Source organism: Dipodomys merriami, unplaced genomic scaffold (assembly GCF_024711535.1).
Source record: "Dipodomys merriami isolate MVZ:Mamm:240054 unplaced genomic scaffold, mDipMer1.0.p SCAF_76, whole genome shotgun sequence".
Taxonomy (NCBI): domain Eukaryota; kingdom Metazoa; phylum Chordata; class Mammalia; order Rodentia; family Heteromyidae; genus Dipodomys; species Dipodomys merriami.
Window position 1 is genome coordinate 1,547,448 of NW_027206357.1, and position 72,089 is coordinate 1,619,536.

The window sequence follows — 72,089 nt, forward strand, 5'->3', positions numbered from 1 at the left end:
CTTGAAAGACTACTCTAGTCAATTAGAATGCCAGAATCATTTGTGAATTTGTAAATTAAATATTTTATTTGAAAAGAATTTTGCAGTATCCTATAGAATATTAAATTACAAACAAAAATTATCTATTTTAAATCTAATTCTAATTTAGGCAAGTCTACAAAGTCCTATATTAAATGAACTTTCCTATTTCTCCAGGCTTAAACTTTTGTAATTCTTCATCATTTCTTTGGAATCTAACAGAATGATGCTTACTTTTTCAAATTTTTGGTTGGGAATCATGAGCTCTTTTGCATCTAGAAATGTTATGTAATTAAGACAACATTTAAAACACAACTGAGGATTATATATGAGTTGCATTTCTATAGGAAACTTGAATTCTCAAAACATAATGACAAAATTAGCCCAAATTTCCAACTGTGTCTTCCTTTCTTGTTTATTTTTTATTCCTTTCTTGGTTGGTTTTATTGAGGCAAAGTTATATTCTGCTACTTAGCCAAAGTTTCATATCAGCTCAAGTAACTTGGGAGTGGAGTCCATGGAGTCCATTAAATACAAGATAATATCATCTTCATGATTTTTTTTCTTTTTTAAAATTTATTATTTTTTCTTCTGAAAATACTGTACAGAGGGGTTAAAATTACCTGTGCAAGACAATGAGTACATTTCTTGTCAAGCATTGTATCCTCCTACTTTCTTTCTCCTATCCATCCCTTCCTATCCTCCCCCGGCGCCTCCACCCAATCCTCCTCCCCCCACCAAAGTTGCAAAGTTCGATTTCGACATAATGACTTGTACATCTTATTGTTGCAATGAGTCCACCTGTATCCCTATTAAAACGATTTGTTTTTGCCCTTCCCCTCCAGAAATTATACCGATATCAATACAGATAAAGCAGGGGTTATACCATGGGGGAGGGACATACAAAGCAACAAAGAAATAATCTTATAAATGTATTAGAAACAATCGCATGAAAGAAAAAAAAACATTTGAATACATATCTTAGGGTTCATTTCCCTAACATCAACTTATCTGACCTATTCTGCTTAACTCAGACATATTCTAGTTAGTGCAAATAAAGGAGACCATGGGAGCTATGTTTCTTTGAGTCTGGCTTATTTCACTTACTATATTTTTTCCAAGTCTTTCCATTTCCGAACAAATGGGGCAATGTCATTCTTTCTGATGGAGGAATAGAATTCCATTATGTACATATACCACATTTTCTTGATCTATTCATCTACTGAGGGGCATCTGGGTTGGTTCCATATCTTAGCTATGGTAAATAATGATGTAATAAACAAAGGCGTGATGGGAGCTTTAGTGTGGTCTTGTTTGTATTTCTTACAGGGACACAATAATTTCAGGACATTGATTTAATTAATAGTTTATTAAGGATGAAAACAATAATATTAATTATATGGAAGCATAATAAATACCCAAGAATTGTTAGGAATTTAGTCTATATTACTGAATAATGGATAGACATCTCTGGCACACTATAAATATATATTTTTATTAGCATACTACGATGTGCATGCCAATCTGTTCTTATTTTGTCAACATAAGGGGCTCAATCTCAGGTCCTGGTAAATGCCTGTCAGCTCAGTTTGTCCCAGGATGGCATGTTGACACTCAATCATTCATGAATTTGGCCCTGTAGGACATGAGTTCATATGCCTGCACTCCCAAACAATGAATTGTGGAGTAAAAAACAAATGGTGACACATGTTTTCCTTTTCTGTGAACATCCTGCGTGTCAGGTATGAAGTGGAATACATATGCAGACCTATATCCTATGTAATCAATGTAATCAATATTCTATGTGCCATAATAGTCAATAAAATAACTGGTTACTACATGAACAAAAAAAAGGTAAAATGAATAACTACACTGAATGCAATATGGAGTCAATATATGTATGTAAATATAAATCATATATTTAAAATGTACACAAATAGGATGTTTGCTAGTGGTGGGGATCGATTTCAGGCATAAGGAACAGACTTAAATTTCTTGACTTCAAGAAAGCAAGCTTCCCCTTCCTACACAGTGCAACAGAGTTACCCAGACCATGAGTTGCAATCCCAGTCCTGGCAGAAAAACATGGCATCTCTATGCTTTGTGACAAACAATTCTTAGGTATTTCATTATTTCTCCTTTTAATGAATGTAATTTTTTAAACGCTTCATAAAGTATTGATTAATATCAATCAGTATCCTAGAATATAATTGTATATAATTTTATCATAGAATCATTCAAGAATTGCCAATTCAATCATGACATATATCACATTCCATTGGTATTCATATGGATAAAAATGAGTTCCTTGGGACATCTTCATCCTGCAGTTTGCAGACCAGAGACAACCCAGGAACCAAGACTCGGCATAAGTAAAAGCCTGACGTCCTCAATCTTTCACAGGGAGCAGAGGAGGGAAGGCTACCCCTCCCACCCCCCAGTACCGGAGATCTCCATCTTGGATACCGACAAAGCTCGGCGGAGCTGCTAGCTCCAACTCAGGCCTTTGAATAAAACTAGAGTCATTTAGCAGGTCACAAGAACTTAACCTGACCTGCCAGATTCAGCTACACCCAGGGAAAAGTCACCCAGCTCGGGTGCCAGAGCTAGGAGTGGCTTTCTTCACTGGGTTATCAAATCCAGAAGCTGCCCCTCCCTTTAGCAGCCTCGACAATCAATTGAAATTAAGTAAACAGAAACCCTGAGAATGGCTCTATGCTGGGCTCTGTGAGCTTCTCACAAACTACTATCCCCCGGCAAAGCTACTTTTTGTTGAAGTGCCTCAACTCTACTCAGATCCTAGCCTCATCACAGTATCTCCAAACTTGAGGAAAAAGTCATTTCCCTCTTTTGTCATACTCAAAGCAGATCCTACTCCCATTGAACTACCCTGGGAGGACGATCGCAAAACCCTGGTTAAAGCAGAGCATTTTTCTGCCTGTTCGAACAAACTGACTTAAGAAACCAACCAAGCCACAGGACCAATAGCAGACCAGAGACTACAACAAGAGGCTGATTACGGACACAAGGGAGATACAAGATTTTCCCCACCCCTCCCCAAAAAATTAAAGAACTATTTCTTCTTCTTCTTCTTCTTCTTCTTCTTCTTCTTCTTCTTCTTCTTCTTCTTCTTCTTCTTCTTCTTCTTCTTCTTCTTCTTCTTCTTCTTCTTCTTCTTTTGGTAGCTTTTATAAATTTTTTTTCTTTTCTAAAACTTTTTTTAATCTATAATTTTTACATTTTTTGAAAAATATTGTTTTCTAGTAACTTTATTTTCCCCTTATAATTTTTATTTCAGGGATACATATGTGTTTGTGTTTTTCTTTCTTTTTTTTTTAAATTTTCTTTTTGTTTTTTGTTTAGCTCTACTGGACTTCTGTTTTTTTCTTCCTTTCTTATCCTTTTCACCTTTTCTTCTAGTTCATTCTTCTTTATATGACTTAATTGTTGTCCTGAACATGCTCAGATAAACCCGTAGTTGATTATTAGCCACTATCCCCCATTGGGTACACACTTAATACACAAATTTATTACCCAATTCAAAACCTCTGAGACTTAAATTGCTTAATAGCAGTACTAACTTTTTATACCTATATAATATTTTTTTAATTTAATTTAATTTTATTTGAGAACATACTGTACAGAGGGGCTACAATTACATGGGCAGGATAATGCATACATTTCTTACCAAACATTGCAGCCTCCTCCTTTGTTTACCCTTCACCTCCCTTCCCAGCTTCTCCCCTCCCCCCACCCAATTATACCCCCCTCCCCCCCCACACCGACATTGTAAAGTTGGTTTTGACATGACATTTTGTACTTCTCATTGTTGCAACAGGTCCACCTGAATCCTTAAACGACTTGTTTGTCCCCATCTCCTCCACATGATATACTGACATCAAATATAGTAAAAGCGGGGGTTAGACTGTGGGGGAGGGACATACAAAGCAACAAAGAAATAATCTTATAAATGCATTAGAAACACATGCATGAAAGAAACGAAAACATTAAAATACATATTTAAGGGTTCATTTTCCTAACATCACATTATCTGACCTTTTCCGCTTGACCTATATAATATTTTAAGCATTTTTATTTTTAATTTTTTCACATTCTCCTTTATATCCCTTCCCTTCTCCCATTATATTCATGTTCTCTTCTGAATAGTTTGTTTTTGATATACATAATATTATTAATTATTATTTTCCATTTTTCTGGTCTCTTTTCTTTTTCCTTTCTCTTTCTTCTTTTTTCTCTCTCTCTACTTTCATCTTATCCAACCTATTTCCTGCTTTGATATAAGGACTTAGTTAACTCTACCTGTGCCTTCCCACATCACTCTATTCCTATTTTTAACCCACATTTCTCCCTAACCCTAATAATTTCTGGTTTTCCAAATTCATCTTTGTGGTTCATAGCCCATTGATATATAGTTGTTTGATGTTGAATAGATGTATCTGTTGAACTAGATTGTATCTGCAGACTATTAACTGTGCAAATTCAGATTTTGGTTGATGCTTGCCTTAAGTTAGTGTTCTAGCACAAAACTGGTGCTATTTTTATCACAAATGGGCAGAGTAAGCCGGAAAAACAGAAGAAAAATGGCAAGTCCGGGTATCTCAACTCCCACTCATGATAAGCAGGGGACAGAACAGATAATTAATAATCCAGAGGAGAGTTCCCAAATAGCTCTACAAACACTGCTGGCAAGCATGATAAATGAAAAGTTTGAAAACATACAAAGGACCCTGTATGAGCGTGATAGGGAGAGAGAGGGGGCAAACAAAAGGTCAATGCAGGAAAAGGTTGAAAACATACAAAGGACTCTGTAAGAGTGTGATAGGGAGAGAGAGAAGGCAATCCAAAGTTTATACAAGAATATCATGAGTGTGAGGAAGCTACTCAAAAACTGATACAGGATTTGTATGAGCAGCTTGAGAATACTCAAACAGAAAGGCAGGAATGGCGTGAACAGGCTGAGAACACTCAAAGAGAACTACAGGAATGGCATGAATGGGAGTGGGAGGAACCTAAGGAAAGAGTAATACAGGAATTGAGAGTGCAGGATGAGAATACACAAAGATCACTAAAGGCATTCATGGGATCCATTAACAAAGAGTTGAAAGAAGTCAGGGAGACCACAAACGGAATGGAAACCAACAGAAGGAATCGGAGCCCAAGGAAAGCATAGTCCATCAACTAAGTGATTTGAGAATAAACACTGAACACCAAATTAAGGAAGTAAAGAAGTTCATACAAGATCTAAAACAATGCTTCAACAAAGAATTTAAAGCCATCAAAGCTGCCCAATTAGAAGGAAAAAAATAAAAAACAAAGTAGAAAGTTTTGACAGCAGGTTAGACCATGCAGAAGATCGAATCTCAGGGATTGAACACAGCCTAGATATTATAGAGAAAGAACATACAACCATCCAAGACAAGTCCAAGAAATATGATAGATATATCCAAAACTTGGAAGACACCATCCGAAGGCCTAATCTAAGTATAATGGTTGCAGAGGAGAACCTAGAAACAGAAGTGAATGGTCTAGGAAACTTGTTTAACAAGATCCTAGAAGAGAACTTCCCAAACATGCAAAAAGATAGGCCTATTCAGATACAAGAAGCATTTAGAACTTCAAATAGACAAGACTAGAATAGGACATCCTACCATCACATTATAATCCACACAGGATCAATTCAGACCAAGGAAAAGATCATTAAAGCTGTGAAGGAGAAAAGATTAATCACCAATAAAGGGAAACCAATTAGAATCACCTCACATTTCTCAGCAGAGACAAACTAACAAGAGTCTGATATGATGTATGCCATGCCCTAAAATCAAACAGCTATCAAGCAAGAATACTGTACCCAGCTAAACTCTCCTACATAACTGAAGGCCAAATAAAAAACTTCCATAGCAAAGAAACATTGAAACAATACATGTCCGCCAAACCAGCCCTACAAAAGATTCTTAAAGATGTCCTGCATATAGAAAACCAACAAGATCACAATAAAGACCAAGAAACTGCACCCAAACTGAGAATCCAAGAACCATAGGAAGGTCCCAGTTTTCAAAACCCCCAAGAAGGTGGATAACATGGCAGGAACTCCCAAATACCACTCAATCCTATCTATCAACATTAACGGAATTAACTCTCCAATTAAGCCAAATAGACTGTCTAGTGGATTAAAAAACAAGTTCCTTCTATCTGCTGCCTTCAGGAGCATACTAATTAAGGGATCTCTCCTTCAGCAGGATATTAACATTCTAAATATCTATTCCCCAAACAATGGAGCACTCAAATTTATCCAAGAAACACTACTTTCCCTCAAATCCCACATAGATCCAAAGACATTAATTGTTGGGTATTTTAAAACACCACTCTTCCCACTAGAGAGATCAACTCAGCAAAAACTCAACTGAGAAACCTCAGATCTAAAGAACTGCATAGATCAACTAGATTTAACAGACATCTACCGAATATTTTACCCAGCAGCATCAGAATACACGTTTTTCTCAGCAGCACATGGAACGTTTTCTAAAATAGACCACATTTTAGGCCACGAAGCAAACTTGTCTAAATTCAGAAACATTGAAGTTATACCTTGCATTCTCTCGGAACACAAGGGAACAAAATTAGAACTCAACACCAAAAGCCACCAAAAAAGCCCAGTAACACATGGAGGGTGAACAACACACTGCTAAATCACGAGTGGAAGAGATTAGAAAGGAAATTCAAATGTTCATGGTATTCAACAAAAATGAGCACAAAATTATCCAGCTCCTCTGGGACACAGCAAAGGCAGTACTCAGAGCCAAGTTTGTAGCTCTGAGCTCCTACATCAACAAATTGGGGAGATCTGAAACCAACAATTTAATGACACATCTAAACCTCCTTGAAAAAGAGCAGCAAGATAAACTCTAATCCAGTAGATGGAAATTAATTCATTTATTAATTGTGACTTATCAGAATTAAATGAATTAGAATCCAAAAAAACTATAGAAAGAATCAACAAAACAAAGAGTTGTTTCTTCGAAAAAATTAACAAAATTGACAGAACCTTAGCAAATCTTATCAGATAAAGAAGAGAATGCACCCAAATAAATAAACTCAGAGATGAGAATGGAAACATCACCATGGAAACAAACAAGATTCAGAACATTATAAGGGAATACTTCTCAAAACTTTATGCTAATAAGTTTGAGAACTTGACAGAAATGGACATTTTTCTAGCAAATACTGACATGCCAAAACTAAACCAAGATGAGTTAAACCATCTTAACAGGCCCATATCAAGCATTGAAACAGAAACTGCAATAAAAAACCTTCTAGCTAATAAAAGTCCAGGACCAGATGGTTTTACAGAGTCCAAGTACCGGGCTTGAACTCAAGTCTTGGCATCTCTGCCAAAGACGATCCTGGGATCTTAGGTCCTTAGTTCAAATCTCAGGACTGGCAAAAAAAATAAATAAAAAGGAAAAGGATAAAACTGAGAAGTTCAATAAGGTGGTTTTACTTTTTTTCCCCTTTGTATTATACCATCCTGGGGCTAAATAACAATGCCCAGACAATGTACATGACCTTACCTTGCTGATGTTTGGCGGGATATTAGTTAAGCCAAGCCGAAATCAGCAACTTAGGCCTGAAGGTTGAATCCCGGGACTCCCAATAATGAACGGCTGGCGGGAGATTCTAAGAAACGCTTTCCATGGCTGTGAAGGTGGCTCAGTGGTAGAGTGCTTGTGTTGCATGCTAGAGGCCCTGGGTTCGATTACTCAGCACAACATATGCAAAAAGAAAAAAGCCACAAGTGGCGCTGTGGCTCAAGTGGTAGAGCGCTAGCCTTGAGCTGAAGAGCTGAGAGACAGCGACTAGGCTCAGAATTCAGGCCCCACGACCGGACCCACCAAAAAAATTAAAACAAATTAAAATTAAAATTAAAAAAAGAAATGCTTTCCAATAGGCATCTGTACAAATAGAATGTTGTAAAAGTAACAATTACATTAGTAGTGTACGATTATATTATAAAATTATTCACAACAATTATACTACATTGACTAATTTTCAATTAATACTTTATTATGCATTTAATCCTGATACTTTAAAAAGGAAGGAATAATTTAATTGGCAATATTTGTTAAAAATATCAAATATGCAATTTCATAATTTACAGACATCTCTCGTTAAATATATCTACATCTATGTATGTATGTATGTATGTATGTATGTATGTATCTATCTATCTATCTATCTATCTATCTATCTATCTATCTATTTATCTTTCTGTCTGTCTGTCTGTCTATCTACCAATCTACACATTTATCTGTTTATACACTTGTCACTACTGGGGCTCAGTGGTAGAGTGCTCACCTAGTAAGTACATAGCTCTTGATTCGATTTCTCACTAGCATGTGCATAGAAAAATCCAGAAGTTTTGCTGTAGCTCAAACATTCGAGGACTAGCTTTGAGCATAAAGGCTTAGGGACTGTGTCTAGACCCTTACTCAAGACCGAGGACTGGCACCAAAACAAAACAAAAAAAAAAGGAAAAGAGAATGTTCTGACTGCAACTATATAAGGATAGGGCTGCAAATACCTCATCACAGAGCAAGCTGGGAGTCTAGTACTGACATTTTCCATCTAACCTGAATTAGCCAGAGGTAAACCGCTGCAACCCAGTTCCATGAACCAGATGCTGCTGGCTTGCTCATCCTGTCATCCAAGATACTCGGGGGCTGAGATCTGACACTGGTGGGTTAAAAACCCAGACCTGGCAGGAAGTCTGTAAAACACTGAGCTGTGGCTTAAAGTGTTAGAGTTCTAGTCTGATCAAAAGATCTTAGGACAATACCCCCAACATTTCAGTGCAATCCCCGTGCTGACTCCCCCCCAAAAAAATCTCACCCCTCTAAAATTTACATTTGGACTGTATGTGGCGTGTTTCTGAAAGAATGGTGATACTGATGAAAGCCCCCTATTTCTAATGACATTATGTGGGTTACAGCTATGTGATGAGTCTTTCATGAGTTGTGTGCTGACTCCTTCATGGGGTGCAATTTTTCATTTTTTCATCTCGTTCTTTTAAGAGCTACACAAGTAAGATGATTGTGCAGATGAGAAATTTGTGTCTCAGATATGTCCTCATGTCAGGGCCAAAATTATGTATGTACCTAACTCTAGTGAGTTGTCTCCTGCAGACAATTGTTTTGGTTTATGTTTCTTGATCATGATCCTTGAACTCAGGGCCTAGCCACTGACACTTACCAGTGGGGATCATGGTTAGCGCCCTACCATGTGGAGCAAAGGAACCCCTTGCAACAGAGTGTTACAGTCTAGTCATGTAGTAGCTGAAGTCTGTCATCCTGCCTACTCAGGAAACTGAGATCTGATGATCTGGGTTCAAAACTTTCCCAGACACAAAAGGTCCGTCCCATGAGACTATTATCTCCTATTCACCACTTAGAAACTTGAAGTGGAAGCTAGTCGCTGTTGACTCGTGCCTGTCATCCTAGGTACTCAGGATGCTGAGAGCTGAGGGTCACGGTCCAAAGCCAGCCTGGGCAGGAAATTCCTTGAGACGCTTCTCTCCAGTGACCCACCAAAAACGTGAAGGTGTGCTGTTGCTCAAGTGGTAGAGCGATTGGCTTTCGCTAAAGAGTTCAAGGATAACACCCAGGCCTAGATTTAAATTCCTCCAATTTCCAACAAAAGAAAGAAACCTGAAGTAAAGTGCTGGGAATGTGTCTTAAGAGTACAGTGCTTTGCATGTGTGAATCCCTGGGTTTGATTCCTTAGTACTATATCTCTAGAAAATAGTGTGAAGTGGCTGTGTGCCTCAAGTGGTAGAGTGCTATCCTTGTACAGGAGAAACTCAGGTACAGTGTTCAGGTCCTGAGTTGAAGCTCCAGGACAAGTATATGAACACACATACATGCACACAAACATACACACACAGATACCAGAAGTAAAGCTGTGACACCAAATGATAAAGATCTGAGCTTCTGCAATGAGTTCATAGTCAGTACCCAGGTCCTGTGTTCAACCCTGAAACACAGCCATCCAGGGTCCAACTAGGAGAGGTCAAAATTTCAAAATCTGATGAGTTTTACCAGCCCTAGATGACAGGAAGCATAGTGATATTACACATGTACTTTGATTTAGCAAGCTTCTGAAAATGCAGGGAGGATCATTGCCAATAATGAATCATTTCATTAGGTTCAGCTCCCTAGTTGTCTGCCAGAAGGACCCTTGAATTAATTGTAGCAGGTTATTTCAACACTGGAACATAGTCTAACAAAGACAGGATAATTGCAGGGAACTTGGCCATGGGAGGTGCACAAATGAAGTCTTCCTGTCACAACAGAGCTCTCGGCAGAGAGATAGTTTGAGGTACATAGAGGCCTTTTTCTCCTGGCCTTCAGAGCCCACCCACACTCCTCACTAATTGGCCTAGAAGGAGTTTTTTTTAAATCACTCAGCTGTACAGGAGTGAGGCCTGTTCCAACAATGAGGAAGACTTCTTCCAGCAGTCCCTGATGTGGAGAAAACCTCAGGCTACAATGGGAACAGTGAGAGGAGCCCTGGAAGATGCACTGTCTTGAAAACTCTCTCTGTTCTATGAAATCATTCTATTCAAAGTAAATTTCCTAGCTGGATACCTTTTATCATAGGAACTCTAGACCTTCACCAATAGAAATACATGCATACTTACAAGGGGTGACATGTTGTTACTGGCTTTTTTTTATTGGAATGTCCGGGGGTTTTACTATGAGCCTAGGCAATGTTCCTGAGCTCCATTTGCTCAAGGGTAGTGCTTTGCCCTTGAGTCATAGCCCCATTCATGGGAATTTTTATTCCTGTAATCCCTCAGAAATAAGAGTGTGGTGGGATTTCCTGTCCTGGCTGAATTCAAACTGGCATTCTCTACCTCTTAGTCTCCTGAACAGCTAGGATTACAGGTAGGATTCACTGACACTTTGCTTTCATTTCTTCTCATTCTTTTCTTTCATCCTGACAATCTGAAATCTTCACAGTGTCATTCCAATGGTTTGCATTTTGAAGTAAAATACCCAGGCCTGGAGTTGAAGTGCCTGGACTGCCACCTACAAATGGAGGGAAATCTTGAGAAATCATTCCTATCCATGGGAATGCCTAATGGAATGTTATAAAAGTAACAATTAAATTTGCAGTTAGTTCATGATTCTCTTATATAATGCCACACAAAAAGTATTGTCTTCCATTCTAGCACCATGGTATGATTCTCCCAATTAAGGAATACTGACTACTTTTACATTAATGCTTTAATAAGTATTCAACCATGATACTTCATTTCATTCAAAGGAGGCATAATTTAATAACTAATAATCCATAATATATATAATTTAATATCCTCACATTCTCTCTCATATTCATAGCAAACTACATATCTATCTATCTATCTATCTATCTATCTATCTATCTATCTATCTATCTATCTATCTATCTATCTATCTATCTATCTATCTATCTATCTATCCGCCACTACTATCGCTTGATCTCAGAAGTGGCTGGCAGTTCAGTTTGCCAAAGGCTTTTGTTTTACAACTGGCCCATTCATGATTTGTGTATTGTGGGCTGTGAGTTCAAATCCCAGCATGGCCAAAAGTTTATATGTGGAGTCAGAAGCCAATTTTGACCCATTTTTTTCCTTCTCTGTGAAAGTCCTGGGTCTCTGTATGATGTATAATCTGTATGCAAATAAATCCATGTCATAAGATGTAATAAATGAAATAAATGCCATATATGTAATAATACTAAATAAAATAAATAAAAAATAAATAAGGGTTATAAATGTCATGTGGAGTAAACACATGTATGTAAATAGATCTCATGTATGAATATTGTTTTTTCCAGTACTGGGGCTTGAATTCAGTCCCTGAAAACTGGTCTGAAATTCTTGTCTTCAACGATGGTGGGTTTCCCCTCCCCCACAGTGCCAGAGAGATAATCAGACCCTGAGTTGACATCCCAGGCCTGTCAGGAAAATGGTGCAAATTCCAAGCCACGGTCTTAAATTTTTTTTGACTAGGAACATGCACTGTCTTGAAAGCACTCTCTGTGCTATGAAATCATTCTATTCAAAGCAAATTTGTTAGCTGGGTGCTATTGTTCATAACGACTATGGATGTTCACTGATAGAAATACATGCATATATACACAGACACATGCAATTACTGGCTTTTTTTTTAGTGCAGATCCTGAGGCTTGAACTATGAGCCTAGAAATTGTCCCAGAGCTCCATTTACACAAGGAAGCATTTTATTGTGCCTTAATCCATGATACTTCATTAAATGGAGGCATAATTTAATACCTAATAATTATTAGTAATATATTACTTGTAATTTAATAATATATAGACATCTCACATTCTATAAATATATTTATATTTAAATGTACAGTGGAATATACATATACATCTCTCTCTCTCACTATATATACTTATATACACGTATTTGCAGCAATTTACACATCTATCTATTTATATATTGGACACTCATGTGGCTAGAACTCAGGTCCTGAGAACTGCCTGGCATTGAATTTATTTGAGGCTGCTGTCCTTAAACTGACCCCTTGATGATTTAGACATTCCAGGCCCTGAGTTCAAATCCCAGGAGTGCTGAAGTCAATAGGTGGAGTAAGAAGCCAATGTTCACCTGATTTCCTTTCTGTGGAAATATTGTGCCCTAGATACAATATGTAATATCTATGCAAATACATATATATGATAGATATTATACATGTGTATAAATATTATATTTTTTGCCATTTCTAGGGCTGGAATTCACACACTGGGAAATGCTCCGGATTTTTTTTTCTTCTAGGAGGTTAGCTTGCATTTCACTCAGAACACGATAGTGTTACCCAGTCCCTGAATTCAAATTCCAGGTATGGCAGATAAAATGGCCCAAACTCCTAACCAGGACCTTAACTTTTTTGGGAGGGCAGGCACGGGGCTTGAACTCAGGTCACCACAACTCTGCCTTAGCCTTGATTACCCTAGGCTGGGTTGCAGCTTTTACACCTACAGATGATCCAGGGATCCTATGACCTGAGTTCAACTCCCAGCTCTGGCAAAAAAAATAAAGCAACCAAGATGGAGGAGGAAAAACCAGGAAGTTTTAGACAATAGTTTTACCTTTGTTTCCTTTGCACGGTGACCACCCTGGCTCTCAATGCCTCGGCTTGAAAATTGTACATGTCCTTGCATGGCCGAAGGCTGGTGGGCTGTCAGTGAAGCCTGAGCCCAACCAAGACACCTAGGCCCTCAGTTTGATCCTGGGACTTTCACCTACTCGTTCCTATCTATAAGAACAATGATAGAATCTTTGTAATGTACCAATTGAACTACTAATTAGCTAGTCATTGTAGTCTAAGATTGTACACAATAAATATAGGTCATTGATTAATTTAATTAATACTTTATTAAGTCTCCTACCGTGATTAATTAATGGAGGCATAATTTTAGACCAAATAATTCATATTAATAGAATATATAAAAATAAGATATAGGTCATCATTCTTTGTATAGAGTTATACACTAGAATCTACATAAATGTCTATCTGTCTCTCTATATAACTTTATTTATAGATTCATATACATATGTAAATACACACACACACACGCTTCAATCTACACATATCTGTTTATATATTGGCCACACCTAGGGCTTCATCTCAGGTCCTCAAATTTGCTCAACAACTTCACTTGCGTTAGACTGGTGGGCTAACATTGACCCGTTCATGAAGTGTGCCTTCTAGGCCCAGAGTTCAAATCACAGAACTGCCAAAAGCTTAATCCTGGTGGAAGAAGGCAAGTGTCCCACTTGTTTTCCTTATCAGTGAATGTCCTGGGTCTCAGGAATGATGTATAATACATAGGCAAATCTATGTTCTGTGTAATAGGATGTAAAAAATGTTATACATGTAATCATACTCTCTAAAATATATAATGAATGAATAAAAAAAACAAAATAAAATGAATAACTATACTAACTGCAATATGCAGTAAATATGTGTATGTAGGTATAAATCATGTATTTAAAATGTATACAAATATTATTTTTATGAGTGCTAGGAACAGGCCTGTCTTTCTTATCTTCCAGCACTGTGAGCTTTCCCTTCCCCCACAGTACTGCAGATTTACCCAGACGCTGAGTTCAAATCCCAGGCCCGGCAGAAAAAATGGCGTGAATACAACTCCAAGTAGCCTAATAATTGCTAAATATTTTTATTGTATATATGTACGTATGCATGTATGTATTACGTATTTTCATTTTGCCAAGCACAGGGCTTGAACTCAGGGCATGGCAACTCTTCTCAGCTTTGATCACTCTAGCCTGGGTTGCAGCCACTGGACCCACAGCCGAACCTAGGTTCCTGGGCCTCAAAGGCTGACAGGAAAAATAAATAAATGAAAAGACACAGAAAAAAAAAACCCAGTAACTTGCAGATGGCTGCCAGTTTTACATTTGTTTTATTTTCAAGGTGACCATCCTGGGTCTAAATGACAGGGCTGAAAAGTGTTGGTAACCTGGCATTGCTGAATGCTGTCGTTCTTCCAGAGAAACCATGGGCCAACATGACAACATAGGCCCTGTGTTTGAAGCTGGGTCCTGACCCCTACCAATGAAGGGAGATCCTAAGATTCCCATTCCTATTCATAGGAATACCGATGGAAAGTTATGAATGTCAAGGTTGTATTACTTGTTCCTGAATGATACTAGCATAAAATTACAGAGTGATTTTAGGAGGCTGATGGATTTTAATGAATATTTTTAACACATTAAAAGAATACTATTAATTACATGGACACAACAGTATCTGGACAGTGGTCGATATAATTAATAATTCATTAAGGATGAAAACAGTAATATTAATTACATGGAGGCAAAATAAATACCCAAGGATTGGTAGGAATGTAGCCTATATAACTAAATAATATATAGACATCTCTGGTACTCTATAAAGATCTATATTTATTTGTGTACTACCATCTGCAGGTCCATCTGTTCTTGTTTTGTCAACCCCTGGTGCTAAATCTCAGGTGCTGGGAACTGCTTGTCGGTTCAATATGCCCCAGGCTGGCATGCTGACACTCACCCATTCATGAATTGGGCCTTGTAGGCTGTGAGTTCAGATGCCAGCACTAACAAAAATTGAATCACAGGGTGACACATGTGTTCTTTTTCTGTGAAAGTCCTGGGTGTCAGGTGTAAAGTTTCATACATAGGCAATTCTATATCCTATGTAATAAATGTAGTAAATATTCCATGTGTTATAGCAGTCAATAAAATTAATGGTAAATGAATAAAAAAATAAAAATAACTACTCTAAGCACAATTTTGAGTCAACGTACAGGGCTCAATCTCAGGGCCTGGGCACTGCCAGGCAGCTGAATTGGCTAGGGGCTGCTGTGCTGGCAGTCACCCATTCATGAACTGAGCCTTCTTTGCCCTGATTTTAGATCCCAGCATTCCCAAAAATGTAATCTTGGAGTTAGAAGCTGAGCACGACACATGTTTTCCTTTTCTTTGAAAGTGCTCAGTGTCAGGTAGGATGTATAATTTGGATGCAAATCTATATGCTATGTAATAGGATGTAATAAAGGTAGAAAACATCATAGGTAGAAGAGTTACCACTACAGTAAATGATAAACAGATTGAATTAGTAGTGAATTTTTCTAGGATAACATTACATGCAATAAGTGTAGGATGTGCACTAAGTTTAATTAATATTTTATTAAGCATTAACAAAATAAAAATTACAAGGTGACATAATTAAACAACTAATAATTGGGAGTAACACATGATGCATAATTTAATAATATATAGACATTGTTCTCATTCTATGAAATATCAAATTATATGTATGGATATATGTATATATATGATAAACAGTTATGGGATATTGAGTAATTATTAATTAATGCTTTATTAATTGTTAACTGGGACACATCATTAAATGGAGACATAATTTAATACCTAAGTATTGGTAGCAATATTATCTATAATTTCATATTATGCAGAAATCTCTTTTTGTGTATATAATATTTATATACAGCAGTCTCTCTCTATTTATACCTCGTTCACTCCTGAGGCTCGGTGGTTGAGTGCTTTCATAGTAAGCACGAAGCCCTGGGTTTGATTCCTCAGTGCCACAAAACAGAAAACTCAGAAGTTCTGCTGTCTTTCAATCGAGTGCTAGCCTTGAGCACAAACGTTTAGGGACAGTGTCTAAGCTCTTACTCAAGCCCCAGGTATGATGCCAAAAAAGGGTAGGATATTCTATAGAAGGACAGAACTTCAAATACTTCATTACAGAGCAAGCTAGGAGTCTGGTGCTGACAGCTGCCACCTAACCTGACTTAGTCACATGTAAACTGCTGCAACCCTGCTCCACGGGTTACCCATGTCATCCTGGCTTATGCCCGTAATCCTAGCTGCTCAGGGGCTTTAAAACCCAGTCCTGGCAGGAAGTCTGAGAGACACCTCAAATGCGGCTCCAAGTGGTGGAGCTTTGAGTTCAAGCCCCATGGCTAACACCCTCTCCCCAGAAAAACACCTCACTAAACCATTAAATGTGAACTTTTATGGTTTGTAAATTTTCCTCAAAGAATGGTGATACTGATGAAAGCACCCTAATTCTAATGACAGCTTGTGGAATGGAGCTATGTGCTGAGTCCTCCATTGGGTGCTCCATTCTGAGTCCTGCACAGGGTGCTATGTGCTGAGTCTTTCACAGGATGCAGTGTACTGAGTCCTGCGTTGGGTGCTGGGTGCTGAATCTTTCACAGGATGTTGTGTGCTGAGTGGTGCAAAGAGTGCCATGTGCTATGTCCTTAACCGGGTGCATTCTTACATCTTGTCTATGTAAGAGCTCCACAACTTAGATGTTTATATAGACAAGAATATTGAGGCTCAGATAGGCCCCCATGTCAGGGACAAAATTATGTATTACTGAAGACTCGTGAGTTGTCTGCAGCAGATAATGGTTTGGTTTGTTTTTTCTTGGTCATGAACCTTGAACTCAGGGCTGAGGCACTGACCCTTATCTCTTGGGCTCATGGCTCGCACTCCACCACGTGGAGCCATGGACCCCCTTGCAGCAAAGGCTATGGCCAAGGGGTCAGTAGCTGAAGTCTGTCATCCTGCCTTTTCGGGAAGCTGAGTTCTAAAGATCTGGGTTCCAAACTATCTCAGACACAAAAGGTACTATGAGACTATTATCTCCAATTCACTACTAAAAACCTGAAGGGGAAACTGGGTGCTGGAGCTCATGTTGGTTATCCTACCTACTCAGGAGGATGAGAGCTGAGGATCATGGTTCAAAGCTAGCCTAGGCAGGAAAGCCCTTGAGAAACTTAGCACCAATGAACCACAAGAAAACCGGAAGTAGCTGTGTGGCTCAAGTGGTAGAGCACAAGACTTGAGCTGAAGGGGTCAGGGACAGCACCCACACCAAGACTTCAACTCCTTCAATTGACAACAACAACAATAAAAAAGACAGAACTAAACTAACAAAGCTGAAATAGAGGGCTGGGAATGTGCCTTAGTGGTAGAATACTTTGCATATATAAAATCGTGGGCTTCATTTCTCAGGACCATATGACAAGGACAAAGCCTGAAGTGGCTCTGTGGCTCAAGTGGGAGAGGGATATCATTGTACAAGAGAAACTAGGTACAGTCCTCAGGTCCTGAGGTCAAGCTTCAGGACTCATGTATATGTGTGCATGCACACACCCACCCACGCACACACACACCGTGGTGTACACACATACACACCCACACATACACTCACAGACCAGAAGAGATGTTGTTACACAAAATGGGAAAGCACTGGGCTTCTGTACTGAGCTCATGGTCAGCACTCAGGCCCTATGTTCAACCCCAAAACCTGGCCACCCAGGGACCAGCTAGGAGAAGTCAAAGGTTTCAAAACCTGATGAGCTTCACCAGTCCTAGATGACAGGAAGCTTTGTGATATCCAACATGTGCTTGGATTTCCCAAGCTTCCGGAAATATAGGAAAGGCATCATAGACCCAACATTGCTTGCAATGAATCATTTCATTATGTTCAGTGCCTTAGTTGTCTGCCTGAATGACTCTTGAATTATATTGAGCACTGTAACTGAACAACAGAATATAGTCTCACAAAGGCAGGATAAGTCCACAGAACTTGGCCTGCCATGAGAGGTGGCACAAATGAAGGTCTCCTGTTAAAACAGAGCACTGCGGAGAGAGATAGCTAAGGGTACAAAGAGGCCATTTTTTCCTGACCTTCAGAGCCAACTCACACTCATCCTCACTAATTGGCCCAGATGGAGTTGTTTGTTACCCAGCTGTACAGGAGTGAGGACTTTTGTGTGCCTGTCCAGACAATGAGAGAGACTTCCTCCAGCAGGCCTGTGTTGCAGAGAAACCCTCAGGTTACACTGTGAACAGTGAGGGGAGCCCTGGAACATGCACTATCTTGAAAGAAGTCTCTCTGTTATGAACTCATTGTACTGAATACAAATTTCCTAGTTTGGTGCCATTCAGTATAGCTACTCGGGAATTTCACCTATAAGAATACAAAGACAAGTAAGTACAGGCTCTTTTTGAGGGGGCAGGTCCTGGGGTGGAAGTATGATCCTATTCATGGTCCCTGGGCTCCTTTTGCTTAAGCTTGAGTTACAGCACCACTTCTGGGTATTTCTGTGATCTCTTAGAAATAACTGTGTCATGGACTTTCCTACAAACTCAGTTTCTCTACATCTCAGCCTCCTGAGAACCTGGGATTACAGACAGCAGCCACTGGCACCTTATTTCTTCTCTTCTTCATTTTTTAATCTGGACAATCTGACTTCTTAACAGGGTCATTCCCAAGGTTTTAATTTATAAGCAAACTATCCAATGTTATTTATAGCTGCTTTCCTTAGAAGGATTTTCTCTCGTCATCTTCCCCTCTGGTCACAGGTTTGAGGCCAAAAGTGGGAAATGAGTGTCACAGGATTTGGAAGCAAATATCCACAGTACATGCCAGTTCTGTCACTTAGCATTGAGCTGCTGTGAATTTACTGTCTCAGGATATGAGGACTGAAAGCTGGAGTGATCCTCATACAGTCTGCATTGCTCCTTTTACCTATAAAATGATCTAATAATTATGAGTGTTTTTTGTCTCCAACGTTAAGTGTCTAGAACACCTGGTTGGTTGTGTGCCTTTATAAACTCTGCAAATCTTTACCTTTGGGCTCTTCTCCTAGGTGCTGCTGTGTTGGAGTGTAGGATGAGACCCGAGCTGCAGACCGTTTAAATAAAACCTTAAAACAGCTGTAAAGTCTGACACTCGGTGGTCTTTTTGGTGGGGATCCTGCGACTGGGGTATAACAATGTTTCCATTTTTCTCTAGTACTCCTCGAGATTTAGACTAAGGGTTTGTGTGGAGTGGCTCCTCAGTGAATTCCTGAGGAAACCATTTGAAGCCTTCTCAGGAGAACGCCACTCAAGCCAGCAGAGCAGGAGAGTCTCTGAGACTATTTTCTCCAATAAACCACCAGAGAACCAGAAGTGAAGCAATGGCCCAGAGGGTAGAGCTCCAGCTTTAAGAGAGAAAACTGAGTAGGAGATACAATCCATACCAGGCAGGAAAGCCTGGGAATTGCTTAGGTCCAATTAACTACCAGCTGGCGGGAAGTGGAGCTGTGGTGGTGGTAGAGACTCAGCCTTGAGCAAAACAGCTCAGGAACACATCGGGCCCTGAGTTTAAATCCTGGGATGGCCACAAAAACATTCAAAAAGAGAAGACCAAGTTTATGTATCAGTGCCCTACTTACATATGTGTGTATATATATATTACCTCCCATAGTGCAAACTCTGCTTTTATTTACTGGTTTATTTTTCAGATATGCTAGTTGTACATACTGCATCATTCTCTTCATTTCAGGCCCATTGCTTTTCTCTTCCAGGGTTCTAGGCCTGTGTCTTTATATGATGCACACTGAAGCTCTCAACAGCCTTTATTTACATTTTATTATGAGGGCAATCCAGGAAAAATCACAAATATGGCAAGGGAAGAGATCAGGTTTCTTAGAAGTAACCGGTATTCAGAAAATTAAACTTGAGAACATAAAATGGTAGCATACTTATGTAAAAACTACCATTAAGAAAAAAATGAAGGAGCTGGGAATATGGATTAATGAGAGAGTGCTTGCCTAGCATGCAAGAAGCCCTGGGTTTAATTCCTCAGGCACCTGTACACAGACAAAGCCAGAATATATGCTGTGGCTCAAGTACCAGAGTGCTAGAGACAATTCCCAGGCCTTGAATTCATCCCAATAACTGGCAAAGAGATAACTACCTAGGTAGGATGGTAGGTAGATAGATAAAAAGAAATAGAGAGAGAAAGAGAGAGAGAGAGAGAGAGAGAGAGAGAGAGAGAGAGAGAGAGAGAGAGAGAGAGAGAGAGAGAGAGAGAGAGAGAGAGAGAAAGAGAGAAAAGAAGAAAGAAAGAAAGAAAGAAAGAAAGAAAGAAAGAAAGAAAGAAAGAAAAGAAAGAAAAGAAAGATAGAAAGATAGAAAGAAAGAAAGAAAGAAAGAAAGAAAAGAAAGAAAGAAAGAAAGAGAAAGAAAGAAAGAAAGAAAGAAAAGAAAGAAAGAAAGAAGGAAGGAAGGAAGGAAGGAAGGAAGGAAGGAAGGAAGGAAGGAAGGAAGGAAGGAAGGAAGGAAGGAAAGAAAGCTGATAGATGAATCTGTTTTTGACGTCAGAAGGAAAGAAGGGAACATTCCCAGTCATAAGGCTTTCTGCAGTGCGCCAGGACACCAGTATCGCCTTCACACAAATGCAGAGTAGGATGACTGTCTCTGTCCGACTTCTCAGGCATCCAAGAGCCCCAGAGTCAAGAGGGCAGAGACAGGTTCTAACTCAGGTGCTTGGAGACAGAAGATAAATGGCCCTGCCCCTCCTTGGACTGGGGATTTGCATTAATGATGTAGAGAATGAAGTAAGGAGAATGGACTGGGAGAGATAGAAGGGCCTTCAAACTTGACAAATTGAGAGTCAAAAACCTACTACCTAAGACCAGAGAGCAGGGTTTTCTACTCTGTTCCTCCCCTCTCCAGCCCTAGACTGGCTCTCTATTGGTAATCTAAAGATAGCCTGAGGCTCCCTTCACATGAGGAAGGAAGGTTAATTAGTCATTGTTTGAAGAGAGTGAGAAAAGCCTGATCCTGCTGTAACTCTAACAAATGTTTCAGGTTGCCCCCATTGCTGGCTGTGCCTGGAATGAATGAAGTGGTTTTGCAGCTCACTTCCGTGATGAATGTGTATATTCTGCCTCCTAATCCTGGAGGCCTAGTTCTCTGTACCTAGCCTGGCTTTTGAAACTGTTTTCTGTCCTTCAAATACAGTGTTACACTGGAGTTCTTCCTGCTATCAGAGTTAGGGCTTGGATCCTGAGAACTTCATTTGAACCCTGATTGGGTCAATAATATTTCTTTCCTTCTTCTGTAACTCAAGAACTCCAAGAACATTTAGAGTGCAAGTAACTTCTCATCACCAAGTGAAACAGGAATTTCTTAAGCATCTGACCTTTCAGAACAGGAAATCAGAATGTCCTAGACTTCCCTGCCTTGGCTGGTTTCACCCTATGAGAGACCTCAGCCTCCTGAGCAAGCTTGATGGGCGTGAGGTATTGGTTCTCTGCTAGGGTCAGAACTGTAATGACATTGAAAATACAAGTCAACTGCTTATCACAAAGTGCTTGGGGAGCATATTAAGACTTTCAACAATGTGCCTTTCAGAACCCTGTAGGACATAAGTTTATAATGCTAGAGTCTGAGAGGCTGGGCTTATGGATGTTCTACACTTGAACCTTGAGGTCTGACTCCAATTCTGGTGTACATCAGCATTCATTTTCCTAAAACTATTTTCATAAGTAGCAAATAGGAAAATTATTTTGATTATCCCTCAATCTTTTTCCAGTTGTGTGTCTCAAACTGAAGCCTGGGTGCTGTCTCTGAGCGCTTCAGCTCAAGGCAAACACTCTACCACTTGAACCACAGTGCCACATGGGGTTTTTTGATGGTTCATTGGAGGTAAGAATCTAACAGGCTTTCCTTCCCTAGGCTGTCTTCAAACTGTGATCTTCAGATCTCAGCCTCCTGAGAAAGTAGGTTTCCAGAGCCACTGGAATCTGGAGTAATGTTTTTGCCAGACCTGGAGCTTGAAATTAGGGCCTGGATACTGTCTTTGAGCTTCGTTTTCTCAAGGCTAGCACTCTATCACTTGAGCCACACCACAGCTTCTGGCTTTTTCTGAGTATGTAGCACTGAGGATTCAAACCCTGGCATTCATGCATGCTGAGCAAGATCTCTACCACTAAGCCACATTTCCAGACCCAACCTTACGATTTTATCCCTCAACTTGCCTGTCCACCAGAAAAGGCTTCTGAGTATAAATCATCTAAACAAATCCGTGTGGGAAGTTGTCCAAAGATAAATAAGATAAAACTCATACTGGGGACAGACTCTAACCATGTGATGACTTGACAAATGCCTCCATTTAATTATTATATTTCAAAACTTAATAAAGTATTAATGAAAATTAGTCAATGTACTGAATTATTGTGTATAATTTTATAATATATATACACAACATAATAAATATTATGTGTATAATAATACTGAATACAATAAACAATAAAATGAGTAAAATGAAAATTAAATACAAAATTAATAATAATAATCATAATATGAAATATACATACATATTTACCTATATATCTTTTTTTTTTTTGTCGGTCGTGGGGCTTGAACTCTGGGCCTGAGCACTGTCCCTCAGCTCTTCAGCTCAAGGCGAGCGCTCTACCACTTGAGCTACAGTGCCACTTCCGTTTTTCTGGTGGTTTATTGGAGATAGGAGTCTCACGGTCTCTCCTGCCCGGGCTGGCTTTGAACCGCGATCCTCAGATCTCAGCCTCCTGAGTAGCTAGGATTATAGGCGTGAGCCAACAGCGCCCGGCTTTTACCTATATATCTTATATTACACATGTACACAAATATTTTTTCTATTGCAGGGTCTTAATTCAGGCCCTGGGAACTCTAGCTTGAAAATTTTTTCCTCAAGGACAGGGATCTTAGCCTTCACCCAAGGTGCAAAAGAGTTACATGGACAGTGAGCTCAAATCCCAGCAATGGCAGAAATACTGGCCCCAGTTCCCAGACAGTGACTTAATATTTGTAACAGAAACAGTTATGTTTATTCAGTTACATAATGAACACTGAAAAAAAATCAGTATAGAATTTTGTACAGCTGTTCAGACATACATCCCTTAACCCCAAAGTGCTTTTTGAGCACTACATAATGGCCTCCATTTAATGAAGGTGATTGTTTAAATGCTTCATAAAGTATTAATTAATATCGACCAGTATCCTATTATGTAATTGTGTATAATTTTATCCTCGAATCATTCAAGTACTGCCCATTTAATCATGACATATATCACATTCCTTTGGTAATCATATGAATAGGAATGAATTTCATAGGATCTCCTGCCATTTGTTGGTGGCAGCCCAGGATTCAAGCTGTGGGCTCCAGCTCCTACCACTTAAACCTGAGGATAGGGAACTCACAGGTCTGTCTAAGATCATCAGCAAAACCAGGCATCAGTGGCTCTCAGCAGTCCTCCTTAAAACTTACAAGGCTGTGAAAGGAAGATCATGGTCAAAGTCACCCTAGGCAGGACAGTCCTTGAGACTCCTGTCCAACTTGTGCCATCAAAGACAGAAGTAAAGCCGTGTGGCTCAAGTGGTAGAGAGCTAGCCTTGATCAAAAACAACTCACAGATTGTGCCCTGATCCTGAGTTCAAGGTCTGGGAACAAACAGACATACACAACAATCTGTGCAGCCATCCGGCTAAAGTGGGTCACTCTCTTGTCCCCAACTGGATTGGAGAGTTCCCTGGGAAAGGGGCTGCCGTCATTTTGACTCCACCCATTCTGCCTGCATCAGAAGATTCCAGCCACACCTCTATTGTTTCATGGTTCTTTCTGACCAATGGGATACAAGAATGGTGGCCACGCCCACATTCCTTGCTGCCCAGTAGCATCTTGATTCTCTGTTTGTTGACACCACTACCTCCCCTCCCACCCTGACCTCGCCTCCCCTGTGCCCCATAGTCTGGCCCACGCCCTGCCACAAATGTGCCCCAGGGGTGGGGGTGGGGGTTGACCCGAGGATGCCACCCCCATCCCCAGCGACTAGTGTCCAGGATACGGGGAGATGCAGGTTGGGTGAGGAGTGGGCGCCAAAGATCCCCTGGCCTGGAGCAGTGGGAGCCACACAGCAGCACATCTGCGCCCTTCCACTCCCTGGTGGGAGCCTAGTGGCTTTAGTCAGAGGTGGGGAGCAGCATGTCTACACCTGCCTTCTGGGTTTTTTTCCTTTTTTTCTTGGGATGGGAGGTGTTGGATGCAGAAGATAGACACCCTTGCTGTGTGAGCCCTTGTCTTCTGTGCTCAGTCAAACTTTCACCTGAAGACAGAGAGACAGAGAGAGAGAGAGAGACAGAGACAGAGACAGAGACAGAGACAGAGACAGAAACAGAGACAGAGACAGAGAGACAGAGACAGAGAGACAGAGAGACAGAGACAGACAGAGACAGAGACAGAGAGATAATCTTTTTCCTTGTACAGCCTGACTGTGCTCAGGTGAGTGATCCATTGGCAAATTGCAGGTACTGCATGCAGGAGTCTTCTGTCACCTGTCTGGATGTGTGTGTGTGTGTGTGTGTGTGTGTGTGTGTAGAATTGGGTTGTAACAAGGAGGCCGAATGCTTTGGTAACTTCTACCTGTTATCTTTGGGGCATGTATGGGCTTCACAGCTGAGGTCTGGGGGCCTGGAAGGGTGAGAGGCTTGAAGTGGACACAGCACAGTTAAATTACAAGAACAAGGGATCTGTGTGCAATGGAGCTGTGTACTCCCTTGGGCCTGGTTGGTGGCAGTGGGAGCTTGGGAGGATCTGGGAGTGTGGCCTGCAGGTGATGGCTTCCCAGGAGGACAGAGAGCATGGCCAACTCTTAGTACGGATATGAGTTCTGCTAGTATGGAGCGCAACAGCATAGGTCAGTCTCTGGGTCTTCTCATAATGATGTCTGATGGGCAAGGCCAACCCTATTTTAAATCTTGAGCTGTGATCTTCAGATCTCAGCATCCTGAGTACCTAGTATTATAGGCATGAGCCTCTGGCACTGGGACTCTGGTTCTTTTTGGTATATTAGGGTTTGACCTCATAGCCTTAGGCTTGCCAGTCAAGTCTTCTACCATGCGAGTCAAGCTTTTCTGTCTTGGGCATTTCTGAGATGGAGAATTAATATATGCTCATTCTGGGCTGGATCATGGTCCTCCGATCTGTGACAGGCCTGAGCCACGAGGCCTGTTCTTCTGTAGTTGGGATGGTAGATATGTAGCGACATGCTCAGTCATTGGTTTAGATGGATTGTTCCAAACTCAGTCCACGGCAGCCAATTCTTGACCAGAGGTGAATCTCTGGGTTGGGCCTCAACCATTGGACTTCAATCTCTTCATGGGACAGTTGTGAGGAAACAAGGGATTGATACAGAGGGATCTCTGGAGCAGGGACAGGCACAGAGGGAGGGGCCATCTGATACTGTTCTTGGCAATTCTGTGAGCATATGATAGGAAGATACCCGGAAAGATCTCAAATGGTGTGTGTTATTAACAGTGCAACAGTTATGGGATTATGAAACAAAACATGGCTCTCTTTCTTTATTACTCTATCCCCATGAGTAACGGGATCATTCACTTTGTTCAGTTTTGAAGCTGGGGAAACTGAGGCATAGAGAAGCCGGGTGACCTACTAATGACTCCCAGCTGACAGGAAGCTCAGCCTGACTTCTCTGCCATGCTCGCTAGGACAATGGGTGCTATTCAGTCCACTTCTTGTGGTGGGAAGTCCACTTCTTTTCAGTCATGAGACTTGAACTTTGGGCCTAGGGCAGCTCCCTGAGCTCCTCAGCTCAAAGCTACCACTCTACCACTTGAGTCACAGCACCACTTCCAGTTTTTTGGTGGTTCTTTGGAGATAAGAGTCTCACAGGTGTTCCTGCCCAGGCTGGCTATAAACCACATTCTTCATATCTCAGCTTCCATTGTACATAGGATTATAGGCCTGAGCCACCAGCACCTGGCTTAAGTGTAATTTTGACCTTCTTTTTTTCACTTTCTCTCTCAGGAACTGATTCAATGGGTGCTGGAGGAGGTGGTCCAGCAACCCCATGTGGCTGGAACCAAGGTGGTCCTCTCATTCTCGAGGTAGGCTGTGGGTCAGGAGCTGTCTCGCTCAGTCTGTTGTACCAGCTCCATGAGGTAAGTCCCTCTGTGCCCTGGCTACACTGTGACAGTTATCCATTGTCCATCTAGACTTACTGGACTCAAGTACTGTGTTCAATGCTCTTTTCTAGCAAAAATTCCTGGCTGTAATTATGATACAGAGTTATAGAATGAAAATGTAATGCCATCTTAAGAAAGTCATTTAGGGTTCTGGGAATGTGGCTTCATGGTATGGTGATTGCCTAGCATGCATAAAACCCTGGGTTCAATTCCTCAGTACCACATAAATTGAAAAGGAAACACTGGAAGTGGTCCTGTGCCTCAAGTGGTGGAGGGTTAGCCTTGAGGGAAAAAAAACGCTGAAGAATAATTCCCAAGCACCGAGTTTCAGCCCCAGGACTGCCAAAACAACAGCAACAACAACAATGAACATTTAGTTAGTAAATGCGAAATAAAGAACCCATACTTGGAATATATAATTGCTCCTTCCATACTGATACCTGACAATAGTTCCTAATACATGTACTTTATCTATGTAAGGATACTGTGTTGAAAAAAATGTTTTGTTCATTGAGTCATACCAATTAATGCTAGGAATGTGCTTAGATGTCAGGTGAAGATTAATTCTGGAAATTCAAATATTCCAGGCTTTTTAGTGGGGTCACTGCTAATCACAATGAGAAGGATATAGTGTAAGTGAGATTCAGAAACTATTTTGGCCAGTCATCTTACAAAACAGGCAGAGGCTAATTAACAGTTGTGACAGAAGAGAAGGAATAACGCCAGATGGAAAGAATAAATGATAGTAACTAAAGTATAGTAGAAACCGTTCTAGGGAACCATTTTTGCTTATTAAAGAACTAGTTATCAACTAGGCTTATTCCTCATTGCCTTTGGCATTCAAAATCTCCTAGGCTAGTTCTTAATCTCTGTGTGATGAATGTATCTCCTTCTATGCTGATCTTTCATACCTGATCTTTGCTTTCTAAAAATCTGTCTTGCTGTATTTATCTATGAACATTTCCTAATATTAAATACACCTACAAAGATGAAAGAGGATGCTAATGTAAGAGTCCCATAGCTCATGAGTCATTTATGTAACAAAATGGAAAAGGAGGACATATTTATTGCTACCTTAATTATTCTGAAAAGCTGCAATGTCACATCATATGGTTCATATTTCCATTCTTTGTCTACATAGTGACATTAAGTGCACATAAATGCAATTATGAGTGGGGTGCTGGTGGCTCATGCCTGTAATCCTAGCTACTCAGGATGTTGAGTCCAGAGGATTGTGGTTCAAAGCCAGCCTGGTCAGGAAAGTCCATGAAACCCTTATCTTCAATTAACCCCAGAAACCCGGAAGTTGTGCTGTAGCTAAAGTGGTAGAGTGCTCAAGTTGTGCTGAAGAGCTGAGAGACAGTGCCCAGGATTAAGGTTCAATCCCCACAACCAACAAAAAAGTGCAAATATAGGTTTAAGTTTCCCCCAAAGGAATGATGAAATCAATTGTAATCTTCCCAAATGATTTAGTAGTGCACCTACTTTTACTGAGTTATTTGTTATGGCTTCTTTGCTAAACATATTCTCTTCTTTAAAAATTGTCAAATATTAGCTTTATAATAAACTTCATCTAATATTTCTAGGTTCAAAAGAGAAGTCCATAGAGTTGATGTCACTTAGCTTTCTTAGTGTCTTAGTTCAAAGCCAACCCAGGCAAGAGAGTCTGTCAAACACTTATCTGTAATTAAACACCAAAAAAGCCAGAAGTGGAGTTTTGGCTCAAGCAGTGGAGTACTAGGTTTGGGCCAGGTAGGAAAGAAAGACAACTGTTCAGGGACAGGGGCCAGTCTCTAAGTTCAAGCCCCAGAACCAGCACAAACTAAACAAACAAGCAAACCGAACAAACCCTGGGTATTTCTTTGGGACTCTCCTTAAAATAGTGGTGGTCTGAGAAGAGGCTGCTTTTGCTGATCATACTCACTGGATCCTGCTTTTTTGGAATTCTTATTGCTATGGAAAACTCAAGATCAGACTAAAGGAATTGAAAACTGATTCCTGCAACAAGAGAATCATCTCAGGAGTGAAACATCCATCCATAAGACACTTTAAAACCTCCAGGTCTTTGCTTCTTTGCAGTAGAACACTTTTAAAACAAAGTTATTTCCTTTTGTTCTATGCCTGCCTTCAAATGGCATATTGTTTCCTTTTGCAAAACTCTCAACCAGAAGTTTACAGACAAGTTTTATATGAGTAAAGGACACACTCACAAAAGTCAGGGACAGAATTTCCTTCCAGCCTTGGATTCTTTTCTTGTACAGTACAAAGGAAAGCAATAGTTAACTTGAACTTTGTCATTTCTCTATGTTAAATTCCTCTCCTGGGATCAGTTTCCACATCCAGTAACAGTTACTTCCACTTACTTCCAGTAACAATTTATGGTGCTGCTCCAGAAAAAAATGAATGTTTTCTGGCTTCATTGAAATAGCACAAAGACACTTTTGGACATGAGGTAACACATGTTTCAGAGACATCTTAGTAAAGACAAATGCAATTTAAATTGCTTATAAATACATTATCCATGAGAATATTTTGTTCAAACTTCTCATGTGCTCTGTAAATTAAGGTGAATTTTAAATGGTAAGAAGGTTCTCAGATAATTTTTTGTGAGTCTATATGCTGTGCATTAATTTCCCAACTGTACATGAGTTAACCATAAAAGAAACAATAGCAATTATAGGAGAAAAAGAAGTTCTGTGTTTATGTATAAGTGTTCAATACAATATACAAGACTCTACAAATAAAAAATTGAAACAATAAAGCCAAGTCCCATATGTAGATTTATGGGAGTGATATAGAGAAAGCATTACCCCTAAGTGGAACGTGAAGCATGAGGCCACTCCCTTTCTAAATCACGCTTGCTAATCATATAAATGTGCAAAAAGGAGAATGGAAGAATGATTCTTTTTCCAATGCAAGTCACATATGTGAGAACAGACTTAACTGGAAAAAAAAGAGTCTATCTTGAGGGAACAGGAATTATACTAGCAATGAACCTGGTGGCTAAGATCACATTTCTTGTTCTTTCCTTTTCTTATATTCCTTTTTATTGTTGTTTTTCGTGGCACTTGAAATATGGGACTGGGCACTGTCCCTCTGAAATGCAGCTCAAGGCTAGTGCTCTTCCACTTGAGCTGCAGTGCCGCTTCCAGTTTTCTGGTAATTATTGGAGAAAAAGAGTCTCCAGGACTTTCCTACCCGTGCTGACATTAAAACCCAATCCTCAGATTTCACAACAACTTGGTTTATGATCACATTTCTAACAGTGTACACCCAGGATATGTATTGTATATGTTCATCTAACTTTATATGAATTCTTGAGTTAAAAATCTGGGCTACAGTTAGACTTTACACTCACAAAAGTGTTTGAAGTTTAAAAGTTGATACTCCTAGAAAATTAAAACCTAAGAATGTAAAGGAGTCTGGGAGGTTCAATTTGCATCCAGCTTGGACAGTATAGGATTTGAGACACTACCTATAATTAACCAGCCAAAGCTGGGATACCAGTCACGAGCAAGATTGCTGAATTACAGCTTTAAGTTTTTGCATACATGTATACATACAAACATACACATACACACAAAGGCACTTATAGGTGCACACAAAAATACACAAATGAAACAACTCTCAGAATATGTAGAAAAGTTAGAAAACAATAGAAAATTGGTCCTGAGTAAGACTAGAATCAAGTGATAATTTTTAATATTAGAAAGCCCTCAAGTGAACTTTCCCCCAGAAGTTGAGAATATTACATAGGTAGGGACCAGAGATAGTAAGAGAGTCAAGCAATCATTCTTAACGGGATAGGATACATAGTGGAATGAATCAGGGAAGCCTGCAGGTGCATCAAAAAATGTTCATATCCTGTGTCAAATGTTAAAACACCTTTGAAAATAGTACATAAACAGTCTGAGCAGTCAGTCTAGTGGATAAAATCATAGGAGAAGTTCAGAATTTCTACTCTGTTTCTAGATTAAATAAACAAACTATGCCAGGGCAATGTGATACAAGCCTGGAATTCTAGCACTCAGACAAGAGATAAGAGAGTGGAATTACATAATGATACCTTCCCTGGACCAGATAGAATAATTTTGTCTCAGTAAAACTAACCAAACAACAAGAAAGGAATACACAGTTAGAAGTTTGGCCTAATTTTGTCATTATGTTTTGAGAAGTCAAGTTTCCTATTGAATGCACCTCATATATATCCTCACTTGTGTTTTAAATGCTCTCATCATTACAGAACATTCGTAGATGCAAAAGAGCTCATAATTCCCATCCCTCATTCTGTTGGATTCCAAATAAATGTTGAAGGATTACAAAAGCTTAAGACTGGAGAAATAGCAAAGTTCGTCTAATGTAGGATTTTGTAGACCTTGTTAAATTAGAATTTAGATTTAAAATATATTTTTTGGATTTGTTTGTAATTTCATATTCTATAGGATACTACAAAATTCTTTCAAAGTAGAGGAATTAATTGAAAAATTCACAAATAATTCTGGCATTCTATTTGCCTAGATATTCTTTCACGACAGTTATAATTAGAACATAGTTAATAGATAATTCGCAGAGTTCATGTATACCATGTTAATATGAATAATCTAGACAGAGTTGCCAAAAATGGATGACATTAATTTATACATTGAGAACAACCAATTTTTAAAGGTTTGGTTTAATATGGTATGAAGAGAGTAATTGTGTGACATCTTCTTTCTTCTACCTATATGTACCACAGGAAGCCATTTCCTTATTTACGTGCCTTTGTATACATGGAGAGAAATGCTAGCTTTGGGTTTTTTTTTTCAGTTTTTTTTATTGGTTCATCCTAGAACTTGAACTCTTGGCATGGACAGGGTCTCTGATCCTGTTTATGCTCAAGGCTCAAGCCCTACCACTTCAACCTCAGTGCCACTTGGGTCTGGCTTTTGCAGAGAAGTTTTTTGGAGATAAGATTCTAAGAAACCTTCCTGCCTGGGTGGGCTTTGAATCATAATTTTCCTATCTTAGCATACTGAATATCTATTATAGTTAAAAAGTCTAAATATAAATAATATTTGCAAGTGTTCTGATCTCAAGAATACCAGTGGAGGAAAAATGATGCAGCTCTGTTTATTGTGGTGTTCTTTTCAGAACAAGGAGGGTGTCACATTAGCAGAGGTGTAGTATTTTTTCAAAATAGAGATAAGGTATTCATAATGTGAATTAAGGAATTTTAAGGTATCCCTTACAAGTTGGAAACTGTTGGGCTAGGATGACTTTATGGCATAAATCTTGGGATTGATGGTCATAGACATAATAGCTTACTCTTATAAACAATTGCTTACTCTTGAAGAATTAATTATTACACATGCTTCACAGTTTTATCCTCTACAAGAATGTGGCTATTTTTCTGTTTACTTCTCAATCTGGACACCCCATTGGAAACTGCATCTATTGCAGAATTAATTAACATGCAAACAGGTACTGTTTTGAATCTCTTAGGAATGTTGAGAATTTAAAAATGAGTAGTAGTTAGTCATAGGAATTTTGAAGAACACATATATTCTGTCCTCTTAAAAACTTACTTACTTTTAAAATTATGGGTTTCCATAGTATTAAACTGGGTCCTTTCGTGGGGCCTGAATTCTGGGCCTGGGCGCTGTCCCTCAGCTCTTCAGCTCAAGGCTAGCGCTCTACCACTTGAGCTTCTGGCTTTTTTTCTTTTTGCTTATGTGGTGCTGAGAAATCGAACCCAGGGCCTCAGGCATGCAAGGCAAGCGCTCTACCACTGAGCCATCTTCCCAGACCCTGTTTTCTGTTTTAGAATGAGAAAGTACTAAATTTATTCTTTTTTGAAAAATTTGGCAAGTATATTGTGAAAATAGTGTCTAGTTGGATAACATTCAAGTTGATGAACCTCTGATAAATAAGGGGTAATTAATTCAAATTAGAAGCCAAATATTATTGATTTTTAAAATGTTACTACATAAAGAATAATACTTAGTGTGCCAATACAGTAAAATTACATTTTACACAGCTTATTTTTTCAATTTTATTATCAAATTGATGTACAGTGACTTTACACTAATTGTAAGGTAGTGAATAAAAAACATTTCAAACTTGTTACCCCTCCCTCATTTTTCTCAGTTTTCCTTCACCCCTTCACCCCTCACAAGTTGTAAAGTACATTTCTAACATATTGTCTTGTGAGTATTGCTATTGCATTGGTTTGCCTTTTGTCCTTTGTCTCACCATTGTCTCACCATACAGCAGGGATAAACCATAGGGGAAAACCCCAAAGAAAACAGAAATCACATAGTTCATCAAAAACAACATCCACAAGTGAAAAAAAAATCTGGTTCCATATCTTGGAATTCATTTTGCTAAGCATCAGCTAATATGGTTACATATATGCAAAACAAAGCCACTGGAAAATAATAGGGGCATGGATACTATATCATGAAAACAGCATGTTAACATTTTGATGGTAAAGGTGGAATTAGGATTGGTGAATTTGCGGTTCTGATAAAGGATTTTCAACAGTTTTAAATTTATGACAGGTAAAATTCAATAGTTCAAAATTTTTAATAACTTAGCCTATTAAGAAAATTTAAAATTGCCTGGAAGAATAGGCTCTCATGCAAAGAAATCCAAGGAGACTTAGTAGAGAGGGAGCAATATGGATGAAGATGGCTCTTTTTCAAACTAAACAAACAAACCTCAGAAACCTTGCTGTAATTCCTGTAGGTTCCCTTGGAATTGTCCTTACCCAGGAACTATATTCTCACTGTTTGAAAGAAGGTTGTATTGGAATTTAAATTAAAAGTTCTTTAAAAAATAAGGCATCAAAATTTGTGAATGTACCTTCAATTACCAAATAGTAATTCTCTGAAAAAGATAATTTGAGTCAAAATATTTAGGGAGAAAGTGCCCTCCACAATGAAAGAAGGTGTTGGGATTACACATTTCTGTTTGTAACACTTTCCACAATGTCTTTGGACATGAAGCAGTGAAACACAGAAAAAAAATTTGATTGGATACTTCAAACCAATGATTTCTCATTTCTAAGTGGCTCACAAAAAATAATATTCTTATTAATATGAGGTAGTCTAGACTTCTTTTATTACATATGCCAAAAAGTTCAGAAAAGAATTGAGCAAATGGAAAAATTAATAATAAAATTTTTCTTAGAAGCCTTAGCTAAGCATATTGACTTCAGCAGTGAAGGGAGGCCAAAACTTTTTGATGTAAATTGTGTTAGTATTTTTACTCCCTAAAGTGATTTTACAGAGCCCATTTGGCTCACTACAATGCAGAACTGATTGAATGAAGACATGAAAATACATTCCACATCCAAATGAGGCAACTTGAAGAGTTTTAAAAGAGAAATAATGAAGATGTAGCAGTGGTGGAGCCCGTATGGTCCTTCAGCTTCACTAGACTGGAAGCCAAGAAGCTGTGATTAATTGGAACTCTGGCAAGAGCTAAGAGTAGGACATAGAAGTAGGACATAGAAGCATTTTCCTTTTGTAACAGACACTTTCTTCCAAGGTATGGGTGATTTAACTCTATTCTCCTCCATACATCTTGGTGAACAAATGAAGACCAAGAGAAAAATAATCTATTAAAATAATTTTGCATAGAATAACTTCACTGTTCCTGATATGGTATCTAAGGAGAATCTTAAGAGAGAAGATTAAAAAATGCAGTATTTTGTGGTTTCCTCTAAGCATCTTCTTAGCAAAATATATCTTTGAGGTTAGACAATTCTGATTGAACCAACAAGTGATGGAGTACTTATTTTGTGGGCACTTTAGACACAAGAAGTCTTTCAAGGTAAAAGAAAAAAATATATAGCCAAATATTTGTGATCACAGCATCTTGGACTGTTTTCTGGATACAAAATTTTACATTAGATTTCTCCTTATTAACATAGATGTTGTTTCATGGCAACCAAATACAAGAGGGGAGTTTTATGGACTCGCTTGGCCAATTAAACAGCATGAAAGAAGAAAATGGCAAATAATATTTAATGAAATTACTTTGACCAATTACTTTGCCAGAAGAAAGAAGGAAAAATATAATTCAAAATCAATTGACTTAAAAGTATGAAGAAAGAGTAGGGAAGAGAGATTAGAGAAAATATAGAGGATCGTTTTCTCTCCAGTGGAGTAATGCGTTCTTGATCTTGTTTCTTCCATTCTACCTCACAAGCTACCAAGTGTTTCTCAGGACTGGATTATCCAGATCAGACAGAAATCTCGTAGAAGTAAGATACTGTATGCAGCAGATATAGGTGATTTATAACCTTAGACAATCTATTTAATTCTGTTGAAAATTCTCCCCTATCCCAAACTTCCCTCTTTGAACAGCTTTGTTTGCTTTTCCCGACTGCCATTCATTAACTGATTAAAATTTTGAGTGGTCATATACATACTCTCTAGAGATTGCTGTTTGGTTGTGAGTTTTGTGTTTTTGTTTCTAGATGTGTTTTTAACTGAATTTTAAAAGTTTGTGCAATTGTGTTACAATTAAATATATCCATCTAATTGTCCAATGCTCCTAGATCAGAGTCACTCCTTCTATCATTCTCAACCAACCCTTTCTCCAAGATTTATTTCCAATTTACCACTTCCTTCATCATATGTGTACATTCAGTATTCTAGCTGTATTTGCTCCTTGTTCATTTTTCATTCATTTTATGTCTTTACTATAATTCCTCTTTGGTTTCAACTTCTGATATTCATTCTGTTAAACTGTCTATTAATACTTTGAAAGGTTTATATACATTCCATGGAGTTTCAATCCTGCATATTCTTGAAATGATGTCAGCTTATATTTCCATAATTCATTCATCTGCAGCAACAATTTGAATGACTGGAGACGGGAAGCACCTAAACATGATTTTTTCTCAACCGTTTGAAAGATTAATCTTTCGTCAAAAAGAAAGTTAAAAATGGCTTAGAATGTATTCCTAACTATGCATTTTTATAAATGGCTTTGTAAAATCGTGTAATTCTTTTATTTTACATGGAATAATATTTTCTACTACCTATAAGTTTTGGAAAAAGAACATTTTAATTTATTCCTAGATAGGAATATGATAGAAATAGAAGACAGATATTATGTTTGTCATATCTCTGATTAGTACCCATATTCAAGACTTAAAGTCGTATTTCTTACTATGTTAGACAGAGGGAAAACATAAAATAACATATGATGAGGCAACTATTTGTGATTGTTTAAAATGTACCTTATTAAATGATGAAATTTATCAGCTAAGTTTGGGTTTGAAATTTAGGAGGCTGACATATTAAACACATTTCTGAAAGGCCCATACTGAAAAACACAAATTGTGGGTGGTACTATTCTACACTTTATTGAATGGTTGAACATGTTTGGCATTAGTGCTGTGTAAATAATTCAACTCTATTGTAACTTGCTCCCTACACTTGAAAAACTTGTAATGTCACTAAGTATCATCAACTTGTCAAATGTTATTTTGGCGTAAGTGATTTTTTTTAATTTAATTTAATTTTATTTGTGAACATACTGTACAGAAGGGTTACAATTACATGGGCAGGATAATGCGTACATGTCTTACCAAGCATTGCAGCCTCCTCCTTTGATTTACCCTCTACATCCCTTCCCAGCCTCCCCCCTCTCCCCCCAATCCCAATCCTTCTCCTTCCCCCCCCTTGCCCCCCCCCGCACCGACGTTGTAAGGCTCGTTTAGGACATGACAACTTGTAATTCTCATTGTTGCAAGAGGTCCACCTGTATCCTTAAACACTGGTTTTTCTCCATCTCCTCCACAAGTTATACTGACATCAAGCATAGTGAAAGCAGGGGTTATACTGTGGGGGAGGGACATACAAAGCAACAAAGAGATAATCTTATAAATGCGTTAGAAACACATGCATGAAAGAAAAAAACATTAAAATACATATCTAAGGGTTCATTTTCCTGACCTCACATTATCTGACCTTTTCCGCTTGACTCATACATATACTAGATATTGCAAATAAGGGAAACCATGGGACCTATGCTTCTTTGGGCCTGGCTTCCTTCACTTAATATAATTTTTTCCAAGTTTTTCCATTTCCTAACAAATGGGGAAATGTCATTCTTTCTGATGGAGGCATAGAATTCCATTCTGTATATATACCACATTTTCTTGATCCATTCATCTACTGAGGGACATCTGGGTCGTTTCCATATCTTAGCTATGGTAAATAATGCTGCAATAAACATTGTTGTGCTGGTAGCTTTAGTGTTGTCTTGTTTGTAAACATTTGAGTAAATGCCCAAAAGTGGGATTGCTGGTTCATAGGGGAGATCTATGTGAAGTCTTTTGAGGAACCTCCATACTGCTTTCCAAAGTGGTTGAACAACTTTACATTCCCACCAACAATGAAGTAAGGGCGAAATGGTTTTTTAAAGTTTATTTGAAAAGGAATATACTTTCAGGAGATTAAATGTAGATTATCATTGGTTTGAGAGTGACATTTTTATACCACAGAACCATGTTGTACTGAACTCCCAGAGTTTTGAAGCACTCCTTAGTGCTTCAAATGTTTTTCTGAATTACATTTGACCTCTAAATCAAGTTTTCGGGCTTTGTTAGACCAATTATAGATCTATCCTTCTAGGAACTATTTTTTTGGCCCACTTATGTTGGAATAAAATCTTTCGTTAATCATAGGTGAGGGATATTAAAAATAATCTTATGACAATTTGTGAACTTTTTCACTCATATGGGCTGGTTATCTGTAAGTTGAATGTTTGAATTACAGTACTTTCTCTCAAATTTTGTGATCTCATCCTTCATTTTAAGTTGCCTTGCATTTCACAATTGCTTACTGCTAATTCCTGCATCTCAAGGAATTGGGGCCCTGAAATATAGGAAATGCGAAATTGAGATTGGTCTTCAATTACTTTGTGTTGATATATTGCATGGGCCTTGGTGAAAAGTCTTGCCCCTGTTATCTGATGATGCAGGTAAATGGGCTTTGGGATCCTAGGACCCATGGGTACTGCAGAAGAATAATATTTTTTAGACATCTTAGCAAAATTTGGGCATAATCAGTAAGAATGCTTCAGAAATATGGACAAAAACAGTTTGGAACAAGCGAGTTAAAACAATAAACAGAGCAGCAGAGTAAAATCCATTACAGATTAGAGGAAAACATTGTTTTATTATCATGTGGATTCAGAAGACCAAGAAGGGTTATAATGTATCACAAGTTTATACTAAAAAGATTGCATTGATACGTTTTCTAGTCTAATACATATTTGAAACCTAAATATTTATATTCCAATTCTGTTTATTGAAGTAAATAAATATCAATTTATTTGTCAAATTATCAACTAATTCTAGTAAGTTTCATTGTGTGAAATATAAAATCAGCACATATAACTATATATAATATGATTAAAAGACACACATTTTGTATTGTTCTGTTGTAGTTACTGTATCAAAGGCAACTCTGTTTTAAAGTATGATTCCATTATCTCTACTTCTGTGCTTGATAGAGTTAGATCTAAAGCTTTATCATTTGTAGATTTACAGCATGGAGGCAAGAGGAAACACTGTGATTAAAACATTATCAATTTAATGCCTAATAACGAGGAGAAACATATGCACTTCTCCTGCAACTATGAAAATATTTGGTGATAAAAAGGCAGGAGTGTAAGTTCCTGCCAGGAACTTACAGACAGGCCAGGACATTAAGTAATCATGCATACGAACAATTTTTTCACTTCTTGGCTTTAGCTACTTTTAAATGGAAGGTATAATAAACAATTATATTTTGATAAAATACCTTCTCGTCTGAACAGTTCTGTTTGAACTGTTCATCTCTCTATGATCCCTTGTAACCAAGATTAGTTTTGTTCTAGTAAGAAAATCTTTGCTGTCAGGGTAAGGTATTCTGGTTGGTCTGTTCCCACATGGAAGAAGGGTAAAGGCTCAGGTAGACATTTGTTCCAGTAACACCTCATTTGGGAAAATGTCAGCTGAAGAAATTTAGAAGTAGCGCTTAAGCAAGGCTTAGTTTGAATCCATTAGGTCCACAAAGCTGGATAAATAAGTACTTGAAAAAGCCATCACCTTTGGACCTAACTATAAATAATAGAGAGTATGATCAAATTCCAAATAAAAAGACTTAAGATATTCATTGGCAAAAAAAGTTTGCAAATGTGAGCAATCGACTGATCAATATAATTTTTCCCAATATTCACAGAATTTTAGGGAAATAAGATCGATAGCATTGTTAGGAACAATAAGGTTTCCTTCTTACAAGTAGGCACCCATAGATATAAGCCTGTATAAAGATTGCAGCATTAACTATTAAATTTAGAGGATACTACATGCTTCAGCAGCACGTATACTCAAATTACAATACAGAGATTAACATGGCACTTGCACAAGGATAATATGAAAATTTGAGAAATATTCCATATTTTTCATTCTTCAGATGCAAGAAATGAAAAAAGTGATTAAAAAGTTGATTACAAAATTAAAAGTGTAACAATACACGTAATTCATATAATTAAATTTAGTTTGACATCAGTGTATTAAATCACCTCAGAAAGGCATTTACATAGCATAAACTTTACAAAACTTTTCAAATTAGACAACATTGTCATTTTATCCCAAAGAAAAATAATATTAAGACCTAGAAAAAAAGGAATCAAACTGTTTCTATATCGAATACAATCGGAAAGGACACATTAATGAACGTATATATTATAAAATAATATAGAATTCAATGCATATCTAGGAGAAAATAAATTATGAACATTATACAAACATAGAATATAGAATATTTTAAAATATACTTTTTCAGAGAAGCACCAGAAATATTTTAGTTTCTTTACTACTCATTTCAACAGGTAAATTAAAATTATTTCTTATTAAAAAATCACAAACTCTGAAGAAATTATTATACATGTTTACAAAATCTATTGAATACATTTTTCCATCCAAGGCAGGCAATTCACTTGGAAGAATTCCGCAGAATCCATGAATTTTTACAGTAAAATATTGGTGCTGCCAGGCACTGGTGGTTCATGCCTATAATCCTAGCTAAACAGGAGACTGAGATCTGAGGATCATGGTTCAAAGCCAGCCTGGGAAGGAAAGTCTGTGGTACTCTTATCTCAAATAAACCACTAGAAAACTGGAAGTGGAGCTGTGTCTCAAGTGGTAGAGGGCTCACCTTGAGCTGAAGATCACAGGGATAGCTCCAGGCCCAGAGTTCAAGCCCCATGACCGACCAAAAAAAAAAAGATATTGTTCTTATTTGGATTGTGAAAATATTTTGTACGGACACAAAAGATGAACTTGCATTTTTGAAATTTAAGAAACTTAACCCGACCATTAGGACTTCAGTGAACAATTTGTACAGCCTTTTACAACTTCTTAGAGGTAGTGATACATACTTATGCTTTTGGCAATGTCAAAAAGAGTTTCTTCTATGTTGTTCTTCAGGCCTGGATTTATATAATGGTTCAACAGAAGGCGATCCAGCGTATCTTTGCTATCTCAATTCTCAACAGCAAGATATAAGGGTGTCAAGAGTCCTTTAGTTTGGGGAAGTGTTACTGTGGCTCAAGCGGTAGAACACTCTCCTTGAGCTGAAGAGCACAGGGACAGCACCCAAGCCCAGAGCTCAAGCCCCATGACCGACCAAAAAAAAAAAAAAAAAAAAAACCACAACAACAACAAAAATCAAACAAACAAAAATATTTGGGCTGGGAAAGTGGCTCAGTGGTAGAGCGCTGGCCTTGCATACATGAGGCCCAAGGTTCGATTCTTCAGCACCACATAAGCAGAAAAAAAAGCGGGAAGTGGTGCTGTGGATCAAGTGGTAGAGTGCTAGCCTTTAGCTAAAGAGAAGAGGGACAGCGTCCAGGCCCAGAGTTCAGGCCCCACGACCAGACCAAAAAAAATTTTTTTTAAAAAGTCCGTTAGTTTGGCCATTGGTATCTGTATCATGATGAAGTAAGAAAGAAGCGTCTCTGGTATTATTCCACGTGTATGCACTGTTCAGGGGTGTCCAGTCATCTACAGTTATTGCATATGCCGCTTGAGACACCAACTCACTGACAATGTCTAAGTGTCCACCGTAGGCTTCTTGAAGAGGGATATACTGATCATCATCCCTACTATTCACATAAGTGGCCTTTTGAGAAAGAAGTCTCCGCACTGTAGTAAGCTGAATATTTTCGACAGCCCATTGAAGAAATATGGTTGGATGCTTCTCCAATGTTTTTTTCTTGCAAGTGATAACATTCCTTACTTTTTCATCCTGTTCCCCATATTCCTAAGAATTGCCTAACCAGAGACTTTGAGTGCCAGTGGGAATGAGATGTCCATGTATTTCCCTAATAGTTCACATTGGTTGAACTGGTCAGAAATATCTGGTGAATTTTCTGCAACTGTTTATTCACCATGATTTATTTTCTCTTTTTCCAATTTTACTATTCGAAATTATTCTAACTGGAGAGTAGGGAATTGATGGAGAGCAGAGGAAAGATATTCCTCCATATTCAAATGTACACACTGAAAATGAGGACAAGTGATGTCTTCATGTGCAGCTTATTCTAGGCATGAGAAAATAGGAAATAATGCCTTCCATATAAATGATTGGGGAAATGGCAGAGCAAAAAGTGAAATGATACAACCAAAAATATAAAAGCAAAATAAATTAGGATAATTATGGAGCAATCGTGTTATATATGAGAACCATGAAAGGGAGAGAGAAAGAAAGAGAAAGATGTGTAAATACGTAGCTAGCCACATAATCCATGCCTCTGATCAATTTGTAGAGCAAACAAAATTTTATTTTTTGAAAGAGATGGAAATCTAATTTATGTATTTACTTGAAGTTAGTAAATACATTTTTAGTAGCCTACGTAAAGAGACATAACTTTACCAAACTACAGACAGTAAAATAAATCCTTGATAGTTCTAGTAACAGATCTGACTGAAATCAGTTGAATCATACTTTTCTTGTACAATGAAGGAATAAGAGGGTAGTAAAGCAGCTAGAGAAGGCAGGGAGATTGTATCTGTGACAAAACTTTGTGGAAATTGGTATTGAGGATTTCTTACTGGTGATCCACTTGCACTGGAAGCATGATTCTGAAGTATTGCTTGCCGATTCTGAACTATTGATTTGATTATTATATTCTCCAAGAAGAAAATGAGAATTGATAGTGAAGGACTACTAATACATTTTGACCTTCTCACTAAGCACTTTCAATCATCAAAATCACATGAAGACAATAGACAGGCCTACTTTTTAGATGAAAGCAAGTGTCTTATAAAAACAAGGAATGTATGTAGTCATGCAAAGGACTTCTATTTTACCAATGCCGCATACATTTTTCTAATGTTGGGTACCAATAAATAATGGATCTATTAGAAAGCTCTTAAGGCTCCTATGTTTAATAGTGAGTTCTCTTACACTATATCATGGTATTTTTTGTGTATGGTTTTAAGAATAAATTTACATTACTAACTTGAATTTCTGACAGGACAGTATCATCACTGTACATCTTGCTTCTATACTCTCATTTTAAAATTACCATCTAAGTATGTGCATTAGATAACTATATAGGAAAAAGTAGAAGCCACACTGATGGCTTATGTCTTTAGTAGTAGTTAATCAGAAAGATGAAATCTGAGCATTGTGGTTTGAAAGCAGACCAAGAAAAAACAGTCCATTAGATTCTGATTTGAATGTAACCAGCAAAACCTAGAAATGGAGCTGTGGTACAAGCAGTAAAATGCTAGCCTTGAGAAAACTGAAACAAAAAATAAATTCTGGGACAAAGCCAGGCCCTGAGTTCAAGCCCTAGTAGTAGCACCAAACAAATAAATTAATTAATAAGGTAATTAATTAATTAAAACTAAATTAAGTGGTCACATGTGGAGAGGCAGGTAAAATGTAACATGCGTGGTAATGGTTTATGTATTATTTTGTAATAAGGCATATTATCATTTGTCCTAATCACTAATATTTTATGTGGACTTTTTGGTACAATAAACCCTGAATTTAGCATGCGTGTATATGTGTGTGTACATGTGCGAACATGTGTGTATGTGTATATGTGTGCGTGTGCTGTTGCAATGTTGCTTGCCAATGTGGACAGGGTGAGGCTGAAAAAAGCTAACTGTGTTGCAATGTTTTTATTTATCAGTGTTCTGTCATGTCATTTCAGTGGAACCAGCCTTTGTACATATTATTTGTCTAATAATAACATCATAATCAAAGCATTTACAATATTAAGTTAGAAAAAGAGACAGCTTTCAGCTCTTATTGTATGTTAGGTAAGAAGATACAGACATAATTAGTTAATAAGTTGTTGCTATAAGATGATTGTCAGTACAAAATACGTATTTGACCTCTTAAATTGGTTATACTTTTAAGATACACTCATAGAGTGATTTGGACCGACTTGACCAAACAGGTATTACTCTCTGATTATTCCTGTGAAACACAAGTTGGATAAACTCTTTCCGGATTTCTGTTGAAAATCACTTTCTTTGCAAGATTATATCTATTCTCACTAAGAGATAATCCAACCCATATTATATTTGAATATCCCATCTTATTCATTGAAAATAAGTATTGTGGATATGCTTGTTAGATATTCCTTTCAAAAACGAACAAACAAAAAGCAAGTGTTATGTCCATATTGTGGATGCATTTGAAGGTGTTTTGTACATGCACAGGTATCTTTACTAATGGCTTTTTTGTGGGAGAAACTACGGCAACTTTAACAAATAAGGCTTTTTGAATATCTGTTCCAATATACATAACATCTCAGAGCAAGTCTTGCAATTTCTGAAAATCCTTTGAATATTTTAGTATTATTTCAGTTCATTGACTGTAGAGCTAAAATTTCTGAAATATTGTGAAGATCTGAAAAAGTAAGTGGGTATATATGCTTTTTTATGCTTCATTTTATGAAAACCCAGTTTTTATGAATGTAAATGGAATAGAATAAAAGAATTAAGTGAATTGGGTAAGCTAATTATTAGTATAATTTTGTTTTCTATTAATAGTCCATTGAATGTAGATGATGCAGTTAAATTATTTCCTCTCTATTTCAGTTAGTTTTAGAATCTTTATAGTTTTGAGTGAACTTTTAAATAAAGGTCTTTTAAAATAATTAGGATTAACCTTGTGCTTTTCTTCCTACTCCCAAGAAAATGAGTTATTTTTAAGTGTTAATAGTTTATCATTATGATGATCATAACGAATCATTATCATTATCATAGGGACTTAAAAATGCAGTAGTATTGATGTCTTTTTAAACCAATTGTATTCACAAGTTGGAGAGTCTTTAATTCATAATTAGGTCTTGGTGTCAATGATTTTTAACCTCTCGTTCCTAACATTAATGATAGGTAAGACTGCATTTTTGGGTATATGAAAGGTAAAATATTTATCTGGGGTCAAATGTGATTTTATATCATTCTTTCTTTAATAACATTTTAAAGTAGTACATTTCTCTCAAAATGGTGGGTATAAAAAGCAATCAAAATACTTCAAATGGTAAAAAATTTAGGTGAGCTACAATGTGGAAACGATTGCTCCAAAAGGCCTGCAGTCTGTTTCCATCAGGAATTGGGCAGGTCATTCTTTCAGTAAGACTGTGTTAACCAGAGATGGGGTCCCCAGGCAGTGCAGTGTTGAGTGAAGGCATAAAATATGATTTCTACTATTTTGAGCTAGAAATCAAGAATGTTATAGTTTAGCAGTTCCTTTCACTAGGGAGGTATAAATTGATTATGAACATGGAGTTTTCTTCTTACAGTTACTTTTTGTCTTTTTTTGTTGTTGTTGGTCATGGGGCTTGAACTCTGGGCTGGGGTGCTGTTCCTGCGCTCTTCCACTCAAGGCGAGCGCTCTACCACTTGGACCACAGTGCCACTTCCAGTTTACTAGTGGTTTATTAGAGATAAGAGTCTCACAGTCTGTCCTGCCCAAACTGGCTTTGAACCACAATCCTCAGATCTCAGCCTCCTGAGTAGCTAGCATTATAGGCGTGAGCCACCGGTGTCCGTCTTAGTTACCTATTTTCTAACAAAGATAAAGGAAATATTATTAGAGTGTGCACAATAATTTTGGGAATTTTCCTAGAATTAGTAGACTGAGTGCTGGTATTTAGTTATAAAATAGAATGAGGTTAGTTCATATAGTGGGAATGGAACGCAGGCTAACACTTACCGTGTGTAGAATGTTGTCCTAGTAATTCCAACTCTGAAGACTTAAATATCATCATCTTAGAATTAAAAATAGAAATAGTTTCACTTTATGGGATTATTGTGAGGATTAAATTAGATACCAAAGGTAAAGTACTTGGAAAAACAATCAGAGTTTGATACTTTCTACCTTTTATTTTATCATGTGATATATTCTAATATTTTTACTGTGATTTTTATATTGTCTATTTAGGATATGCAAAGTGATGTATTGATATACATTGCGTTGTTCACTTTTCTGTCATTATGAGGAAAATACCTGCAAAGAAAATTTCTGAGAAGGCAAGTATAATATTGACTCATGGTTTAAGATCAGATGTCTCCATTGTTTTTAATTATATTTTTATTAAATAGGTGTACGAAATGTTTTCCATTCAAAGAATCAGTTTATAAATACAATGGATCTCTACATAACTTTCTCACATCCTTCCAAACCTCAACCCACTTTCGTTTTTATTAGTTTCATACTATCTGCATTGAATATTATAGCTTCACTCTCTACTTCCCTAAGTGTCTTTATTTCTTCCCTTTGATTTTCCCTCATATTTTCCAAGTGGTAGACTCCTGGTATTCATTTTGTTGGATTAAAAGTTCAATTTTATAAGAAATTACACCTGTTAAATACTCCTCTACAAATAGCATGCTTTGATTAATACTGTTTTTTAACTTGCATAAAATTCTGGCTTCTAAATACGCGTTCTTTTTGTGTCTGGCTGTGACTTCATTTATTTAACATAATTTTAGTTCTATCCATTTCTTTGCAAATGCTGTAACAGTCTTTATAATGGATGGGTGCAATCCAATTGTGTATATGTGCAACACTTTCTCCAACCATCCCTCTGCTAAAGTGCATCTGGGCTGTTTCCATAAATTCTCTACGGTGAATAGTGCAGTAGTGAACATGATTGTGAGAGTGATTTTACTCTAACCTTTTGGGAAAATTCATCACTTTTTTTCTGGGAGCAATCATCTAGCCAATTTTCCAGAATTAGCACATCCCTTTATTCATCTACATCACAACGTTTTTCAGGTCCTCAAAAACACACTACCCCCGACAGGTACCAATCAGCTAAAACCAGACTGTGCCCATATTCTTTTGTTGTTGTTATTGTTTTCTTTCCGGTCGAGGGGCCTGAACTCTGGGCCCCTCTGGTGCTGTCCCTCAGCTTTTTTGCTCAAGGCTAGCAATCTACCACAGCGTCACTTCTGGCTTTCTTCTTTTTGCTTATGTGGTGCTGAGAAATCAAACCCATGGCCTCAGGCATGCAAGGCAAGAGCTCTACCACTGAGCCACTTTCGCAGCCCCGATGTGCCCATATTCTTTTAATACATTTTTCATAATTTTCCACATAATTTAGTGAGAACCTTCTATGTACTTTCCTAATGTGGGAATGAGGTATATGACAATAGAGCAAAAGTAAAAAATATGGGATTAAATTAGCTATTATCATATTTAAAATAATTTTCAGCTCTAACTCATAGCCTCACTTAGTATCATTTTAATCTTTATTTGATTACTTCACCTATCCCCTAAATTATAAAGTGTGATTTAAATACAAAGGCAAAAAAGTGTGGTTTGACTTTGACACTCATGTGTGAGGATGCACAATATGGGCAAATAAAGGGATTGGAATTAATAGCCATTATCCATTTTGTTAAATGGTTTTCTCAAACTGATTCTCACAATTCATATTTCATTCAACAACAAGAAACATGTGACAATTCCCTTTGTTTTGCTCCTCATTAAACTTGTTTCCATGTTATTTTATAATGAAGGATGATTTCATAAATCTACTGTAGATACAAAATATGTTAAAATATTTCTATATGTATGCATTGATATAAATATAAACACATATATTATAAAGGTTATAATGATAAATTATAACTTCTGTAACTGTACAATTTACTAAATTATTAAAAACATGGACGACTCAGGCCTGGAATCCTGGTTACTCAGGAGGCTGAGAGCTGATGATCATGGTTTGAAACCATCCTGGTCAGGAAAGTCCATGAGCCTCTTATCTCCAAACAACCAACAGAAAATCAGAATTGGAACTGTGACTCATAGTAGTAGAGTGATAGCCTTGAGTGAAAAGACTCAGAGATATCACCCAGGCTCTTAGTACAAGAACTAAAATCTACCCCCAAAAAGTATTTAATTTACACTTATGTAAATAGAGTATTTCCTTCACCCAAATGCACATCCATGCTCATTTGCAAGGTAACTCTGTTATGTCTGGAGTACCACATAATATTATCACTTAAGTAGAAAGTATTACAACATGGGTAAACTCTACCTCTCTCATGGATTTTTCTCCACTCAAATATTCAAATCTTGCAATTATTCCCATTATTTAAAGTCATAGCTTTTTTTCTTTAATACACATAAGATTGGAATTTGAATTGAGTGTCTTGTGTCTCCTAAATGGTTGTTCTTACCACTTTGGCATGCCCCCAGCCCTAAATTATCCTGATTAACTTTCAGATAGAATCTTCCTTCCTACTTGTGTATGATCGTGGGCTCAGTCTACTTTATGTTATGCTTCCTGGAATTTAGAATAACAAGTGCCTGGCATTGTGTACAGATCTTTCTGTCCAGTCTGAGCTTTAACCACTATCCTCACAATAGTAGACTCCCTCGTAGTCAGGATTTTCATAAGCTTATCATAGCTATTTTTTAAAAAAATCTTTGCATTTCCTGCAGGTTCTTGAGTACTGAATTAATTGGTGTTTTCTTGGGTTTTGTTTCTTTTGAATGTATGTGTTGAGTTGTTCCTCATTTTTCCTTTTGTTTCTTTCACTCAAGTTCTTACCTATAGTGCTGAGAAACCAATTCTTCTTTCTCAAGATAGTCAAGGTGAACATTATTTATTCCAAAACAATTCCAGTAATATTTAAACACCTTCAGAAATTTCGAGAAAATGGCGGAGGAGAATCTGGTGGCTAAACAAGCTCTTGCAAAGAAAGCAGTTCTAATGTTCCAATGAACAGTCCTAGGCACACCAAGTGTGCCATCACATTACAGAGAGTTTGGGCAGAGAGGAAAAATCCAGGTAAGGAGACAGATCTGAGCATTTTCCAGCAGCCATGGCTGAGGTTGCTGTGGTGGCTGTGGTGCCATCCATAGCTGCCATAACTACAACCCAGAGAGTCTGGGACAAATGTGCCAGATGCAGCGGGCAAGCAGATTTTACTCAACACGATCAAGAACTGACAAGGAGCAGATATCTACATCCTGCAGATAGCAGACGAGAGGCTACCCAGGAACCCACACTCCAGCGTGAGTACAAAACTAACATCCTCACTCCTTCTCAAAGGGAGCAGAGGAGGGAAGGACACCCCTCACCCAAACACTGGAGATATCCACCTTTGATGTAGACAAAAGCCTGGCTAAGTAGCTAGATCCAACTCAGTTCTTTGATGAAAACAAAAGAGTCATTTAGCTAGTCACAAGTACCTACCCTGACCTGCCATTCTCAACTCCACCCATGGGAAAGTCACAACAACAAGGCAGAGAAAGCTAATCCCACAAAGGAGTGGCTTTCTTCACTGGGTAAACAGAGCCAGAGGCTGCCCCTCCCTACAACAGCCCTGACAATCAATTGAAACTCAGTAAAAATAAACCCTGAGAATGGCTCCAGGCTGGGCTTTGTGAATGTCTCAGAAGCTAGCCCCTCAGGGTAAAGCTACTGTTTGCTGAAAGGCCTCAACTTTACCCAGAACCCAGCCTTATTACAGTAACTCCAAACTAGAGGAAACAGCCACCTCCCTCTTTTGTGATACTGAAAGCAGATCTCCCTCCCACTGAACTAGCCTGGGAGGCGATCACAAACTTCTGGGTAAACCAACAGAATTTTTTCTGCCTGCCCAAACAAACTGACTTAATAAACCAATCAAGCCACAGAAAACCAAACACCACAAGCAAACCAGAGACTCCACCAAGAGACTGGTTACTGACACAAGGGAGATACAGGATCTTCCCATCAACCCCCCAAAAACAAAATCAAAGAAGTCTTTTTTGTATCTTTTTAAATTTTTACTTTTTAATGATAAAAATTGTTTTCATTAATCTTTTTTTCTTCCTCATATAACTTTTATTTTAGGTGTGTGTGTGTGTGTGTGTGTGTGTGTGTGTGTGCGTGCTTTTTTAAAAAAAATGTTTACTGACCTGTGTGTGTGTGTGTGTGTGTGCTTTATTAAAAAAAAAATGTTTACTGACCTGTTGGTCTTTTTTGTTCTTTCTTTCTCATTCGTTTTACTTTTTCATCTTTTGTTCTTTTTGCATGAATTATTTGTTGTTCTGTTCACCTCCTATATACCTGTCATTGATTATAAGACCTTATCCACAATTGTGTACATTCTTAATCCAAAAACGTATCACTCAATTCAAAACCTCTTAGGATTAAATTCCTTAATAACAGTATTATTTATTTATACCTATAAATTATTTGAAGTATTTTTATTTTTTAGTTTTTCAGGTCTCCTTTCTATCCCTCCCCTCCTCTCATCCATGTTCATCTCTCAATTTTACTTCTTTAAATTTTCATTACTTTTAAGAGTTTCACTTTTTAAATTTAAATATTTGTCTTTCCATTTTTTCTTGTCTCTTTTTAAAAATTTTTTCTTCTCTCTTTTCTATCATCCTTTCCAATCCATTTCCCTCTGTGAGATTAGGACTTGGTTAATTTCACTTTCCTTTTACCTTTCCACATTCCTCTAACGCTGTTTTCCCCACCTTTCTCCCTAAACATAATAATTTCTGGTTTGTCAAATTATTCTTTGGTATTCTTAGCCCATTTAAACATAGTTGTTTAATGTTGAATGGACTGTATCTGTTGAACTAGATTGTATCTTCAAACATTTGACTATGCAATTACAGGACTTTGGTTGATGCTTGCCTTAAAATGGTGTTCTAGCACAAAACTGGCATTACTTTCATCCCAAATGGGCAGAACAAGCAAGAAAAACACAAGGAAAATGGCAAGTCCGGGTATCTCAATTCCCACTCAAGATAATCAGGTGACAGAACAGATAATGAATAATCCAGACGAGAGTTCCCAAAAAGCTCTACAAACACTACTGGTAAACATGGTGAATGAAAAGATTGAAACCCTGCAAAGGACTCAGTGTGAACGTGTTAGGGAGAGAGAGGAGGCAAACCAAAGATCTAAACAGGAAGCTCATGGGCTTGAGAAAGCTACTCAAAGATTGATACTGGAATTGCGTGAGCAGGTTGAGAATACTCAAAGAGAAATAAAGGAATTGTGTGAGCAGGCAGAGATCAGTCAAAGAGAACTAGAGAAGTTACATGAACGTGAGAAATCTAATCAAAGAGTAATACAAGAATTGCAAGAGCTGGATGAGCATAGACAAAGATCAATAGAGCCATTCATGGAATCCATAAACAGTCACCTGAAAGGAGTCAGGGAGACCACAAAGGGAATGTTGAATAGATCCCAACAGAAGGAATGGGAGTCCAAGGAAACCATAACCAATCAACTAAGTGATTTGAGAGTAAACACTGAACACCAAATTAAGGAAGTAAAGAATTTCATACAAGATCTAAAACAAAGCTCCAACAAAGAATTTGAAGCCATAACAGCCAACCAATTAAAAGGAAAAGAAATGAAAAATAAAGTAGAAAGTCTTGACATTAGGTTAGACTATGCAGAAGATTGAATCTCCAGCATTGAAGACAGCCTAGGTATTATAGAGAAAGAACATACAACTATCCAAGACAAATTCAAGAAATATGATAGATCTATTCAACACTTGGAAGACACCATCAGAAGGACTTATCTGAGGGAAATGGGTATAGAGGAGCATATAGAGACAGAAGGTAATGGTCCAGAAAATTTGTTCAACAGGATCCCAGCAGAGAACTTCCCAACACGCAAAAAGATAGGCATATTCAGATACAAGAAGCTTTTAAAACTCTAAATAGACCAGACAAGAACAAGACTTCCCATCGTCCAATTAATTATAAGCCACACAGGATCAATTCAGACCAAGGAAAAGATCCTTAACGCTGTCAAGGAGAAAATATCAGTCACCTATAAAGGAAAACCAATTAGAATCACCTCAGATTTCTCAAAAGAGACAATTAAAGCAAGAAGAGCCTGGAATGGTGTATGCCATGCTCTAAAGACAAACAACTATCAACCAAGAATAGTGTACCCAGCTAAACTTTCAATCATAATTGAAGGTCTAATAAAAATCTTCCATAGCAAAGAAAACCAAACAATATATCTCCACCAAATCATCTCTACAAAAGATACTAAAAGATGTCCTAAACATAGAAAACCAACAAGACCACAATAAAGGCCAAGAAACCACATACAAACAGAATCCATGAACCAGAGAAAGAATCCAGTAGGCGCAGTACCCAAGAAGGTGGATAAAATGGCAGGAGCACCCAAATACCTCTCAGTCCTCTCTCTCAATATTAGGGGATGTAACTCTCCAATTAAGTGACATGGACTGTCTAGTTGGTTTAAAATGCAAGATTCTTCTATCTTCTACCTTCAGGAATCACAACTTGCCCATAAAAATCAAACACATTTTGAAAGTGAAAGGCTGGAACAAAATCTACCAAGCAAACGGCCCCCAAAAACAGGCAGGAGTTGCAATCCTAATATCAGATAAAATAGACTTCAAATTAACATTATTGAGAAGAGATAAAGAAGGTTACTACATACTAATTAAGGGATATCTCTTTTAGGAGGATATTAAAATTCTAAATATTTGCCAAACAATAGTGCACCCAAATTTATACAAGAAATACTACTATAAATTTCACATAGATCCAACGACATTAATTGTTGGGGACTTTAACAAGCCACTATTCCCACTAAATAGATCTGTGATACTCGGCAAAAACTCAACAGAGAAACCGCAGATGTAAACAAGTGCATACATCAACTGATTTAGCAGACATCTAGCAAATATTCATCCAGCAGCATAAGAGTACACTTTTTACTCAGCAGCACATGGAACATTTTCCAAATCAAACTTGTCAAAATTCAGAAACATTGAATTCATATCTTGCATTCTATCAGACCAAAAGGAAATAAAATTAGAACTCAACACAAAAAGCCACCAAAGAAAGTCCAGTAAAAGATGGAGGCTGAAAAACACACTGTTCAAACACCAGTGGGTCATGGAAGAGCTTAGAATCGAAGTTCAAATGTTCATATTATTCAAGAAAAACTAGCACAGAGATTTTCTGCTCCTCTGGGACACAGAAAAGGCACGATTCAGAGGCAAGTATATAGCTCTGAGTTCCTATATTAACAAATTGGAGAAACCTGGAATCAAAAATTTAATGAGTTCTGACACTCCTTGAAAAAGTGAATCAAGATAAACCCCAATCAAGTTGATGGAAAGAAAGAATTAAAAATCAATCAGAATTAAATGAATTAGAATTAAAAAAAAAACATATGAAGAATCAACAAAATCAGAAGGTTCTTCAAAATAATTAACAAAATTGACAGACCCTTAAAAAAGAAAAAGAAGAGAACACACCCAAATTAATAAAGTCAGAGATGAGAATGGAAACATCACTACAAAAACAACCAAGATTCAGAACATTATAAAGGAATGGTGCTCAAAACTTTATGCAAATATGTTTGAGAACTTGGCAGAAATGGACATTTTCCTGGCAAATCTTGACATGCTGAAACTAAGATGAGTTAAACCATCGTAACAGGCACATATCAAGCATTGAAATAGAAAGAGCAATAAGATAACTCCCATCTAAGAAAAACCCAGGAATAGATGGTTCTACAGCAGAATTCTACAAGGCCTTCAGAGCAGAACTCACACCAATACTCCTCCAAATCATCAATGAAATTGAAAGAGAAAGTTCACTACCGAGCTCTTTCTATGAAGCCATCATAACCCAAATCCCCAAACCCTCATCAAAGAAAGAGAACTATAGACCCATTTCTTTGATGAACATTGATGCAAAGCCTCTCACCAAAATTTTGGCTAATCAACTTCAACAATTCATGCAAAAAATCATACAACATGAGAAAACAGGATTCATTTCAGGGATGCAAAGCTGCTTCAACATACACAAATCAATTAACATAATTCATCACATCAACAAGAGCAAAGATAAGAACCACATGGTTATCTCAATAGTTGCAGAAAAAGCCTTTGACAAGATCCAACACCCTTTTATGGTGAAGGTCCTGGAAAAATTAGGAATCTATGGAACATTCCTCAATACAATAAAGGTTGTGCATGACAAAACTACAGAAAGCATTATACTCAATGGTGAAAATCTAAAGCTATTCCCTCTAAACTCTGGAACGAGACAAGGAGGCCCACTCTCTACTGCTCTTCAATTCAAACATAAAGAGGAACCCAATAGGGAATGAAGAAGTATAACTTTCCCTCTTTGCAGATGACATGATCTTGTATTTAAAGAATCCACTTCCAAGTTACTCAAGGTTACTCAAAACTTGGGCAAACTAGAAGGGTATGAAATTAACCCTCAAAAACCAATGGTTTTTCTGAATGCCTACAATGAGAAAAGTGTGGCTGGAATTAGGAAAGCACTCCATTCGTAATAGCCCCACAAAAAATAAAATACCTACGAATTAACTTAATCAAAGTACTGAAGGACCTCTATGATGAAAACTTTAAATACCTTTAAAAGGATATCAAAACAAACTTAGAAAGTGTAAAAACTCCCATGTTCCTAGATTGGAAAGATCAAATCGTGATAATGGCAATACTTCCCAATGCTATCTACAAATTGAATGTGATACCTATCAATATTCCAACCTCATTCTTCAAGGACATAGGAAAGGCAATCCAAAAATTCATATGGAACAATAAAAGACCGTGAATAGCAAAAACGATCGTTAACAGAAAGAACAGTGTTGGAGGAAAATCAGTACCAAATTTCAAACTCTTCTACAAAGCCATAGTAAGCAAAACAGCTTGGTACTGGCACAAGAACAGACCTCAGGACAAATGGAATAGAATTGAAATGAACCTAAAGACCTACAGCCACCTAATCTTTGATAAGGGAGCTGAAAAAAATAGAATGGAAGAAAGACAGCCTCTTCAGTAAATGGTGCTCTCAAAATTGGTTAACTACTTGTAGAAAAATAAATCTAGATCCTTATATATCACCCTGTAGCAGAATAAACTCCCAGTGGATCAAAGACCTCACAATATAAAGACACTCTGAAAACATTACAGGATGGAATAGGAGAAACCCTAGATCTCCTTGGTACAGGCTGAAAATTGCTTAATAGAGACCCAGAAACACAACAAATCATAGAAAGGTTGACAAATGGAACTGCATGAAATTGCAGAGCTTCTATATGGCAAAGGACATAGCTAGCAAGATCCATAGAATGTCCACAAATTGGGAGAAGATCTTCACTAGCCATACAATGGACAAGGGTCTCATATCTAAAATATATCTGGAACTCCAAAAAATTAAATCCCCCAAAAACAAATCCTAAAAGAATCAACAGCCCAATAAATAAGTGGGCTAAAGGCTTAAAGAGAAACTACTCTGAAGAGGAAGGAAAGATGGACAATAAACACATGAAGAAATGCTAAACTTCCCTAGCTATAAAAAATGCAAATCAAAACAACATTGAGATACCACCTCACCCCAGTTAGAATGGCTATAATCAAGAACTCTAATAACAACATGCAGGAGGAGATGTGGATAGGGGAACCCTACTGCATTGTTGGTGGTAGTGTAAACTTGTTCAACCACTTTGGAAAGGGGTATGGAGGTTCCTCAAAAGACTTCATATGGAGCTCCCCTATGACCCAGGAATCACACTTTTGGGCATTTACGCAAATGATCACAAAGAAGACCACACTAAAGCTCCCAGCACAACTATGTTTATGGCAACATTATTTACCATAGCTAAGCTTGGAACCAACCCACATGCCCCTCAGTAGATGAATGGATCAATAAATTGTGGTATATATACACAATGGAATTTTTGCCTCCATCAGAAATAATGACATTGCCCCATTGTTAGGAAAATGAAAGTCTTGGAAAAAATTATATTAAGTGAATTACGCCAGGTCCAAGTACACATAGGCCCCATGGTTTCCCTTATTGGTAATAAATAGGATATGTCTGAGACAAGCAGAAAAGGTCAGATTCGTTGATGTTAGGTGAAATGTACCCCAAGATAAGCATTCAAATATTTTTTCTTTCATGCGATTGTTTCTAACCTATTTATAAGATGAATTTTTGTTGCTTTGTATATCCCTTCCCCACAATATAGCTCCTGTTTTCACTGTATTTTATGTTGGTATAGTTTGTGGAAGGGAAAGAAAAAAAATCTTTTAAAAAAGGATAGAGTTGGACCCATTGTAACAATGAGATGTACAAGATGTTTTGTCGAAAAATGAACTTTAAAATTTTCGCAAGGAGGGGCATAATGGGGGGAGGGGCAGGAGGGATGAGATGGAAAGTGATAGGAAGTGGAAACAAAAGAGGAGGCAACAATGCTTGATAAGAAATGTACTCATTATTTGCCCATGTAATTGAAACTCTTCTGTATGGTATTTTCAGAATAATAAAAAAAAACCATCATACCTATTAATGGTATACGAATTCTATGTGCTTAGAAGGGTCTTTTTATTTTCACAGCCGTTTTTGGCATACACAGACATATCATTGATTATATGAAGATAATAAATTTCCAGATGCTTGCCAGGAGGAGTAAAACCTATAGTTTATTTTTTTCCAGAGGCTTCCCATTTCATGAAAGAAATATGTTGCTTGATGTAGGATTTCACAAAATTATATTGCTAGGAAGAACTTAAACAATCATCTAACATTACAGAGATGAGGGAGATGAATTGATCTCTTGAATAATTTACTTTTGGGTCAAATAAGAGCAGGCTGCCCAAAAGGGAGTAGACTTTAGAGAAACATGATGAGTTGTATGTAAATAGGTGCTTAGCTGATTTTGTTAATTTGTGAACTAATACAGGGAAATAAAGTACAGCAAGGTAAAAAAAAATAAAGAACTCTGCATTGAAATACTCATTTGTGTGTGTGTGTGCACACACGTGCCTGTACACACACGTGCATGTTCATGTGCTCATGCATGCATTCATCATTCCTGCTCTAAGCATCTGTGCCCAAAGTAGTGGTCTACCACTTGAGCCACTGATGCACTTCTGGTTTTTTGGAGATAATCACATGTTTTTTCATGATTGTACTGGCTTTGAAAAGTGGTTTTCAGATCTCGGCCTCCAGAGTAGCTAGCTAAACTGATTCACCCTCTGAGTAGCTAGCTAAAATTCTGTTTGTCCTCTATGCTTCATTGCTCTTTTATTCCTTTCCTGAGGTAATCACAAACGTGTCATATAAATGTCTAATTGCTTTAAAAATACTGTTACTGTTTGGCACCAGGGGCTCCAATCTGTACTTTTAACTACTTAGGAGGCTTGAGAACAGAAACCAGGCCAAATTTTAGGGGAGTTCCTTCTCAATCTATAGCTGGGTGCATTAGATCATTTCCACCATCCTGCACTATCTAGAGACTAACATTGGAAGGACTGCAGGATCCAGGAAGCTAGACAAGTTGGTGTGCAACTCTGATGCAATTGATGATGGGAAACTTAAAAGGACAGATCAGGTGCATGTTTTTGTGGAAAGGGAACCCTTATCCTAAAATTAACCACTGACATAATGCCAGCCTAGCAAGAACAATACCCCAATTTGAAATCCTCACAATTTTCCAAAACCAAAATAAGTACATACATTGACATCCCAAAACTTAGTACAATCTGTTCTTTGCTCTAATATCATCTTTATCTGATTATCATATGACATGACAGAATAGTTTCTTCATTAAACTTATGATATGTTTTAAAAGACCTAGAAAATTCTTTCTCACTTATTAAGTGCAAACAAATGGCATATTACCTCATTTCTTACATGTTTGACTGCCACTAAAAAGCCATTCAATGATTAGTATAGTAATATATTCTGATTTATTACTTTATTTTTAACAGTTGTTAAACATGTTGCTTTTCTGCTGAAGTATAAGTATTTAAATAGTGTTAACACAGGGTGCTATATGCTGAGTCCTGGGAAAGAGTGCTATGTGCTGAGTTTTTCAAAGCATGCCATGCACTGAGTCCTATACAGGGCGTGCTATGGACTCCCTCCTTCAAAGTGTGTTGTGTGCTGAGTCATCCCAAAGGCTACTATATGCTAAGTCCTTCAAAGGACAAATTGTGCTGAGTCTGTTACTTAGTGTGCTTTGTGCTGTTTTTTGAAGTATGCTGTGTGCTGAGTCATCCCAAAGTGTGCTATGTTCTGAGTCCTTGAGAGGTAGTTTTCCCCAACAATCTCTCTCAGTCTCTCAGTCTCTCTCTCTGTCTCTCTCTCTAACTGGGTCACTGTGCACGTTCTTGATATGTGGAGTGGAGAGGCTTGGAGGAGAGTCTCCTCTAGAGGTGGGGCTGAGGGGAGATTCGATCCCCTGAGCAAGCGCTAGGGTTGGCGGGGAGTGCAGAGCTGAGGTGAGGCTGTAATTCCCATGGCCTGGAAGCCTTAGGGCCCAGTCAGGGCTGATCTTTTGGGCAAGGGTAGGGGGCGAAGCCAAGGGGAAGAGGGGACTGGGCACAGGGGAGGAGGAGAGAGGGTCAGGGGCCTCAGTGTGGTGTCAGCAGTGGCCAGGGTCTCACAGGGGCAGATGTACATGCACAGAGGATGTGAGGCGGCCTGCAAGAGGAGTAGAAGTAGAGAGAGAGAGCAGAGAATAGCAAGGATAGGCACGAGGGTAAGTGGCTTCACATGCTCTGTTCGTGGATCAATAGAAAAATAGCCAAAACAAGAATAAAGGAAACAAATGTACAGCCAAGAAAAATATAGTTAGAATAAAGGTAGAGGCAATAAAGGTGCAGCCAAGTATAGAGGAAGCCTTGAACCAACACCCCTTCCTGCAAGCATGCTTCCATGAAGCTTATGCTTTGTCTGGCATGATCTCTCACGCAGATTCAGCAGGAGGTGTCATGGCATTTCTTCCTTTTTTATTTTTTAATTGAAGCTCATGAATGTCTTGGTGCACAGAAGAGATAAATCTAAAGATCATCCGGAAAATGACTGGAAATATAAGAATAAGAATTGGAAGAATTGATCTGACAATGGTATTTATTATTATTACATTAATCCAATCCAGAGGATTGAGAGCCTCCACGTAATGCTGCCAAAGATTGTAAGATTTTTACATCTAAATGAGCTTTACTAACTGCTATAATTTTATCCTGTAAAGCCTCCATAACATGAGAGATATCTTTATCTCTCCAGACTCCTAACAAATGATTTTTGGTGGCATTCCGATGAAAAGAAAAGCTATATTTTAGAACAGTAACACAGATATATTTCAAACTAGCATGACATTTAACTGAGAGTTGTGTTTTTAAATTTTTAACTTCCTGACCTATAGCCAGAACCACTTCCTCCAGAGGATTTATTTTCATTTCTAACTTTTTATCTATAATTTGTTGTTCTGCTAGGGCTAATGAAACATATTTGTTTAAATCAGTAACAAAATGAGCAGTGTTTACTTCATTTACTAAGGCTGCTGTAGAAATCGCTAAAGAGCTAATTATTGTTAATAAAGCACTTATTCCTAAAATCAAGGCCGCAACAAAGTGTTTTGGCTGCAACATAATATCCAGAATTTTCAGCAATTGTAAAGCAGAATTTTTAAACCAAGGGTCATTTTATAGATCTACACGTAACATTACATATGAAGGTCTTTTTAAAATAAAAATTACAGAATATGTTTTATCCAGAGAAGAAGTAAGACAATTAGTAAAAATATAATCCTTACAGCTAATATAATAAGATTTTCCTTGATTAATAATGATTAAATTATCTAGTTTTCTAGATAAAATTCCCATAGGATAATCTACACATGTTCTTACCCCAATTGCAGTACTCTTAGTTCTTTGGGCTTTTTCAGTAAAATCATGTTTGCAAAAATTCTAAACAAATACAGATGAATGCCCATTTTATTGTGAAAGAGAGAGTGACTCACCAAAACGGAAGCCACCCACGCTGGAGTGAGCCGTCTTTTCAGGGGTTCCCCGTGCCTATCAGGAGCATAGCCATTAAACTTTCCTGAATTATGTTTTAAGTAGGCGGCATAATCATAATCGGGGTTAGCAATGGAAAAATAAAAAATACTATCTGGTGCCCCAAAGGCTTGTTAAAAGAGGCCTTTAGAAATCCACATTCTCACCATTTCAGTGAGGTAATTAATACATCCCCAAACTGATCTTTGTCATGATATTTTGTAGGCAGTTACCTAAATGTATATTCCTCTTGGGAATGAAAAAGGATTCGTTATAAGTATGAAAGCCTAATGTCATCATGCCAATTTACCACATCAATCTTTTTTAGAACTTTTTATCATTGGATTGATCAAGGGTATCAGTCAAAAAAGTTCTATAGTTTATAGGCCAACACCCGTGGAGATTTTCTCCTGATAGCGTTATGCAAATTGGAGTGGTATCTGTCATTCCTTCATAATTAATTGTTTGAGAAGTCATATGAGAATTAGAATAGTCCTCCAAACCCCCTAGCAGGTCACTATTATTTGTCATTACTTGTATTATATCCTCATCCCCCCACCCCATCCCATAGGATGTAGAAGAGGAGGATTAGGAACATATGTCCAGTATTGTTCTCCTGAAACAGACACTGCCTGCACAGCAATAATGGCAAGCATAGCAAGAAACCTATTTTCAACAGTGATAGTCTTTCCTGTAGAAACAACAATCTCCTCCGCAGAATGGATGAGTTTCTTAATTTATTCCCAGGTGGGTGGTTGGGCTTCTTTTGTTGTCTTCGCCTGTTGAGGAGAAAGGGGAAGACTTTTGAGCTTTGGCATCGCTTTCTTCATTTGCATCTTCTGTTTTGTTTTTTATCCCTGGGTTTCTCTTATTTTTGTAGGGGACACAAGTCGGTTGCGATTCCAGATGGGTGACGCGGCTCCTGTGGAAACACACATGTATACCCTCTTCCCGAGGTGATTAATACATCAGGCCCTTTCCAGGTGCCTCTGAGCAAATCTTTCCTTTTAACTTTTGGCTGAACTTTAAATCCAATTTCGCTCCAATGTTTTTGCATAAGTGTAAGATTTTATTGATTAGTATTAAGGTGATTAATTACAAATAAAGCATGATGGTTTCTCTAGTTAATAAGTCAGCCATCATATTTCCAAATGAACGAGGACCTGGTAAATTTGTATGTCTTTTATGTGTTCAATAAATAATTTTTCTTTTCTAAGTTGAATTAATTTTTGTAACTGTTGTAACAAGTCTATAATTTTTAATTGTCCTGATAAAAGAGCTGTCTCTATGGCAGGAAATAAGTTAACCATATGCTTAGAGTCTGTGTAAATGTTATGCTGCTGGCGAAATATGGTTAAAGCTAAAATTACAGCAATAATTTATTCCTGTATCTCTGAAATGTCAGATCCCTTTTAATAATAGGGAATGGTCTGGAATGTATACCACTGAAGTTCCATTTGAGAACCCATCAGTAAAAACTGTTAGAGCTCCTTCGAAAAGTGTTGTTACCACTAATGGAAAAATGGTTTTTACCTCTTCCACAAATTTTAATGAAGGATGTTGAGGAACATGAAATTTTATTTGTCCTGTATAATTTAATAATGCTAATTTCCAATTCTCATCATTCTGTAATAATATTTTAATTGTTTTTATTATAAGTTATAAATATATTATACATTTCTTTCTCAAGTAACTCTCAGGACCTACTCCTTGCCTTGCCAATGAGTTGGCTGCACAAATATACATAAGAAGCTATCATTCTTGTCTGACTGTGAGGCAAGTGAAGCCATTCCAGGACTCCATCTTGCCATAAACATCTTGTATAAGATGTCTTTAATATTATAATATCCCAGTCTTTATTATAGTCCAATTGGACCACTTTTGCTTGTAACTATTCTTCCACCAATGAATTTTTTCTAACATTATTGGAGTGAATTGTCTCTTAGATTTAGGATTAGAATCCCCTTTTAAGGCTTCAAACAATGGGTGTAATTCTCCTGTGGTAATTTTCAAGTAGGGTCTAAGCCAATTTATGTTTCCTAGTAATTTTTGAAAATAATTTAATGTTTTTAATTTATCTAGCCTAATACTCATTTTTGTGACATGATGTATTATTTTTCCTAAATAGTTTAAAGGTTTATTATGTTGAATTTTATCTGGAAAATAAGCAAACCAAAGTTGGTTAATTGCTCAATGGTTAATTGTTAAAATTTGTTCTGTTAAATGTTTACTTTCAGCAGCTATTAAAATATCGTCCATATAATGAATAATATAAGCATTAGAAAACTCTTCCCTAGTTTTTTGTAAAGCTTTATCCACAAATTTTTGACACAATGTAGGAGAATTTTTCATGCTTTGTGGCAAAACCTTCCACTGATATCTCTGCCAGGACCTTTTCAAATTACATGAGGGCACATGAAATGCAAATCTTTGAAAATCATTAGGATACAATTTTATTGTTTAAAAAATCCTGACAATAAATGATTATTATATAATGTTCTTTAGGAACAGCCACAGGAAATGGAAGTCTTGGCTGAAGAACCCCCATGTCATACATGGTGTTATTAATGGCTCTGAGGTCTTGTAACAACCTCCATTACCCAGATTTCTTTTTAATTAAAAAATTGGAGTATTCCAAGGGCTATTGGATTCCTCTAAATATCCTTTCTGTATTTGCTCATTTACCAATTATCCTACAGCCTGTATCTTCTCTTGAGTTAGGGACCACTGATCAACCCACACAGGCTGTTCATTTTTCCATGATATTGTATCAGCAAACTTCTCATCAGCGGCCCCTATGAAAAATTTTGTACAGTAAAGGAATCTGCAGTAACGAATTTTAGTTCAATGTTTTGCAAAATGTCTCTGCCCCATAATGTAAGGGCAAAGAAGATATAATATAAGGTTGAAAGTTTCCAAATCTATTTTCACACTCCCACTTTAAAATTTTTGAACTTGAGCAACATTGTTAGCCATACCCAATCCCATTAATGTAGATTCTGTCTTCATAATTGGCCAGGATGAGGGCCAGTCTTTTCCTGAAATACATGTTGGGTCTGCCCCTGTGTCCAAGAGATCTTTAATAGGCTTTCTATCCACTTTTATAGTTTTCATGGGTCAATCCTTAGAAATAGATTGTACCCAGGCCACAGTTTCTGTGGAACTGAAACCTCCTGTACCTCGATCTTGTTTTAGGATTTGATTTGGAAGATGGACATAATTTAAAATTAAGATTTGAGCTAATCTTTGATCCATAGGTATTTGCATATTTTTTAAAGACCTTACCGTTACGTTAATTTTCCCTTGGTAATCTGCATCAACTACTCCGAGTAATACCTCAAAGTTTTGTTATAATTTGAGCTTCTACCAATTATCAAGCCCACAGTTGCTTCAATTACAGAACCATAAACTTGAGTTTCTATTAGCTGAACAGCATGCATGATAGAGATGATGTAATCTCTTTTTTCTGCCAGATCAAACCCTGCACTTCCTGGAGTAACTCTTGGTAAATCCCATACTGTAAATGGAGGAGACAAGGGGATTTAATGGAACTGATCCCGTAGGGGATTTTTGTGTAACAGTATGTGTTTCCCCTCTTTCGTTTAAGGGGCGGAGGGAGCACCCCTCTTCTTGTTTTTTGTCTCCTTTTCTTCTGCTGTTAGGAGAATTCTATCCTTATAATATTTTGATCTACACTCATTTTTCCAATGATTGCCTTTCTTTCATCGTGGACAAAGTCCAGGCGCTTTACCCTTTTTATTTTTACTAGGTTTATTTTGCTTTTGTTGAAAATCTTTACTCATGTGTTCTGACTGGCCACATGAGAAACAGACCCCATTTCTAGCCTGAGGTCGTGTCTTATGTAATTTTTGTTCATAAGCACTGAATGATTCTCCTTTCATTGCTGCAGCATATGCCATTCCTTGAGTGACTGCTGGTGAGGCATCTATGCATGCTTTAACAATATCTTGCAATGATCCCATCAGTAATTGAAAAGTACTTAATACATAACTTTTCATACTTGTTACCTCCTCGCTCATTTTTCTCACAGTTTTCCTTCTCCTCAATACTTCTCACAAGTTGATATATACATTTCCCATATATTGTCTTGTCAGCATTGCTATTCCATTGGTTTGCCCTTTGTCTTTTTCTCACCATTTTGTTTTTCCTCTTTCATTCCCTAATTAAGGTAAATGTATACACAAAATACAGGGTACCAAAATCAGGGGGATAAACCATAGGGAGAAAACCCAAAACAAAATAGAAATCATATACTACCTTAAAAACAGCAACCGCAAAAAGAAAAAAATCATCTGTTTTCATATCTTGGAGTTCATTTTGCTCTGCTTCAGCTTATATTGTAATATATATGCATAACAAAGCCACTGGAAAAGAATCGTTGCATGGACACTATATCATGAAAACAACATTAACTGTTTCTGATGGTAAAGGTGGAATTAAGATTGGTGAATTCACGATTCTGATAAAGGAATTTCAAAAGAGTTTTACAATTATGACAGGTAAATTTTAATTCTTCAGGATTTTTAACAACTTAGCCTATTAAGAAAATTTAAAATTGCCTGGGAAAAGAGGCTTTCATGCAAAGAAATCCATGGAGACTTAGTGGAGAGAGATCAATGTGGGTGAAGTTGGCTCATTAAACAAACAAACAAACGAATAAACCTCAGAAAACTTGCTGGAAATCCTCTGGTTCCCTTGAAAATGTCCTTACCCAGGAAATATATTTTCAGTTTGTGAAACAAGGTTGTAGTGGAATTTAAATCCAAAGTTCTTAAAAAAAAAAAAAAGACATCAAAATTTGTGAATTGACCTTTACCAAACTGTAATTCTCTGAAATATATAGTTTGAGTCAAAATATTTAGAGAGAAAGTATCCTAAACAATGAAAGAATGTATTGGGTTTACATTTTTCTGTTTGTAATTCTTTCCACAATGTCTTTGCACATGAAGCACTGAAACACAGAAAAAAAATCTGATAGGATAATTCAAACCAATGATTTCACATTTCTATGTTGCCCACAAAAAATAATATCCTTATTAAGATGAGATAGTGAACACTTCTCTTATTACATAAGCCAAAAAATTTTGGGATCAGAAAAGAATTGAGGAAATGAAAAATGTAAGAAAACTCTTTTTAGAACCCGAGCTAAGCATATTGGCTTCAACAGTGGAGAGAGGCCAAAACTTTTTGATATAGATTCTCTTAATATTTTAGTTCCCTAAAGTGATTTTACAGAGCCTATTTGCCTCACTACGATGAAGAACAGATTGAATGAAGACATGAAAATAAATTACACATCCGAATGAGGCAACTTAAAAGAATTTTAAATGAGAAACAATGAAGATGGAGCAATGGGGGAGGCCGTATAGTCCTTCAGATTCACTAAAGATGAAGCCAAGAAGCTGTTATTCATTGGAAATCAGGAAAGAGCTAAGAGGAGGACATAGAAGTAGGACATAGAAGCATTGTCCTTTGTAACAGACACTGTCATCCAAGGTATGGATGATTTAACTCTATTCTCCTCGATACATCTTGTTGAACAAATGCAAGACCAAGAGAAAAATAATCAATTGAAATAATTTTGCAAAGAATAACTTCACTTTTCCTGATATTATATTAAGGAGAGACTTAATAGAAAAGATAACAAGTGGAGTATACTTTGGTTTCCTCTAAGCATCTTGTTCCCAAAATATATCTTTGAGGTTAGAAACGATTGAACCCAAAAGTGGTGGAATACTTATTTTTGTTGGCAATTGAGACACAAAAAGGCTTTCAAGGTTAAAAAAAAGAAAAAAAAGTATAGTCAAATATTTGTGATCACAGCTTCTTGGACTGGTTTTTGGAGACAAAGTTTTACATTAGAGTTTGTCCTCATTAACATAGAAGTTGGGTATTCATGACAACCAAATTCAAGAGGGAAGTTTAATGGACTCGCTAGGAAAGTAAAAAGAAAACCATTAGAAAACCCGAAAGTGGTGCTGTAGCTCAAGAGGTAGAGTGCTTGCCTTGAGCTGAAGAGCACAGGGACAGCACACAGGCCCAGAGTTCCAGCCCCATGACCAACAAAAACAAAAACAAAAAAATAAATCAAATTAGTAACAGAAACTGAGAAAACCTTGATTGTTCATCTTATATAATGGGTGGGAGAAGAAGGGTAACAAGAAATCTAAAGGGTTCTACATCTATGGCCAGGCAAATGTGTTAGTCATGTTCTTGGTGATAAGGATTACAGGTGAAATGATCAATTTAGGGGAAAAAATTCTCTGATAGTTCTAACTGAAAGATTAAAAAAATTGACCACTACTATTACTAACTTGCTAACTGCTGATTCTGCTTCTGTAAACTTGCTTACGCTAGCATTGACCCTTCCCTTCCCAGAAATGAATGAAGACGTTTCAGGGACCAGATGCCGGCCCCAGGACAAGGTCAGTGGTAGTAGATAAAGAACAGACAGTACGTGTTCCTCAGTTCCCATTTAGAAATTCCCCAGACAGGACCTTGAGATAATGACCTCCTGGCAAGACCATAAGCTAAGCCAAAGGTCAACCAATCATAGGCCTGTAACCATGTAAACCCCCCCTTAAACCAACCATGGGCCAGTCATTTTACAAAGAGTGTTACAAAATTTCCCGCGTGGCAAAGTGATTGTTGGTGTATATGGTGACCTTTAAATGTACCAATCATGGGATGCTTTGTGTTATGCATTAATCTTGTGGTTTTTGCCTTTTAAAAAGGGCTTGTAACCGCTGTTCGGGGCTCCCTGTCTGCTCGGGACAGAGAGTCCATTTGCGCAAACGTCGAATAAACTCCTCTTGCTTATTGCATCTCCTGGCCTGGAGTCTGAGTTTTCTGGGGCGCCCTCCCATTGATGAAAGTATCCTAGGGGACTAGGGTCTTTCATTAACATTTATATTAAACAGATGCAAAGATTGATCTGTTTAGATATCATCAAAATAACCATGACCATGAATATGAAAAAGAATGATAAAATTGGGGGCATTATTAAAGAGAAGAAGAAAAGAAAAGTTATGACATAAGTGTAGCAATGTGAGCACCAGTCTGGACAAGATTGGAAGAAAGAGATAAGGAAACAAAAAAGTAATCGAAACAGATTTACAGAAGAAAAGAAAAGAAAGAATTTGCACGAAGAAAAGGTCAAAACTGTTACAGAGACATTGAAGGAAATATGCTATTTGGATTTGAAAACTAAAAGGACATAGACAAGTTCAATAAGAACAGTGTTTGGTGAACTGCTAGAGATGTAATTCATATTGATGAAATTTTGACATATGAATGTGAAGCCATAAAATTCTAGATCCATTAATTCAACAGATCCTTTTTATTTTAAATGTTGGGAACAAATGCTTTTATTCTGATCTTAGAAGAACTAATGAGCTCCAAGAAAATGTCTCTAAGAAGCCTTTCAATTCAAATATCACTGTTTGTCTCAAAACGCCTTAAATTCTACATCTTATAATGTTGGCATAGAGTTACACTGTGGAACTTTTATACGCAGAGAGTGAGTACTACCCTATTGGTTAACATGGACAAAGTACCTTCATAAATAGACTGGGTGTTTGGAAACAAGAAGTGGTAGCTGAACAATGTTCTTAGCAGTTTGTACAGATGAAATGGAAATAGAGCAATCAAAAGGAACATGCAAATAAACAAAGGCACAAAATAGAATGTGCCAAGGAAATGCTGATGTACAATTTCAAATAATGTGCTCAGGTGTGAGGATGTGTTCAAAGTACAGCATCAGACTATATACTTGTATACCTTGAGAAAAAACTGCATTAAACTATTCTGGGATTATCATACAATAGAAACCTGTTACACTGACTCTCTATTCAGTCACAACATCATCAATTTAGGGAGTATTTTCCAAGAGCATACTGAGAAAAAGAGGGCTCATCACAATTAGTGTTCAGGTTGAAGTAACGACAATCACATAACGTTTCATATAAGTTTTCAATTATTTTGGAGCATTAAAGTGGGAAAAAGCAAAGTAAATATTTTGCATGTATCTGAATTAAGTGGGATGAATTATATTGGTCTCTCTTTAACTTGGAAGTTATAGGTTATGTTTTTTTTATACTCTACGTTGGGACAATGATCTGCTTTCAGTTATTTTCTTCTCTTCCCCTTCTTTTGCCCTTCCACTTAAAGAGACATACTTGAGCTTGCATTTCTAAATCCTTCAAAATTATCCATACTTCTGTCAGCCTCCTATATCTTTCTCAAGGGTATATCTTCTTACTACCATTTTTTTATCCCATATGATATTGGATATCTTCCTGCCTAATTCAGTGAAAGATACACATTAGACTCATCCATATATCTCAACACTTGTACCACCATAAAATCCTATCTTACTTAGAAATCATGATTTTAGTATGTCTGGGTAGGTGACATCTGTCATTTTTGAATGACCATAATTGATACTTACATGCAAGCATGTTTTAAACCAATATGCCTCTCAGTAGATGAATGAATTGGCATGTCCATTGCGGTGCTGTGGGCTGTGGCGGGGACGAGGAAGAAAAATGGTTGGCTACCCTCAGTTATTAATCCTGGGTCCCAGGGCTGGCCAGATGGAGAGTTTCCCTGCATAGGGTAAGTATCTTTATAGGAATTCTTTATTGTCTATTTTTTATCTATACACTCTTGCCCAGTGCTTTCCTTTTTATATTTAGGGCAAATTCCTGGTCCTCTCTTGTTAACATCAGTAGCCTTTTTACAGTTCTTCTTTATATGTCCCATTTGACCACATCCAAAACATTTTAGATTAGATGGTTTGTAAAGCATTCCAGGCAGTGGGCATAATTTCAGCAAACAACTGCAAACGCCAGGATTTGGATGTAATGTCTTTACACGCCCTTAAATATGTATTTACATCCCCAGATTCTTTAATAGGCAATAGGGCTCGTTGACAGTCCTCATTAGCATTCTCATAAGCCAACATGCCTAGTAGTTGTTGCAGTGCAGCCTCTCCCACAACAGTATGTTCCAAGGTCAGTGTCAATCATGATAAAAATTCAACATAGTGTTTATTAGGTTTTTGAATTACTTTAGTCCAGGAGCCATAATGCTCTCCTACCAGCCGAATCCTCCCATGCCTCAATACCTATGTCTCATAACTGCTCATGGATCTCTTCAGGAGAGTTCACTTGCATATGAGCATCTGCATATGGTTCTGTTCCACTCAACATAGGACAGGTTATGATCTGCAGGCGTGGATTATTGCTCTGTGCATTTTGTCTAGTCCTTTCTGTCTATAAGTCAGTAAACTACATTTGCCATTGTAGGTATTCTGGTTCCTTAAGCAAGGCTCTACAAAGCATCTTCCAATCCTCGGGAGCAAAATTATCGGGCAAGCCCATTAAGTAATTCCTTAACATAATGAGACTGAGGACCATAAGTCACTGATTGTTAAGTTTACCAATATCATCGACAGCAACACCCTCATATCTGGTTGGTTGAGCTATACCATTCATAGGAGGTAGTCAAATTACAGGATAAGAAAAAATAGGCATTTCTTCATCAAACTCACTGAGCCTTCTGTTTTGTGAAGGAGTGATGCGGTAAAAATTGCTTCCGCAAGCTGAGGAGAGGAAGGCTGTTTTACTTTCACCTTCTCAGATTATCCTTTCACTCTGCTAATTTCTAACTCCATATGTAGTAATCTTGATAAAATCAATTCCATTTGCTCAGACATTCTATTTACGCTTTCAGTTTGTTCATTTTCAGCTTTCTTTACCTCTTGTTTTTTCTCCTAATTGTGATGCAGCCTTATCTATTGCATCCTTAACCTCCGAGTCCAATAGTAAACCTACAATAGAAGGCACTGCCTCTTTCTTTAAGTCTGCTATTAATCTTTTCTCATTTAAAGCTTTAAAAAGGGTATGTAAAGTAGCCTAAATGGACCAAAATCTAACAGGAATCCTTTCCCCTTCTCGAACATCTCTTTCTACAATACTTTACTCAATTCCAATTACCAACATCTAATGCCCCATCAACGGGGAACCAATGATTCCATTCCCTAAATACATTAATACACATTTCTATGTCAAAAGAAGAAATAGTTACACCACAAGCAGCAAGTAAATATTTTAGCATATGTAAGTACGGAGTAGACTTAACTTGTTCCATCACCCTGTAATTAAAAGTACTTACCTGAATATCCCTTCCTGTATTCAACACTGCAGGGTCCCTGTTTGTGTGCCAGTTGTCAACGTCTCAGGCATTGGGGTCCCTGGGTAAGGGTCGCAAAATCACCAGGACACAGGGGTTGCAGAGTGCAAACAGCAATTGCCACTGCATGCTGTGCTTTATTGTTAGTGGGTATTTAAAGACAAGGAAGTATTATCTTTGCCAATATTTATTCAGCAGACATTCACACAAAGAATTTCAACAGATACAATTTTGCTTAAACTATGAGATAAATCTTTGTATATTTTTATCTAAACTATTTTAGAGCAAGCTCAAACCATTTCCCCGTACTCTGGAAAATGCTTGACTAGCTGTTCGTCTATGCGTAAGTAAGCAGAAGAGCTACTTCCTCAGCTTTGAGACATGATAGCTTTGAGACAGGGAGAGAGAACATGTTCCCTCTCTAGGCTGGTATGCCAAGAGCTTTCCACATACACAAACACAGTCCTCAGATAATCCTGAGGCCGGAGCCAGCATCATTCTGCCAGTCCAACACAGACCCTGAGTCTTCACAGAGATTGTCTCACCAAGTCTTCTATTACTTTAAGCAAAAACAAAGCAAAGCAAAGCAAACAAAATAGACATTATTGTTAATTAAGCTGCTATTAAAGATTCTAGGCACAATTATACTGTTAAATGATGTTAGTAAATATGTTTTGTAGATACTGATCTCATATGTGTCACAAAAATATCCATGGATTCATAACTAGAAACTCTGAAGTGTAAAGTATATTAATTTGGTGAGTTTCATTAGGTAGCCAATGAAGAGAACACCACAGGGTTTTCAGTCAGGTAAAGAAGTTTATTTACTGAACTGCTGCCCATGCCATACATGGTAGAAATGCATGTAAAAAAAATGGGGCAATCCAACCTCTGGCAAGGATGAATCTATGTGAAGGACCAGATGAGGTGTGGCTGTTTGGGGGAAACTCTGGCCACACTGTATCTGGATGTGACTTCAAGTTCTGGGACTCACTTCTGGTCAGATGGAAAGTGGGACCAGAGGCTGACCAGGTTGTGACTTAACAGGATGGGGAGGTGGCTGCCTCCAGGTGTGCCAGATACTAGGCAACACATAAAGGGTTGAAACTTAGCCAAGAATTGGCTGCATAGGGTCTGCATGCCCTGGGGCAGACCTAACCTAACAACAAATACAGGTAGTACTTCTGACATATGACTCCTGACTCCAAACAATTCATTCTCAGTCATGTTCTTTCTTTCTTTCTTTCTTTCTTTCTTTCTTTCTTTCTTTCTTTCTTTCTTTCTTTCTTTCTTTCTTTCTTTCTTTCTTTCTTTCTTTCTTTCTTTCTTTCTCTTTCTTTCTTCCTTCCTTCCTTCCTTCCTTCCATCCTTCCTTCCTTCCTTCCTTCCTTCCTTCCTTTCTTTTCTCCCTCCCCTCTCTCTTTTTTGTTTTATTGGTTGGTCATAGGGTTTGAACTCTGGGCTTGGGCAATGTCCCTCAGCTCTTGAGCTCAAGTCGAGCACTCTACCGCTTGAGCCACAGCGCCACTTCTGGTTTTTGAGTGGTTTATTGGAGATAAGGGTTTCACGGACTTTCCTGCCCAGGCTGGCTTTGAACTGCAATCTTCAGATCTCAGCGTACTAATTAGCTAGGATTACAGGTGTGATCCACCAGCGCCCAGGTCTTTCTCTCTCTATCTCTCCTCTCTTTCACTCACCCTCCCTCTCTCCCCTACCTCAACTTTCTCAACTCTCAAATAATGAACACTTGCTGAGTTGAACTCACAGGCTGGGAGAGCAGCTCAATTGGCATATGTGAAATTTATTTAATGTTTCCTTCTACTTCTACCACAGGTCACTGGGATCAAATAATGAACACTCAGCAGCATGGCTTCTCAAGCCGTTTGGAGGAGGAAAGCAAGCATGCTCACTTCATTCTGTGAGGTTCACCCTGGGAAGGTGGGGCAGACTCCTCCCTCCTCTTGCGAAATCTCAGCCCAGATTCTGCATCCATAGAGGTGACTGCCTCCAAGAGTCCCAGTTACTCAAGTGAAACAGTTACAAAGCAGAGACTTAGCTTCTTGTGGTGCTGAGATTAATGGCAGCATGATTCAACATGACTCACTAGTTTATTGAGATTGGGACTTCTTAAATTTTTGGTTAGGCTATGTTCAAATTGTGATCTATTTATTTCTGATTGCTAACCATGATTATAGATGTGAACCAGCACATCAGACCATTCAAAGTTCTTTATGCCACATGGACAACATGAAGTTTATTTTACCAAATGACATACAACTAGACAGACAGCAAAAGTAAGTCCTTAATTCTGGTCAAGATGTGTTGTTAATGTGAAACAAAATTACTTAGCAAAATTTCTGACTACTGGGATTATACTTTCAAACTTACCCTACACTTTAATATCAAATCACTTATATTTAGCCCATGATTCACTCAAATTACCTGTAATCATTTATGTCTGGCCTATCTTCTAGAAGTAGGGAGAACAGGAGCTCACACAATTAACTAAAGTGGTAGAATTTGAGAGGATCACAGTTCTGAATAGGTCTAGGAAGGAAAGTATCAGCCATATCAACCTACTAGGTAGGGATATTGGAATGCAATCCTGATCCCTGCTTTTTGGGCTGGGTGCAAAAATTGCTACTCTATGCGTAAAGTAACTTAAACTAGAAAGGAGTGGTGGAGTGACTCCAGTGGTGGAATACTTATGTAGCAAACAACATCAAAACTCAAATCAACTTCCTAAAGATAAAATAAGACAAGGAAAGAAAGAACAACTCATACTGAGCTTGTGTTCATTGTAAAGATTTACTCTAAATCATTGTAGTTATAAATGCCATCATTTATTTCTAGGAGCACACACATTTTGTGTGAAGACTAAATGAAAAACTAACACCATATATATAAAGCTTTGGTAGAACACAGGTGTAGCTTACAATGGTGAACACTTAAGTTTGCATGTGCAGTGGTGTTGCAGGGTTGTTAAGGTTTATGGAAGTCCATCTTTTTGATGGACTTGACATGATGAAATTACCTAAACATAAATAACCATACAGTTCACTGGACAGATA

The 72,089-nt window shown here is 37.6% G+C and overlaps 1 long non-coding RNA gene and 1 pseudogene across 1 annotated transcript; both read left to right on the forward strand.

Moving 5' to 3' along the window:
• Positions 1-24,669: 24,669 nt before the first annotated feature.
• On the forward strand, positions 24,670-44,983 carry LOC138818440 (uncharacterized). The gene is made up of 3 exons (XR_011369132.1): positions 24,670-24,744; positions 26,290-26,423; positions 44,903-44,983. It is a non-coding gene; the product is annotated as an uncharacterized lncRNA (long non-coding RNA).
• LOC138818442 (U6 spliceosomal RNA) lies at positions 38,799-38,895 on the forward strand (annotated as a pseudogene).
• Positions 44,984-72,089: the final 27,106 nt, after the last annotated feature.